The sequence below is a fragment of the Hoplias malabaricus genome, chromosome 18 (assembly GCF_029633855.1).
Source record: "Hoplias malabaricus isolate fHopMal1 chromosome 18, fHopMal1.hap1, whole genome shotgun sequence".
NCBI lineage: Eukaryota > Metazoa > Chordata > Actinopteri > Characiformes > Erythrinidae > Hoplias > Hoplias malabaricus.
In genome coordinates, this window is record NC_089817.1 from 31,199,716 (window position 1) to 31,271,804 (window position 72,089).

At 37.2% G+C, this 72,089-nt stretch overlaps 4 protein-coding genes and 2 pseudogenes across 4 annotated transcripts; all 6 read left to right on the forward strand.

Moving 5' to 3' along the window:
• The first annotated feature begins 7,033 nt into the window (after positions 1–7,033).
• LOC136674438 (trace amine-associated receptor 13c-like) lies at positions 7,034–8,043 on the forward strand (annotated as a pseudogene).
• A 5,946-nt stretch (positions 8,044–13,989) lies between these two features.
• Positions 13,990–15,006, forward strand: LOC136674439 (trace amine-associated receptor 6-like). Its single transcript, XM_066650445.1, has one exon. It carries the CDS (start codon positions 13,990–13,992, stop codon positions 15,004–15,006), a length of 1,017 nt encoding a protein of 338 aa, XP_066506542.1.
• A 2,859-nt stretch (positions 15,007–17,865) lies between these two features.
• LOC136674281 (trace amine-associated receptor 6-like) lies at positions 17,866–18,885 on the forward strand. The gene has a single exon (XM_066650203.1). It carries the CDS (start codon positions 17,866–17,868, stop codon positions 18,883–18,885), a length of 1,020 nt encoding a protein of 339 aa, XP_066506300.1.
• A 1,788-nt stretch (positions 18,886–20,673) lies between these two features.
• On the forward strand, positions 20,674–21,693 carry LOC136674440 (trace amine-associated receptor 13c-like). The gene has a single exon (XM_066650446.1). The coding sequence runs from the start codon at positions 20,674–20,676 to the stop codon at positions 21,691–21,693; it is 1,020 nt and encodes a 339-aa protein (XP_066506543.1).
• A 7,197-nt stretch (positions 21,694–28,890) lies between these two features.
• Positions 28,891–29,902, forward strand: LOC136674287 (trace amine-associated receptor 6-like; annotated as a pseudogene).
• A 3,908-nt stretch (positions 29,903–33,810) lies between these two features.
• LOC136674441 (trace amine-associated receptor 13c-like) lies at positions 33,811–34,830 on the forward strand. Its single transcript, XM_066650447.1, has one exon. The coding sequence runs from the start codon at positions 33,811–33,813 to the stop codon at positions 34,828–34,830; it is 1,020 nt and encodes a 339-aa protein (XP_066506544.1).
• The last annotated feature ends 37,259 nt before the right edge of the window (positions 34,831–72,089 follow it).

Below are 72,089 nucleotides of genomic sequence, written 5' to 3' on the forward strand. Positions count from 1 at the left end.
ATATATATATACATCATAGATTTCCCCTTAAATGTAGTATATGTGTTGTGAGTGAATACATTGTTGAACAATAAAGTTTATTTCCAAATGATATCCTTTCTATCCAAATAACTTGCCTAAGGCTGCATATTAATATAAATATATTCTTATCTGTAAATGGAGACCATTAAAGTGACTGGAACAGTACTATGAAACTTACCCTCTACTCCTCTATATGTATATATACAGTATATGCAAAAGCAAATACAAACACACACACCCACACACACACATTTAACTGAGCCTATCTTGGAGAACTACAGCTAAACATGAGGATATGTCATTGTGTCTGACATGTTACGTTGATATGCAACTGGAGGGCCCATCAATAAATTAATGCATGAATAATTTGATGATTTTATATACACAAACATGTATGTAGCATTCAAAACAGTGGTCACCTAATGCTACAAATATTTTAATTACATATGTATTAAATCTGACCAAATAACCTTTTCAGATCGACTAGGGATTAAACTGACCTGTACTGGCCAAGGTAGCCATTAGAACCAAAGTTAAAGGTACATTGTCCTACATTGACCTTGATATGATTGATTCAAGTTCAAGTTCATTTCAATTGCTTAATTTCTTGGAAAAACAAACCATAAAGAAACATGTACATAAATTAATTCATTCATTGCCTGTGTGTTCTCAGGAACACACACTCAAATTCACTCACACACTAACTCACAACTATGGGCACTTGAGTTGCCAATCAACCTACTGTATACCAAGGTGTTTTTGAACCGTGGGAAGAAACCGGAGCACCTGGATGAAACACATATGACACGAGGAGAAAACACTAAACTCCTCGCTCTCAGTCACCTGGAGCAGGACTTGAACACACAACCTCAGGACCCTGGAGCAATGTGACAGTGACACTATCTGTTGTGCCACCATGCCACACATCAAACATATTTTGTTGTTACATATTACAATTTGAACAATGGTTTACTGACAAAGCCTGTGCTTGAAGCCTATGTTTTATTTTAAAATATAAGGTTTTTATAGGGGAACTCCACTGATTGGTTTAAGGATTATTTTGCTTTTGGACACCCTTCAGATATCTCGGTATCACAAGCACATGCAGCAGGACATCATTCCTTTTAGGTGCTAAAAGTGAAACCTGACCTAAAATACATTAAGGAGTATATCCTATTTTTACATTCTGGCATATGCAACTAATATAGTTATCTGTTAGCCACACTAGAAAACGTATCATTTTCGAATTCAGCATTGGCCTCTTTCCCTCACACCACCAGGCCTCCAGTTTAGGAAGCCTTGGATTAGTGAATAATCAACCTCATGCAAAAGCTTATTTCCTTTATATCTACAAATTGTAGTTGTATATTAAAGAGTGCACTGTGGGTGGGTGCAGGGTTTATAATCTCTGCATTGCTGTATCTGATCCATTTGAACTAGTGTAAAGCATACTAACACACCACTATGGTACCAGCTCTGTGGTGATCCCGTTGTGATATAGACCATTAAATAACAGGATGAATGTTGGCTATCAAAAGTTATATATGACAGCATGATGGCAGTACTGGTTAAAACCACAACACCTCATTGACTTGGGTTTGATCCTTATCTTGGGTCACTGTCTCTGTGGAGTTTGGACTGTTCTTTCTATATCTTTGTGAATTTACCTCCAACAAGCCAAAAATGCATGTTGTTAGGTTAATTGGCTATGCAGAACTTTCTACAGTTGTGTGTGTGTGTGTGTGTTGGGGACTGGGTGAGAGTGAGATGCCATGTGTAACAACCTGCCTACAGTTCCTTGATTGTGTGTTGGCTCTGGTCCATCTGTGACCCTGATCAATGATGGAGCACATACAGAAGAGCAAAGAATTGACTATGGTTTATTCAAATTTACTTACAAACCTGAAGCTTTTGTTTCCAAATCCACCCCATCTAAGAACTAATTTTGTAAAAAAAAATGATTCCAGGGTAAGGTATATGTTTTACAAAGACCAGCTCTAAAGTAATTAAGCCCATTATGTTCATCTGTTAAGCCGACCTTCTTAGATGGCATAAGGTTTACATCAATTGATTTTTAACCACAGACTGAATTCCGCAGCTATAGGCTAGAGTTAGTTTATTTTTAATACATCTACCACCCCATAATGTAATTGCTATTATTGTAACTAAGGAAGTCCTGTGATTTGAGGTGAGTGAATGATGTAATGGGCACACTAGCCACTCATTTTTCAGTGGGAGGATACACACTTAGCTATAAAGTAACTTCTTCCCAGAAAGGTAGATCTCTGAGTTAGGCGCTGCTGAACTTCACAAACTGACATGGATGACAGAGACTATAGGATAAACACCACAGTCCAGTACTGCTTTCCTGACAACAACTCATCTTGCAGAAAGGTTGTCCGAACAGGCCCTGCTTATATATTTCTATTCATTGTTCTCTCATGTGTATCTGTGTGCACTGTGGTTCTGAACCTGCTGGTGATCATCTCCATCTCTCACTTCAAGCAGCTCCATACTCCAACAAACCTGCTCATCCTCTCTCTGGCTGTGGCTGATCTTCTTGTGGGATTGATTATTATGCCTGGAAATATAATGCAACTGATAGATTCCTGTTGGTATCTTGGGAAACTGGCATGCTTCATGTATCCAGTGTTCAGTTCCCTCTCCGTTTTGGCATCTGTCTTTAGCCTGGTTTTAATTGCAGTAGACCGGTATATTGCTGTCTGTGACCCCCTGCTTTATCCCAGCAGGGTTACCGTGTTTAAAATGACCATTTGCATAACTATGGGTTGGTCTGTCTGTCTGTTTTATAGCATAATTTATATTGGAGTTAATGACACCCTCTCTACATATGAGACCTCTGCTAGATGTTATGGAGAGTGTGTTATTATCATACAACATTCAATGGTACTCACTGATGTAGTAGTTACATTTCTAACCCCTTGCTTTGTTATACTAGTTTTATATGGGCTGATTTTCAAGGTGGCAAGAAAGCAAGCCAAGGCAGTTAGAGCTGTGAAGAATGGTGCCTCAAACAAACAAAGAGTTAAAGTCTCCAGTACCTCTCAAACCAAGGCAGCTAAAAAGTTAGGCACTATTATTTTTATTTATCTTGCTTTATGGATTCCATATTATTTAACGTCTCTGTCAGTGGAAAGCATCATTTCCTCTTCAGTGGTGTGGACTGTGTTTGGGTGGCTGACTCTCTGTAATTCTTCTATGAATCCAATAATATATGCTATTTTCTATCAGTGGTTTAGAGTGTCGGTGAAGCATGTTGTGACCTGTAGAATATTTGAATCCTCATCTTCAAGGTATGGTTTGTTTCATGACCATGTTTAAGTGCAGACAAAGCTGATATTAAATATCATTAATGGAAATTACGTAGACACTTACATTTATTTTTCACTAATGGTTTTGATGCAGATATAGTGTCAAGAAACTTGACTGATATATGTTTTTCTTCAGTGTTCAGTTCAAGTAAATATGTTAAAACAATGCTACCATGTCTTATCAGCTGAATTATTTACACAGAATAGACTAAAAGACAGTAATTATGGGTTGGCTCTATAGTTATGTAATAATACATTTGAATTATATTTATTTTCAACAAGGAACATGCACAAATGGCATTCATCTTAGAAGAGAAAATAGACTGCCTCAGTACAAACAGTCAATACATTCTGTCAATGTATTATTGGGGGAGAAAAAAGGATAATTGAACAGTTCTATATTCCCCAGCAATTTGTACTTTCCCACAGTCCTATATTCCTTAAAAAATCCCACCTGCCCTATGAAGCCCTGCACAGGATAGGATTACACACACTACAGTCATTTACACTTCATTTATAAGTTAACAAAATGTCTTAAGGAAACTTTTTAAAACCTATAATTGCAGTATGATTCAAGCAGCTAACACTGTGTTGATGTCTGCATCAAAAACAAAAGTTAGCCAAGATCTTTTGCAAGATAATGCTTCCTATTTGGCTACTAGATGCTGAATTATGTGATCTTCTATGCAGGTGAGGTGTATGGCATTAATACTGGGAATTTGATTATGGTCTAAAATATATTTTATCCTTGCTTTTTAGAGAAATCCATATTGAGCTTTTTAAAAAGACATCAAGGGTCATTAAGGTTTCCATTAAAATATTTCATGGATGGATTTTAAAATATCAACAGAGGAATAAAGGCCCGCAATTTCCCATTGTTTAAATATTTAAAAAAAATGAATAAAGAATATTAAAAATATTTTATTTTTTCCCTATTCATGATTTCACTAAGCTGTCTCTATAATCATGATGTATTATTTATTATGACATAACTGAATAATGTAAGGTAGCTGTTAGCCATTCATTTCACAATGGGAGGGTTCATACACTTGTATAAAGAGACATGTCGAAAGGCAGATCTCTCAGTTCACTAGGAAAACGTTTCACTTTCAGATGGATAATACAATTCATGAAAACACCACAGTTCACTACTGCTTTTCTGACAACAACTCATCTTGCAGAAAGGAGGTCCATATAGGCCCTGCTTATATATTTCTGTTCGTTCTTCTCTCATGTATATCTGTGGGCACTGTGGTTCTGAACCTGCTGGTGATCATCTCCATCTCTCACTTCAAGCAGCTCAATACTCCAACCAACCTGATCCTCCTCTCTCTGGCTGTGGCTGATTTCATAGTGGGATTGATTGTTATGCCTGTGAATATAATGCAACTGATAGACTCCTGTTGGTATCTTGGAAATTTGGTGTGCTCCATGTTTCCAGTTGTCAATTCTCTCTCAATGCTGGCATCTGTCTTTAGTCTGGTTTTAATTGCAGTAGATCGGTATATTGCTGTTTGTGACCCCCTGCTTTATACCAGCAGAGTCACTGTTTCTAAAATGTCTATATGCATAATTGTAGGCTGGTCTTTCTGTTTTTGCTATACTATTATTTTTATCAATGTAAATGACAACCTCCCTCCATATGATACCTCCATTGAATGCCATGGAGAGTGTGTTCTTGTCATAAAACATTCTTTGGTGCTTACTGACCTAGTAGTTTCTTTTCTAACACCTTGCTCTGTTATACTGGTCTTGTATAGCTTGATTTTTAAAGTGGCAAGACATCAATCTAAAGCTATCACAGCTGTAAATAAGGGTGCTTTAAAAACTCATGGAGCCAAAGTTTCAATTGCTTCTCAAACTAAAGCAGCTAAAAAATTGGGTATGGTTATCTTTGTGTATATCGCTTGTTGGATACAATTTTATTTAAGTTCTCTATCAGCCGAAAGCGTCATATCTACATCAATGGTGTGGACTGTGTTTGGGTGGCTAGTTCTCTGTAACTCTTCCATAAATCCAATAATATATGCTATTTTCTATCAGTGGTTTCGAGTGTCAGCAAAGCACATTGTGACATGTAGAACATTTAATTCTTCATCTTCAAGGTTGAATATAGTTCCTGGCCATATTTAGGGTCAATCTGACCAGGATGAGGAAAAAAAAGAAAAAAAAAAAAAGAAAATCGGCTAATGTAATAGTGTCTGGCTGCTCAGTTTGGTTTGTCAGTATACATTGATTTGAATATTATTATTTCCAAATATAATCAGGATTGTATTATATAGAAAACAGGATTATATTCATTTGATAAATATTCCTTAACTCTTAGTCCACTACCTACATTGTTTCCATTTTGTTTCCAAACCAACTATTGTGTACAGAGTAGATGCATAAATGAATGAATGAATGAATAAAATCACAGTCTTTGTTTCTCAGTAAGGCCTAAACTTGAACTGGTCCTCTCTGTCACCTCATCTATTTGCTGTTATGGGAACCCTTAATAATAAAGGTTAACCATCTACCAATGTCCCCGGCTTTACACTTGGATCCAACAGTTGATTTGATAATAAGACTTGGTGTTTGTAAAAGCTTATGTTATTATATAAAGCTTATGTGTGAAATTTGCAAGAAATCTGAAAGACTAAAATGGCTTATTTTTTGTTACTGTTCATTTTAATCAAGCCTCTTAGAATACTCAGAACAACTCAGTGCGGACCAGCTTCACAATTTTTCAAAGCATGCATTCTTTGGACAAGGTAACTTACTACCCTTAAATCAGAGTTTGTAATGTGGCCTAATCCCCAGCCAAATATGCTATGATTCAGACGGGTATATTATGTGTACATGTGAGTCATATATAATGTGTGTTAAATGTGTGATTAAGAAAGTCCAAATAATCAGAAAAATATATTCCACACTAGAATAAACTAGAGCAGTGATTCCAAATCATTTTCTACAGTCCTCCCCTTTTGTATATAAGTATATTTGTTTCATGTCCCACACTCCTCTCTGACACTCAATGCTATCAGTGCAAAGACATGTCCCTTTCATTTGGCATGCTGTACACAGGCCACCTGCAATAATGCCACACTTTGAAAACAATTAACTAGAGGTTGCATTCAAGCCGGATTACATTGTACTCCGTGCATGTGGTGGGAAATGTGGTAGGCAGCTAAATGTTGCTGATTTTGGTAGTTTTTGAGTGTAAACTCAAAAAATAAAAAAATTATAATTTGGAATTTAGTTTAGTCAAAGGAAAACTATAGATTTGGCTTTAAAAGGAAGAATTATAGAACTTTTCATGGGTATATCAAGTGTCAGTCTCTTCTGCTCCTGTAAAAATATCCAATAATTCCATCTGGTCACTTTTTTTATTGCAAAGGCTGTATAAAGGAGGAACCATGAAGTTTGGCCTCATTATGAACAAAGCGTATGATATAATTCATATTTATATTAAAAATGCATACACTGCTTCTGGTTTATGTTGGGCTGTCACTAAGTCGGGACCCACTGTTGAATATGAAATAAGTAATTAATTATAGAATAATAAGCCACTTGTTTGATAGAGGGAGGTGTCATACCCATGTATAAAGGTGCATGTCAAACAGGCAGATCTCTCAGTTCAGTGTTCCTGAACAACACATTTGGATTGTTTCCAACAATTAAATCTGGGTTGATTTCAGATGGATGAAGTAGTTTTTGAAAACATCACTGCCCAGTACTGCTTCCCTGACAATTCATCTTGCAGAAAGAAGGTCCAGACAGGCCCTGCTTATATATTTCTGTTCATTGTTCTCTCATGTGTATCTGTGTGCACTGTGTGTCTGAACCTGCTGGTGATCATCTCCATCTCTCACTTCAAGCAGCTCCACACTCCAACCAACCTGATTATCCTCTCTCTGGCTGTGGCTGATCTTCTTGTGGGACTGATTGTTATGCCTATAAATACAATGCAACTGATAGACTCTTGTTGGTATCTTGGAAAACTGGCATGCTCTATTTTCCCACTAGTCAGTTCTCTGTCATTGTTGGCATCAGCCTGGTTTTAATTGCTGTAGATCGCTACTTTGCTGTCTGTGACCCCCTGATTTATCGTGGCAGAGTCACTGTTTCTAAAACATTTATATGCATTACTGTCAGCTGGTCTTTCTGCTTAATATATGGCATTATTTTAATGTACTTTAATGACCATCTCACTCCAACGCAGATATATGCTACATGTAATGGAGAGTGCATGTTTGCCATGAATCCTTCCTGGCTGTATTTTGACTTTGTGCTTTCATTTCTAATTCCTTGCTTTGTTATAGTGTTCTTGTATAGTTTGATTTTTAAGGTGGCGAGACATCAAGCCAAAGCTGTCAGAGCTGTATGCAGTAGTGTCTCAAACAAACAAGAAGCTAAAGTTTCAGGGACTTCTCAACTCAAAGCAGCCAAAAAATTAAGCTTTGTCATTATTGTGTATCTCACTTGTTGGATACCATTTTATTTAAGTTCTTTTTCAGTGGAACATGTCGCAACTTCATCGATGGTGTGGACTGTGTTTGGCTGGCTGATGTTCTTTAACTCTTCCATGAATCCAATAATATATGCTATTTTCTATCAGTGGTTCAGGGTGTCTGTAAAGCACATTATGACTTGTAGAATATTTGAATCCTCATCTTCCAGGTTTTATTTGTTTACTGACCATGTTTAAGTCCAAACTGACACTGCCTTGGCCAATTCACAAGTCAATCCTCTTGAAAACATTATTATACTGGTACAAACCATGGACCACATTGTGGACCTACATATAAAGAGTAGAACGTCTGGGGAACAGCATAGGGATTTAAAGAAAATTGGGAAGGGAGAATTTGTGGAACATGAGACAGAGAGGCATGTGAATCAGAAGCAGGAACCACTGGGTGCTTTACATTAATTACTCTGTGAATCCCCTTCTTTATTCTATTTTTTATGCCTGGTTCAGAATTTCAGTAAATTATACTGTAACCTGCAGAATATTCGAACCATCATCTTCAAGACTGACCTTGTATGAAGAATATTCTTTATGTATGCTTGTATGTCTGCATTATTTATAGCAGTGATTCCTGTAGAACCTGAACCTGTTCTCTATTTTAGAGTATAATCCAACAACCGTCACACTGAAAAAGGTAGTGAAATATCTATATATACACCATATTTATATTTACTTCTGATAGAAAGATCAAGCTGAAATGTGATTCAATTTTCTGCATTGTCAATTTACTCCAAAAGCAATATTATATTTCCATATGGTCCCAATTAATTTTCATTTAATTGAGTACATTTAAAAATTGTCTAATTTGACATTTTGTCAGCCTTGGCTTAAGCCGAATGCTATAATACTTAATTTCATCTGACTAAATATGTATAAGAAATTAAATTCTTGCAATTATATAAATAAATGCATTTAAATAAACTGGCAAAATTTTACTTATTTGTAGATGTGTGTTTTGTTCATATGAATTTGCTGCATTTGGCTCCTACTGTAAATCATTTTAACAATTATTTTGCCATCATTTTACTGTTTGTGTAATGTCTTAAATAGTTTTATGCATCATTCATGTTTCAAGTGTATTATGAGTCCCAGCCAGTGCTTTTATTTTCCTGTACATGCCCAGTTAGGATTGAGCAATAATGTCACATCCAACATAAATGTTTATTAAAGAGGCCTGCTCCTTAAAATCTAAACCAAATACAAATATGTAAAATAAAGTAAGTCCGTTTCTGTCACTGTGAAGAAATGTTATTTAGAGGTCATGTATGCAATTTTATTGATTAATTTTTGGATTCCATGAAGCAGAAAAGCTGTCTTTATATCCTTATATAAGTTGGGCTTGCAAAATTACAGGAATTTGGACAAGGAATTTACAGAGGACAAGGTAGGGACAAGTTGCTAGTTAAAACCTGTCAACCCACAAAAAGAGCATTTCTTTGTCAATGTCCCGACAATGGGCAGTTAAAGATTGCAGACACTTCTTTCTTGGGGCTAAGGCAATTCTCTGCTCATCTTCACCCCAGACAGTGGACACTCTGGGCATTTCTCTGGGTTGGCTATGAGCCTAGCCTTGTAGATGCAACTCAGTACCATTTCCAGATTCACTATGCATTCCGCCCTCATAACAGACTGGATAATTATGTTGTTCAGGCAGGCAGCAAAGGGTGGTGCAGCTGTAAGAACATGCTGGAAAATGGCTGATGCCCAATGATGCCCTTAAGCTTGTTTGCATATGAGTAGCAGCATAAAGTGCAACTTATGAAAGTCTCGCTGGAAAAATATTTGGGTGATTTCATGGCTCTTGTTATTTGCTCATGGTCTTAAGGCACCTCCAGTGCATGATTTTGAGCCTCACCCCTCTGTACACATGATCACTGACTGTGCACAACACACACACAGTGATGAAACCTTTATGTATCTGTTGATTTTGTGTTATGCCATTTGTAGTGTTGTCATTGAGTATTGACGTATAGATGTACTGCCAATGTGAAAAGTGGCTGTAAAACTCTTTGGTTCTTAGGCAGTCAAATCCACTTTACACTGTCAGAACGTAATGCAGGAACATAATTGTACCTTATTTTAATATGACGTTAGATTTTAAAATTGTGTTGATTTCATACACACCATTTCATCTCCAGGACTTATTAATTTGCATATATCTTACACAGCTCCAGTCCAAAGACACACGTTGGTAGGTGGATTGGCAACTCAAATGTGTCTGTAGGTGTGAGTGAATGTGTGTGTGTCTGTGTTGCCCTGTGAAGGACTGGCGCCCCCTCCAGGGTGTATTCCCGCCTTGCGCCCAATGATTCCAGGTAGGCTCTGGACCCACCACAACCCTGAACTGGATAAGCGGTCACAGATAATGAATGAATGAATGAATATATCTTACACAGTTCTATAATGAAAAAGTGTAAATACTCCCCTCTCCTTCTGGAGAAGAGATTGTAATATACATTTAAGGAATACAACTGAACTTTAAAACCACTGTTAAAACTTTAAAAGGTACATTTACACTGCTGTTATGGGTGGGGAGGGTGGTGGATCCAAGCACAGGGTAGAATATGAGATTTTTAAAATGTTTTAAAATTGTTTTCTCATTTTTTAATTAGTTGATCAGAACCAGTATTTAGAGACTCATGTTGTGCTTATGCAACAGTGGTGAAGTATGTGCCGGATGGGATTTGAACACCTAAAACCTGTACACAGTGGAGAGATTGTGGATAAGGATGGAGAAATCACCTCAAATAAATGTGTAAGAAAAAAGTTGGGAAAAATAACAAATTAAACGCCACTCTTGGTGTGTACCAACAAAAGATTTGTTAGTCAAATGCCCACCTTTACCAGCCACCACTTCTCTGTACAAAGATGGGACAAACAGTGATGGGATTTTATAGTGTGATACACAGCTGTGGCTGTTTGTCACTAATCACAACGAGGAATTCTGTGAATTGGAGTTTTAGGACCCAACTCCACCATGCCATCCTCTGCACAGACCAGTCCTCCTGCTGGCGGCAGGCTGTACAGTACCACCCATCACATTTATGCCTTTAGTGATCAATAATATATACCTACCATACCTTTTTTCTGAGACTATAGGGTTAAAGCCACACATCCTGAAGTAGTCACCATTCTGGCAATGGAGAAAATGTCATTGTCCTGTGTACAAGAATGTGCTCTTAAACAATAATAAATATAAGCTTGCTTTTTAAAAGATCTAGTCAAGAGCTTTTCAGATATATTTCAAGAGTCATTACATTTTCAGTAAAATATTTTCATGAGATAATTTATAAATAATTTACGAAGGATTAGAATACCTAATTTGATTAAAAAAAATATAGAAATTTTTTCATACATTTAAGGATAATCAATGCCCTCAACTTTCTCTGTAAGTCACAGCATAAACATGATAGGAAATAACTGAGTGATGTAAAGACAAAGGAACCAATAATCTGTCTGGGGGAGGACTCACATATGTATAAAGAGACATGCCAAATCGGCAGATATCTCAGTTCAGTATTCCTGAACAACTGTCAGATCAGGTCAATTAGTAAGACTTTTATATTTCAGATGGACAATATAATTTATGAAAATATCACGGTCCAGTACTGCTTCCCTGACTACAACTCATCTTGCAGAAAAGAGGTCCGAACAGGCCCTATTTATATATTTCTGTTCACTGTTCTCTCATGTATATCTGTGTGCACTGTGTGTCTGAACCTGCTGGTGATCATCTCCATCTCTCACTTCAAGCAGCTCCACACTCCAACCAACCTGATCCTCCTCTCTCTGGCTGTGGCTGATCTTCTCGTGGGATTGATCATTATGCCTGGGAATATAATGCAACTGATAGACTCTTGTTGGTATCTTGGGAAAGTGGCATGTTCCATTTTCACACTGTTCACTAATCTCTCATTGATGGCATCTGCTTTTAGCCTGGTTTTAATTTCAGTAGATAGATACATTGCTGTCTGTGATCCCCTGCTTTATTCCAGTAGAGTCACTGTTTGTAAAATGTCTATATGCATCATTGTAGGCTGGTGCTCATGTGTATTTTACACTTTTATCTTAATGTATTTTAATGAATATCTCACTCGAGCACAGATATATGCCACATGCTATGGAGAATGTGTTCTAGTCATGGAACATTCTTTGCTGATTTTTGACTTTGTGGCTTCATTTCTAACCCCTTGTTCCATTATACTTAGCCTGTATGGGTTGATTTTTAAAGTGGCAAGACATCAAGCCAAAGCTCTCAGAGCTGTGTGCAATAGTGTCTCAAACAAACACGAAGCCAAGGTTCCAGGCTCTTCTCAAACCAAAGCAGCCAAGAAGTTGAGTTTTGTCATTTTTGTGTATCTCACTTGTTGGATACCATTATATTTAAGTTCTTTTTCAGTAGAAAGTGTCAAAGATGCATCAATGATGTGGACTGTGTTTGGCTGGCTTATGTTGTTTAACTCTTCCATGAATCCAGTGATATATGCAATTTTCTATCAGTGGTTCAGAGTGTCAGTAAAGCATATTATGACTTGTAGAATATTTGAATCTTCATCTTCAAGGTTTAATTTATTTACTGATCAGATTTAAATGCAGTCTGTCAAAGACTTGGTTTACAAGGCATCCTTCTTGAAACAATGGGTCTTTTTGATACAATGTATGCAACACATTGTAACTTATATAGATCAGCACTTGATCTTATGCTGCACCACAACAATGATTTAGTTTTCCGCTTGCCTTAGAATTACATCCATTCCCAATGTATCCTGTTTGTAACATGACTTATGGGGTATATTTCAAGATTTTGTACTTCACCTCTGGTCTTGAAATAAATTGTTATAATGGAATATCAAATTTTTTTAAATACTTTTATATGACTTACATCAATTTTCATAACATACTTTTTATGAGCTTTTGTATATTCAAGTTATACATGTTCTTTTAGAGCAATTTGTCCAAATTTTACAATGTTATTTATTCTATAAAATGTCTCATTAACCTATTTATAAGGCATTTGTTTTTACATTTAATATGTATTGTTTTTATTTTAAAATAAACTGATCATGCTAAAATTCCATTGTGTTTCACAGATTTCTATGTGTATAAAATATAATATATACAATAATTGATTTAATTTTTCTAATAAAATTAATGTTCATTTTCTGGATAAACAAACCATAAAATTAAACCTGCACATAAGTGAATTTACATTTTATATTTAACACATTTTAATATGTTAAACTCATGCAGACTTGTATAAATACTAATAGTAATATGTTTGAGATATTTTATACTGTTATTTTGACAAAAATATTTTCAGGACTCAAGCCTCTCTTTAATGACTTATAAATGTTGGTGTTTGTACACCAGCTTTTGTTTATATGAACACAGCCTCCACATATTTTGCTCTTATCTGAGCACAGTGTTCAACATGCACACTAGAATGAGTGAGCGGCTAATTCCTTGGCAGCATATTTTGCTTTTTTTGCAATTTGATTAATTATTTTTGCATGCCGATTGGCAGTCTTTACCCCTCAATCTTAAGTGGCCACATGTTGGTGAGGAAGAAGCTTGCTTGTGTGGCTCAGTGCAGCCTAGGTTTTATTCCTGGCTGAGGCCTCTCTTGGTTTAATCACTCTGTGCCTCAACTGCAGATGCCTTCTTTGATGGGATGAGAAAGGCCATCATTTATGCCAAAGGTCATAAATACTCAGGGAGGCCATGAGGACTGGAGGATCCAGGATCTGGAGGAGAGTAAAAAAAATTTTTCTATTTTGTTACAAAATAATGTTTTTAACACAAATTAGATATGACCATTAAACTTTGTATATACAGGTGAGGTATGAATAATATTTCCACACTTGAAATTCCCTGTATACTATGTCAATGTAAACACCCAATAAAACTACAACTGCACTCATATGACCCACATGGTAAAAAAAAAAAAAAAAAAATACATTTAGGTGGAAATCCAATCAGGGAATGTTAAATGTAAGCCAGCCAATCATTAGAGAGTGGGAGGGTCCTTACCATCTATAAAGAGACAAGCCAATATAACAATTTTCCCAACTCAGTATTCCTTACCATCTGGGTAATTTCCAGTGCTCTGATATTTGTCTATTTCAGATGGATGACATAGCTCATACAAATTTCACATTTGAGTATTGCTTTCCTGACAACAACGCTTCTTGCAAAAAGGAGGTCCAGACAGGCCCTGCTTATATATTTCTGTTCATTGTTCTCTCATTTATATCTGTGTGCACTGTGTTTCTGAACCTGCTGGTAATAATCTCCATCTCTCATTACAAGCAGCTCCACACTCCAACCAACCTGATCATCCTCTCTCTGGCTGTGGCTGATTTTCTCGTGGGATTGATTGTTATGCCTGGGAATATAATGCAACTGATGGACTCCTGTTGGTATCTTGGAAATGTGGCATGCTCCATTTTCCCATTGATGACATCTCTCTCAATGTTTGCATCTCTTTATAGTCTGGTTTTAATTGCAGTCGATCGGTACATTGCTGTCTCTGACCCCCTGCTTTATCCCAGTAGAGTCACTGTTTCTAAAATGTCTATATGCATAACTTTAGGTTGGTCTTTCTGCCTAATCTATATTATTATTATAATGCATTTTAGTGACCATCTCATTTCAACACAACTCTATGCCACATGTTATGGAGAGTGCGTTCTTGTTATGAAACATTCATTGCTGATTTTTGACTTCATGGTGTCATTTCTAACCCCTTGCTCTGTAATACTGATTCTGTATGGGTTGATTTTTAAGGTGGCAAAACGTCAAGCCAAAGCTATCAGAAATGTAACCAATGGTGCTTCCCAAAAACAAGCCAACGTTTCAGGTTCTTCTCAAAACAAAGCAGCTAAAAAATTGAGTTTTGTTATTTTTGTGTATCTTAGTTGTTGGATACCGTTTTATTTCAGTTCCATTTCAGTTGAAAATGTAACTACATCATCAATGGTGTGGACTGTGTTTGGCTGGCTAATGTTCTTTAACTCTTCCATGAATCCAATTATATATGCAATTTTCTATCAGTGGTTCAGAGTGTCCGCAAAGCACATTATGACTTGTAGAATATTTGAGACCTCATCTTCCAGATTCAATTTGTTTTCTGACCATGTTTAAATCTAAACTGAAAAAGCCTTGGCCAGTTCACAAGCCAGCCTTCTTGACAAAGTGGGTCCATTTGATAGAACAAATGGACCAGAGCAGTGATGTGGGCCTTGATTTCCTTGTCCCTATTGCTTGTCCCAAGTGCATTGAAATTGTTATTGGTTAATTATATAAATGATTACTACAACATCTGATGATAACCCATATTGATACTTATACGTTGTTATAACTGCATTGGAGGCACTAATTTAATCTGAATACATATTCTCCCTGTTCTAAAATAAACTGACTGTGCTGAAATAACCTCAGGTTTTTTGATTTTCTAAATGCAAACGGACACGTTTGTGAAAAACACAACCATTTATTTAAAAGCACAGCTACTTTTCCACTGCTGAATTTACTGGAAAAACTAAACATTTGTGATCTATAGAGTAATATTGGTAAGTTTCAAATTCTACACTTCATAATATGTGTTAAACTCAGCAGATACTGAAATGTTATATGTATACAACCCTTGAGGTTCACAATATGTACAGTGATAACAATTTTGACAGCTACGTAGTACATTAGTAATCTACAGATTTCTAGGCCCTCAATTTCTATTGGATGGCACATAACCTATTTCAAAATCCATACACCACTTGTTACCAACACCTGGTACCCACTCTTTTGCTCTTACTAAAGCTGAACAATAGAGCAAGTGGCCTATTTATTCCTTGGCAGAATCTATAGAGCTGCCTTTCGGCCATGATTCTCTCTTTAATAGATTGCTATGTGTTACATTTCAGACAATTCACATGCTTACTGCATTATCATTTTGTCAGGAATCACGGGGGTGGACTGACGGAGATGTCCACAGAGGCAGGGGATTGTGCTGCTTGCCGGGCATGTGCGGGAGTTTTTGCGGGTTTAGGGGGACTGATGGGCGCACTCTTGAGGGACTTCTTCAACCATAGTTCCCCCGGAGATGCGCCCCTGTTAGCCTCACCTCCTGTGTTCAGTGGTTTGAGGCTAACAGCCCCTACCCCCCCCCCCCCCCCCAAAAAAAAAAAAAATAATAATAATAATAATTCCCCAAACCTGCGGGTGTAATCCTTGGAAGAAGAATGGGAGAATCTCTCGTTTTGGAGTTCAAAAAATGTCTCAACGTTAATATCATTGGCCCTTTCCTTAATTAAGGTATCTATCAACTCATCGTAACGCCTCTCCTCCAAGGAGAGATTTCATAAACATGATTTGTATAAATTCAGGAGGAGCAGGTCAGGTTAAATATTTAAAATAATTTTTACACTGGAATATAAATCCTTTACAGTTGGGACCTCCTCAAATTCCGCAGGTACTCCCAGATAGGATTGCAAAATGTGTTAGCTGCGTCCTTTAGATGATCGGTCATTCTGTCAGGAATCACGGGGGGCGGACTGACGGAGACGGACACACACACTAAAACACAGTACTTTTATTTAAACAAAAGATATAACAAAGCAAAGACAGGTAACTACGGAAACAACAAGATTTAGAAAATGAAACGAGGCAATCACAGAGACAGACATACCGGACTAAGGAACAAGACACGGAAACACTGGAAGAGAAACAAGACTTGGATTAAAGAAACGCCATGACTTGGTATAGGAAACAAAACGGCATGACTTGGAATGAGAATGAAACAAAACGAATAACCGATACAAGGAAATGACACAAGGGAACTTAAATACATGATACAGATGAGACACACCTGAAACAGATAACGAGGAGTATGCACAAGGAGGCGGAACAAAGGCGGGACAAGGGCGGAGAAATGGACAATAACAGACAGAGCCATGTGCCGTTTTGTTTTTACATATTTTATATGTGTCATCAGGAGTTGGTAGATCAGAGCAATGTGGATCTTAGCCTTAGTCGTTAATGGCCTCACTGACTTTTTTTCCTTATTTATTTAATTATTTATTTATTTTCTATTATTTTCTCTTTGACCCTACAACTTCTGCTTATTTGCTACTAATTATTCATGGATACTGTGATACAGTGGGATCTAAACTGTCCTATTTAATTAAAAAATATACTGGCTGCTTTTCATGTTTATGCCCCTGGCTGTTTAAATAAGTATATTAGGGTATAAAACACATCACACAACTTAACAATCTGTGTGTGGTGTAAAGAACGTGGCCTGTTTATCTATGCGTGTTGCTATTTTGCCTGTCGTTCAGAATCAGGGATTACACAAAGCTACCACTCAGTATGTAGATAGGCCTGCTGATTAAGAAAAGGAGACAAGAATCATATTGATTAGAAACTGAAGACAGGGGCCTGTTGATTAGGATTTGGACAATAATTGTATTGGAGGACCCAGAATATGGGAATAGAATGGCTTTGGCAAAGCATCAGGATTCAGCCGAGATTTGGTGGAGACAGGGTGAGGAATAACACAGCAAGAGGTATGAAAAAAGAGAGAGAATGTTTGTAAAATTATCTTTTAATTTAGTTAATACACACTACAATTCTACAGTGGCTATAAAAATAGCTTTAAGACCCCCAACTAAACAACCTAAGCATGGATTTTGTATTACCAAAATTTCAGTTTGTACATTAGCTTGCATCAGATTTACACATTTACATATTGTATACATAGGATATCATATATACTGTCTGTGTAAGCATGTCACCCTGAATTATTCTCACAAAATTCACCTGATAAGTACTGTGATGCATTTGGAGAACCAATCAAGGAGTGTTACAAGCAAACTAGCCATTCATTGGGCAGTGGGAGTGTACTTACACATTTATAAAACACATGCAAATATAGATCTCTCAGTTAAGTATTCCCGAACAGCACAGCTGAATTACTACAAATGTGCACAGTTGTGTCTATTTCAGATGGATAACAAAGTTTATGAAAACATCACAGTCCAGTACTGCTTTCCTGACAACAACTCATCTTGCAGAAAGGAGGTCCGAACAGGCCCTGCTTATATATTTCTGTTCATTGTTCTCTCATGTATATCTGTGTGCACTGTATTTCTGAACCTGCTCGTGATCATCTCCATCTCTCACTTCAAGCAGCTCCACACTCCAACCAATCTGCTCATCCTCTCTCTGGCTGTGGCTGATCTTATCGTGGGATTGATTGTTATGCCTGTGAATATACTGCAACTGATGGACTCTTGTTGGTATCTGGGAAAAATTATATGCAATATGCTTCCAGTTGTCAATTCTCTCTCAGTGTTGGCATCTGTCTTTAGCCTGGTTTTAATTGCAGTGGATCGGTACATTGCTGTGTGTGACCCTCTGATTTATCCCAGTAAAGTAACTGTGTGCAAAATGTCTATGTGCATAATATTAGGCTGGGCTTTGTGTCTATTCTACCCTATTATTTTTATGTACGTAAATGACCGCCTTCCTCCATATGAGACATCCACCAGTTGCTACGGAGTGTGTGTTATTGTCATAAAACATTCTTTGGTAATTACCGATGTAGTAGTTTCACTTGTAACCCCTTGCTCTGTTATACTGATCTTGTATGGTATGATCTTTAAGGTGGCAAGACATCAAGCCAAAGCCATCAGAGCTATAAGCAATGGAGTCCCAAAGCAACAAGAAACTAAACTTTCAGGCTCTTTTCAAACAAAAGCAGCTAAAAAACTAAGCGTTATCATTTTAGTTTACCTTGCCTGTTGGATACCATATTATTTAAGTTCTCTATCACTTGAAAGCATGACATCTTCCTCGGTGGTGTGGACTTTATTTTGCTGGCTGATGTACACAAACTCTTCTGTGAATCCACTTATTTATGCTATTTTCTATTCATGGTTCAGGGAGTCAGTTAAGTATATTGTAAGCTGTAGAATATTTGAATCCTCATCTTCAAGGATTAATCTGTTTCCAGAACATTTCTAATTTCTGATGACTTTGCAGTTATTGAAAAATTCAGGACTAACCCAGAAAAAAAAAAAAAAACAGAAATCTGGATTGTTATCTGTTAATTATAAAAGGGTATGATGCATATAATGCAATAGAAAATGGAATTGAGTAATGATACCAATGGAGACCAATTTCAGTTTAGTTTATTTCCCAGTCAAAATGACAGAGATAAATGGTCATGTGTCATATTCCCATATGATTTTATCATTTTTTATTTTAGCATTTGCATTTTTTTGTCCATGTAAACATCTATATACTGAAAACCAGCTTGCATTGGACCCTACAGTTACACACACACAAAAAAAAAAAAACATAATATGCACAACATAATAACATATCCTCAGGCTGATCTATATAATCATATTTGTCATTTCTTGCTGGATATTTAATTTATGAGTATAGCAGTTAGGCAAAGTTAAATCTCCACTTGCTTACTTTTGAAATTATAATTTGCAGTTTTCATTTAAGGCTGATGTTATCACTATATGTATACTAACACAACCACTTGATATCTCATGCATTTCTATATTACTGTTACTTATCTTTAATTAATTAAAATCAAACTATGGCAAATTTGCTTGAAGCCTCTATTTCATTTTACATTATGATGTTGGTTAACAGGGATTCTGCTGATTTTTGACAGGGATTCTGAAGCATTTACATCATTCATTCATGGGTGGTGTTCAGGCCTGTACTGTTCATTGTGGAAAATATGATGAGAACTTGAAAACAGGCTATATAGAAGTGCACCAGTCACCAATCATATGGTTATGTTAATGCCCTCTGTGTGAAAGAAGACAAAACAACACAATCCATTATTAGACCGACAGTGGTCACCTTTGCATGGCAATTTCACTTCCAAACTATTCTTTTGTTAATATTCTGGCTTAGATTAGTGATGTGGGGTCTGTGTACTACATTAGAAACAGTCTCAGTTTGGTGTCTTTTGTTGAATATATACTGCTTAAACAAAATAATGCAATGCCATCCTTACTTTCTGAATAGACTGTCCATTTTATTAGCTCTTTTTTGCTCTGTTCAAACAGGTTTGCTATTCTCAGTTTCTAAAAAAAAAATAAAATAATAATAATAATGCTGATTATTACCTGATTATCCTCTAGCTGTCAACTCAAACGCAAAAGATAGTGCAGGCCAAAGTCAACTACAGCATTAAAAACAGGCTACAAGACATGCAGTGTAACCCGTACTTTAGCCAGATTAAAGTCCTTGGTAGCTACTATTAATGGGAGGTTTGTAAGCTTATACAATGAGCATGTGTTGTGAAAAATTTGTAGATAAATAATATTTGCTGACCATTTCTGCCTGTGAAATCACTCACAGGTCTGTGTCTAAGGAATATAACTGTACTTGAATCAGCTTTTCAAAGTGTGTTTCATGGGTCAGTGTCACTTTTATTCCTCTGAAATTGTCCTAAGATTCCATCTGGTCACATATGTATTTCTAAAATGGTGTAAAGGGTCACCAATTTGTTTTGACTTCACAGTAAAGATAAATAATAATAATAATAATAATAATAATAATAATAATAAAACAAACTACACACTGAGCTTTGCTTTGGGCTGCCACGTGTCAGAATGTACTGTTAAATATGAAATTAACGAATAATGTTCAGTACAAAGTACCTAATAATTTCACAGTGGGAGGGATCATACACATACAAGTCAAAAGGCAGATCTTTCAGTTCAGTTTTCCTGAACAGCATATTTGGATCAATAACACCTGGCAGATTAGTGTCTATTCCAAATGGATAACTCTGTTTATGAAAACCTCACAGTTCAGTACTGCTTTCCTGACAACACTGCCTCATGCAGAAAGGAGGTCCGGACAGGCCCTGCTTATATATTTCTGTTCATTGTCCTCTCATGTATATCTGTATGCACTGTGTTTCTGAACCTGCTGGTGATCATCTCCATCTCTTACTTCAAGCAGCTCCACACTCCAACCAACCTGCTCATCCTCTCTCTGGCTGTGGCTGATCTTCTTGTGGGACTGATTGTTATGCCTGGGCATATAATGCAACTGATGGACTCTTGTTGGTATCTTGGAAAATTGGCATGCTTCATTTTCCCACTGGTCACTTCTCTCTCAGTGTTGGCATCTGTCTTCAGCCTGCTTTTTATTGCAGTAGATCGGTACATCGCTGTCTGTGACCCTCTGCTTTATCCCAGGAAAATCACAGTTTGCAAAATTTCTCTATGCATAATACTAGGCTGGTCTACCTGTGTATTTTATAATATTATTTTTTTCTACTTTAATGAACATCTAACTCCAGCACAACTACACATTACATGTTATGGAGAGTGTGTTGTTGTTATAAAACATTCCTGGCTGATTTTCGACTTTCTGCTTTCATTTGTAATCCCATTCTCTGTTATACTGGTGTTGTATGCTTTGATTTTTAATGTGGCGAGACATCAAGCCAAAGCTTTCAGAGCTGTGACCAATGGGGTCTCAAACACAAAGGAATCCAAAGTTTCAGGCTCTTCTGAAACCAAAGCAGCCAAAAAATTAAGCTTTGTCATTTTAGTATACCTCATTTGTTGGGTACCATATTATTTAAGTTGCTTGTCAGTTGAAAATGTCACAACCTCAACAATGGTGTGGATTGTGTTTGGCTGGCTGATGTTCTTTAACTCTTCCATGAATCCAATAATATATGCTATTTTATATCAGTGGTTCAGGGTGTCTGTAAAACACATTATGACTTGTAGAATATTTGAATCCTCATCTTCATGGTTTAGTTTGATCTCTGATCCTGATTAAGTCCAATGTGTCATACCACAGGACAAGTGGATCTCTTTGGTACAACAAAATGACCACAATGCATCTTACATGGATCAGCATTTGACCTGATGCTGCTGTTACTCTATTATATATTAAATATTATCCCTGTGGTTTTGCTTATGCTTTGTTCTAATAACATTCTACAGCTTATTAAACAAGCATATGTTAATTTTATTAAGTTTGATCAAATCTAGAAATATAGTTAAGCTTAGAAAACTATATAATCTTATATATATATATATATATATATATATATATATATATATATATATATATATATTATATATATAAACCTATATTTGTTTTAATTGATTTACATCTATATGTTTAACTACATGCATAGGCATTAACTCTAATAAACAACATTATAAAGGTACATAAAGGTATATAAAGGTCCCTAAAGACACAATTATTGTAAACGTAGCTTCAAAGGTACAGCAGTGGTGTTAAAGTCTGGTTTTGTTCCCTGAATGTACATTACATTCTCTTCTCCGGAAGGAGAGGGGAATGTTGTAAGTTTTAATTATAAAACTGTATAAACTTTAACAACATAATATAAGCCCAGAAGATGGAATGCAGTGTATAAATTTAACACAACTTTAAATCTACAGTTTTTATATAATAATATTATAGTATATTCCCTAAATAAAGTTACTGAATATGTACCCATGAGTGTACCACCCCAGTGACAGTTTTTTTCTGAGTGTATTTAAGTTTGTAGGATGTGTTTCCTGTATGTATCATCCGTTGTGAAAATAAACGGACCCTGCTGAAATTGCAGACTTTTATCTTTTTAATGATTTTTTATAAGTAATAGTATAGATCAGTTTGTCCCTACTTTTTTAATACAGTAATAACTTGAGTTTAATTCATTCTGTGACCGAGCTCGTAAATCAATTTTCTCATAAATCAAATAAAAATTTCCCATTAAAATGAATCAAAATATTAATCCATTCCAGTCCCCCAAAAACCACAACACTTCTTTTTCATTATGTGTTTTTAAATAAGACATTTTTTCATTTTTAAACATCAAATAATGTATAAAAAATAATAATACATAATAAAAGAGAATGTAAAGAAATAAACTGGTTCTGTTAAGTGTATTTACCTTGAAAATCAGATCTCAGCTCATATTTACAGCAAAAAATCGACCAAGCAATGGCTCGTATCTCGAAAAATTGTAAGTCAAGGTTTCACTGTGTATTGTTGCAGATTCAGGGATGGGTACAGAGGCAACCATTCTGTCAGTAAACATCCTTTATTTAATGCCCTTAAAAGTACACATAGAAACAAGAGAACAAGGTAGGATTTGGGCTTGATTTGTAGTGAGATCCAGGACACCAAATGCCAGTAAGATACTCTTCTTCCTGACGATGAGCTCCCAACAAAACACGCCTCACTATAAACCAAGCCCAAAATCATATATAACACATAAAACACACAACCCCAAAATATTCCCTTAAATATCCTCAGAACAGATCCCAAACACATACTGATTTAATTTATTTCCTATCCCTGCAGACTAGAGAGTGGCCGTCTAATGCCATGGCACCGTCTATAATGCTATGGCTCCAATGGAATTATCACACAGCAATGTGATGTATTTGCCTGGTGATATGCAATCTGAACTTTTCCATCTTGTTTAGGTGACCACATGTGGTGAAAAATAGACTTCATAGGGTGGGTCTGCATGTGCAGATCTTAGCCTATGTTTTATTCTGGCCACTCTGACCTCACTTTTAATTTCTTGCCTTATGCATAAGCTGCTGACACGTTCCTTAGTGGAATGGGAAACCCCAATACTTTGGCTAAATGTTCTAAATCCTCAGGGATATTGTAGTTCTCCAAATGTTAGTTTAAGACAGTCCTCATTTTTTTAATAGCACTAGCTGTTATTGTGTCTTATATCATCGCTTTCCAATAACAAACTTGTATCTTAATTTATTTTTGCCTATTTTCAGTTGACTATAATTTGAATACACCAGCTCTCCTTCACATTGTGTAAAAATTTCATGATGAATGAAACTTTAGAAATTCTCCAAAATTACTTTATTTTTCTTTATCTATTTATTTATCTTTCACTTCTTGAAAATTAAGGTTTATTCCTTCTCCTGTAAAGGTATTATTTTGGGAGATACATATTTTTTATTAGACAGCAATGATATGAGGAACTAGCACTTCAAAGAATTAATTAAAGACCTTAAAGCTGTCAACATTATTTAAATTTCATCAGAGGCGATTGCTCTAAAACTGCAAGGGAAGCTCAGCTTCCCCTAAAATGTCAAAAAATAAGTGATCAAATATATACTGTTGTGTGTACATGTCACTGAATAAATATGCACTACAACGTACTCAACTGTTGTTCAGAATCAGCTTCTTATCACTGGTAAAGACGTGGCTTTCCTCTCAATCCTCTCAATGAAAGCCTCACAGTGCTTTAAACAGACGCTGAGCGTCCACAGAGTTCAATAGCGAAGGAGCGAAGTGCAGCAAAACGAGACGAGCCATTGGATAAATGCTGGGCTTTGTCCCGCCCATCGGACACTCAGCGTCTCTGGGGGTCTATGGGGCAGTGGGCTGGCCTCGGCTGCCTCGGACGCTCAGCTTCTGCATGAGGATTGGATGATCTGTCTGAGGCTGAATCCCTTTTTGATTGACAGCAAAAACAGCAAATCAGCAATCCTTTGGTGTAGAGATCTGTGGGAGCGTTACATTTTCATTCTGTTCTGAGTTCAACTTTCTTAAACCTCTTAGCGGAATATTCTTTGTTAAAAACGACTAGCGACAAATCAAGCTTCTATTTCTGGTGGGTTTTTTGTAGCTGCTTGTGTTTGGAGACTGACTTCTATCACTCTTTCTGACTTCTATTACAGTTTCTGTCCAGCGGGTGCCGCTGAGCCCCTTCACCGTCACAAAGCACTCACAGGCGGACACACTTCACATGGGCCAAGGCCGTTTAAGCAGCCTAGCTCTGCTGGCCATTGAGAGGACACTAGTCAAGTCCCTGGAAAAGACGCGTTGTTGGTACGACAGGGTCACAGATCATTTTCTTTAATAGGAACAGAGGGTAGAATCTATGTATAAATAAACCGACACATTTTATGATGTAGGCCGCAAATGAGCTAACCCCTTCTTGAAAGACCAGCATCCGCCACTGGTGAGACATGAGTCTATGGAAATTGCCATTGTAGAAAATGTATCACCATACCATTCCCTCATGAAGTTTGGCTCAAAATGAAGAGACACAAACCATATTTGCTTGCAAAAGTTAAACTTTTGGTGTAGGCTCTTTTATAACTTTTATATTCACCTTCTGATAGAGAAATGCAAAATGGTATGACATGCATTCTGCGATTTTTTAATTCTTATTTGTGTCTGTCCCAAATTATGTCTGTGTCAGGAATTGCGGGACGGACTGACGGAGGCAGACGCACACGCTAAAACACAGTGAACTTTAATTTACAAAAAAGAATAACAAAACAGAGATCTAACAGAGACTTGGACAAAAAAGAGCTAAATGAACTAAACTTTGCTCTAAGACTGCAAGGAAAGCTCAGCTTCCCCTAAAATTTAAAAAAATAAGTGATCAAATATATACTGTTGTGTGTACATGTCATTGAATAAACATGCACTGAAACGCGCTCAAATTTTGTTCAGAATCAGCTTCTTATCACTGGTAAAGACGCGGCTTTCCTCTCAATCATTCCCGCAGCTTCACAGTGCTTTAAACAGTGAGGACGCTGAGCGTCCACAGAGTTAAATAGCGAAGCAGCGAAGTGCAGGGAAACGAGACGAGTCATTGGATAAATGCTGGGCTTTGTCCCGCCCATCGGACGCTCAGCGTCTCTGGGGGTCTATGGGGCAGTGGGTTGGCCTCGGCTGGCCCGGACGCTCAGCTTCTGCATGATGATTGGATGATCTGTCTGAGACTGAATCCCTTTTTGATTGACAGCGAAATGAGCGAATCAGTGATCCTTTGGTGTAAAGATCCATGCGAGCATTACATTTTCAGTCTGTTCTGAGTTGAACCTGAGACTTTCTAAGTCCTCTTAGCGGCATTTTCTTTGTTACAAATGACTAGTGACAAATCGAGCTTCTATTTCTGGTGGGTTTTTTTGTAGCTGCTTGTGTTTGGAGACTGACTTCTATCACTCTTTCTGACTTCGTCACAAAGCACTCACAGGCGGACACACCTCACATGGGCCAAGGCCGTTTAAGCAGCCTAGCTCTGCTGGCCATTGAGAGGACACTATTCAAGTCCCTGGAAAGACGCCTTGTTGGTACGACAGTGTAGTGGAGTACGGATCAAATCAAATGAAGAAATAAGTAATGAAAGATTACGAGGGGGGAACTCTCCATTCTAATATATAATAAATAATAATTTTGTTTGGAACAGAACCCCACATTCCACAGAACTGCGTGTGTGCAAAGACGCTGCCCCCCCCACACACACACACACACACGAACTTACATCAAAGACCTCATCAGGACGCCTGTCCATGACCCCCTCATCTCCGCCTTGAATGAAAGATAACAAGCCAGTTATTATGCTCTTAGGCAGAGGGGAGATCAAACAAAGTGGGGAATAACTGTGGGTGACAATTCGGCTTTATGGCTGTGGCGCCTAAACGGCGAAACGTTATCTCGTGTGGGAATCGGCAGATGGTAACCCTGACTGAACTCGGGTTGACCTCCCGGTAACCATCCGCACAGGACCAACAGCATGGACCAACAGCGACCCCAAGTGGACGTTTGCAAAATCACGTCTCGCTTGAGGTCACATAGGTACATAACGGAACTAATCAAATTCTAATAAATATGTGTATACGATATGTATGAATGTCACTCTTTGTTGTCCTCAGATGAACGTCTACCAACCAATGAAGTGATGTGTATTACTGTTTCAATCATGAAAGAAAGTTTCTGTCTCTAATTAAGAAAACGAATTAATATATTCTAACATAATATTGTAGTGGGGTGTAATCATAAAGTACCCAAGATATATATATATATATATATATATATATATATATATATATATATATATATATATATATATATACGTAGATGTTTGATATTAATAATCCAGGACACATATTATGCTATACCACAAGTATGTATAGGTAATTTTTATGTTAGTCAATTTTGTGTATACGTGTATCTTTTCTCCTCTCTCTCTCTGAAACGTGAAACAAGTCACGTGAGCCTCAGACCCAGGATCCAATCAAAGGAAGGATACCTCCCAGTTGGGCGTGACCACGCCACCTCTGAAAAGAGTGTGCCCGGACCACGCCGCTCTCTTCCTCTCTGCTCAGATCTCTACACTTCCTTTCGTTTTACACGCTAATCTGTTTCTACTCTTCACTTCTTTCTTTTTTGTTTTACTCTTCTCTTTGTCTTACACACTCTCTCTTTCTCTTACGCTCTCTCTCTAATTTTCAACCTCTCCAAGCGAGACATTTTTATCTTCCTTACGCCGACGAAACAAAGACTCTAAAAGGACGTCACTCAGCTTCCCAGGAGACGTCTTGCGCCAGCTAGAGTGTGAAAGAAAATTTACCAGTAACGTCGCGTAACTCCGAATAATCCTTTGTTCTTTTTATTGTGTTTATGTTTTATCGCCCAACCTAAGTTTAATCTCACGATTGATCAAAGCAGGTGAAACTTATTCATGGCCAGAATAAGATATCACCCCTTTAGATTAGTTGATAGCGGATACATTAGCGTTATAAGCCGACTTCTGAGGGCACAGCTCCTGGAGACTCGAGTGATGAGCTAACCACTTTGAGACGCCACCCCACTCAGAGGAAAGACCGGCCAGGCCTGCAGTCCTCCGAGAAGGGGAACCCCCGACTGACGTCACCACGTCTAAGACCAAGAGTGTCTGACTCAACCTGGAAGGAATCCCATTTCCAGCGAGCCTACCTTCAACGACACGGGGAGGACAAGAAGCAAAACCTGGAGCACGGAGGTTAAAACAGCGGGACCCGACGACTCGGTGAAAACGGCAAAAAGAGTAAGCAAGCAAACTTCATTCACTTTCCAGAAGCTGATGCCTAATTAAGTCTCTTGATAAATTTATACATTAATTAAACCTCAGTTAGCAACACATTAGTCCACAAGACCTGCGTTGATGCCGTGAGATTTTGAGATTATGCTATGTTAAGTACATATTCTTTTGTTAATAAGTATTTCCATTATTTGAAATCACAGTGTGTGGAGTCTGTTCATTAAAAGTCTGAAGATCCTGAAGAACTCACGTAGCTAGGCCATTATTCATTCTCAAACTACTTGTTAACGTTTTAATTACTTAAGCCAATTATAAAATTTGAATTATTATCATTAGTCAAATATCAGTAATCATAAGAGTTTGAATAAGGTCAACGCTACAAACAAAATATATAAATATACATAATATATATATTTATATATATCACGGTGTATACACAACATACACTACAACAGGGTCACAGATCATTTTCTTTAAAAGGAACGGAGGGTAGAATTTACGCATAAATAAACCAACACATTTTATGATGTAAGCCGAAATTGAGCTTCCCCTCCTTGAAAGACCAGCATCCGCCACTGATATATATATATATTCATTCATTATCTGTAATCGCTTATCCAATTAAGGGTTGCGGTGGGTTCAGAGCCTACCTGGAATCATTGGGTGCAATGCGGGAATACACCCTGGAGGGGGCTCCAGTCCCTCACAGGACAACACACAGTCACACACTCACTCACACACTCACACCTACGGACACTTTGGATTCGCCAATCCACCTACCAACAAAATTCCAAATTTATAAGATTAAGACAAGATTTAGAAGTTGTGTCTATTGTGACTTTTTTTTAGTTTGTTAATATGTTTGTGTTAAAGTAATTTTATCTTTTTATTAGGAAAAAATGTGAGTTCAACTTATACATTCTCAGCTACTCTCAGGTGTTGCATGTAGTAAGTACTTACATACAATTGCAGATCAAATAATGGGAAGATACAAACAAACTAGCCATTCATTTGACAGTGGGAGGGTTTATCTCTATGAATAAAGAAACCTGTCAAACAGGCAAATCTCTCAGTTCAGTTTCCGTGAACAGCACATGTGGATATTTTGTAACAGACAGATTTTTTTATCTTTTATTACTTTCATTAGGAAAACATTTATATTTCCAATGGATAACACAGATCATGAAAACATCACAGTTCAGTACTGCTTTCCTGACAACAATGCATCATGCAGAAAGGAGGTCCGAACAGGCCCTGCTTATATATTTCTGTTCATTGTTCTCTCGTGTTTGTCTGTGTGCACTGTGTTTCTGAACATGCTGGTGATCATCTCCATCTCTCACTTCAAGCAGCTCCACACTCCAACCAATCTGCTCATTCTCTCTCTGGCTGTTGCTGATCTTCTTGTGGGATTGATTGTTATGCCTGTGAATATACTACAACTGATGGACACTTGTTGGTATCTGGGAAAAATTATATGCAATATGCTTCCAGTTGTCAATTCTCTCTCAGTGTTGGCATCTGTCTTTAGCCTGGTTTTAATTGCAGTGGATCAGTACATTGCTGTCTGTGACCCTCTGATTTATCCCAGTAGAGTAACTGTGTGCAAAATGTCTATGTGCATAATATTAGGCTGGGCTTTGTGTCTATTCTACCCTATTATTTTTATGTACGTAAATGACCGCCTTCCTCCATATGAGACATCCACCAGTTGCTATGGAGTGTGTGTTATTGTCATAAAACATTCTTTGGTAATTACCGATGTAGTAGTTTCACTTGTAACCCCTTGCTCTGTTATACTGATCTTGTATGGTATGATCTTTAAGGTGGCAAGACATCAAGCCAAAGCCATCAGAGCTGTAAGCAATGGAGTCCCAAAGCAACAAGAAACTAAACTCTTCTCAAACAAAAGCAGCTAAAAATCTAAGTGTTATCATTTTAGTTTACCTTGCCTGTTGGATACCATATTATTTAAGTTCTCTATCACTTGAAAGCATGACATCTTCCTCGGTGGTGTGGACTTTATTTTGCTGGCTGATGTACACAAACTCTTCTGTGAATCCACTTATTTATGCTATTTTCTATTCATGGTTCAGGGAGTCAGTTAAGAATATTGTAAGCTGTAGAATATTTGAATCCTCATCTTCAAGGATTAATCTGTTTCCAGAACATTTCTAAGTCCTGATGAAATAGCTGACTTTGAAGTTATTGAACAATTCAGGACAAACCCCCCCCCCCCCCAGAACAGAAATCTGGATTGTTATCTGTAAATTATAAAAGGGTATGATGCATATAATGCAGTGGAAAATGGAATTGAGTAATGAGCGCAATGGAGACCAATTTCAGTTTAGTTTATTTCCCAGTCAAAATGACAGAGATAAATGGTCATGTGTCATATTCCTGTATGATTTTATTATTTTTTATTTTAGCATTTGCATTTTTTTGTCCATGTACATATCTATATATTGAAAACCAACTTGTATTGGACCCTATAGTTACACACAAAAAAAAATCAAAAAAGAAAAAGAAAACAATGTGCACAACATAGTAACATATCCTCAGGCTGATCTATATAATCATGTTCTTTTCTTGCTTGATATGAATTTATGAGTATAGCAGTTAGGAAAATTCATATCTCCACTTGCTTACTTTTGAAATTATAATTTGCAGTTTTCATTTAAGGCTGATGATATCACTATATGTATACTACACAACATAATAGCATATCCTCAGGCTTAGCTAGAGATAATTAATTTTTCATAATCATTATAGTTATGTGTGTCTTTTCTTGGTGAACACCAAGGAATTTGATATTCTTGACAATCTCCACAGCAGAGTTGTCGATGTTCAGCGGTGAGTGCTCACCTCTTGTTTTTCTGAAGTCTACAACCATCTCTTTGGTTTTGTCCACGTTCAGAGACAGGTTGTTGACTTCACACCAGTCAGTTAGCCGCTGCACCTCCTCTCTGTATGCTGACTCATCATTCTTACTGATGAGACCCACCACAGTCATGTCATCAGCGAACTTGATGATATGATTTGAGCCGTGCATCGCTGCACAGTCATGGGTCAGCAGTGTGAACAGCAGTGGACTGAGCACGCAGCCCTGGGGGGCTCCAGTGTTCAGTGTGATGGTGCTGGAGGTGTTCCTACCAATCTGGACTGACTGAGGTCTCCCAGTCAAGAAGTCTAGGATCCAGTTGCAGAGAGAAGTGTTAAGGCCCAGTATATTCAGCTTCCCGATCAGGTGCTGAGGAATGATGGTGTTGAATGCTGAGCTGAAGTCTATGGACAGCATTCGGATGTATGTGTCCTTCTTATCCAGGTGGGCGAGTGTCAGGTGGAGCGTGGTGGATATGGCATCGTCCGTTGAACGGTTAGGACGATACGCAAACTGTAGAGGGTCCAGTGTGGGGGGAAGTAGGGTTTTGATGTGCTTCATGACAAGCCTCTCGAAGCACTTTGTGATGACAGGTGTGAGTGCAATGGGACGATAGTCATTGAGGCAGGACACAGAATAATTCTTAGGCACATGGATGATGGTGGTGTTCTTGAAGCATGTTGGAACACCAGCACTGCTCAGAGAGATGTTGAAGATACCAGTGAAGACATCAGCAAGCTGGTCTGCACATTCTCTGAGCACTCTGCCAGGAATGTTGTCTGGTCCAGCAGCTTTCTGCGTGTCAACTCTGCATAGAGTTTTCCTCACTTCGGTTGCAGTAAAAGACAGCACCTGGTCGCTGGGAGAAGGGGTGGACTTTCTCACCGTTACGTTGTTCTGTGCCTCAAACCGTGCGTAGAAATGGTTCAGCACGTCTGGTAGTGAAGCATCTCTGTCACAAGCAGGTGGTGTAGTCTACTACCTGGTGATGCTCTGGATGCCCTGCCACATGCGCCGAGTGTCTCTACTGCTCTGGAAGTGGCTGTGGATGATCTGGCCGTGTGCACGCATTGCCTCTCTGATAGCTCGGGAGAGTTTGGCCCTCGTTGTTCTCAGGGCCGCCTTATCGCCTGATTTGAAAGCCACATCTCTAGCCTTCAGTAGCGCACGCACCTCTGCATTCATCCACGGCTTCTGGTTGGAGCGGATGGTGATGGTCTTGGAGATGGTCACATCATCGATGCACTTCTCTATGTAGCTGCTCACTGATGATGCATACTCCTCCAGATTGATTGTGTTGTTGTAAGTTGCAGCCTCTCTGAACATGTCCCAGTCAGTGCACTCGAAACAGTCCTGAAGAGTAGAGATTGCTTCTGATGGCCAGATTTTCACCTCTTTCAGAACAGGTTTCGATCTCCTGATGATGGGTCTGTATGCAGGAATTAGCATAACAGACATGTGATCTGAGTATCCGAGGTGGGGACGGGGCTCTGCCCAGTACGCGTCTAGAACGTTTGTGTAAACAAGATCCAGCGTGTTCGCTCCTCTCCTAGCAAAGTTCACATACTGGTGGAATTTAGGGAACACTTTCTTAAAATTTGCATGATTAAAATCTCCAGCAACAATAAACAGTCAATCCGGGTGTGTGTTTTGGAAATCGCTTATGGCTTTGTATAATTCCCACAGTGCTTGATTTGTGTTGGCATCGGGAGGAATATAGATTGCGATTATGTAAGCAACGATGAATTCTCACGGTAAATAAAAAGGTCTACATCTCACAGCCACGAACTCCACTAACGTTGAACAATAAGCAGAGACCAGCACAGAGTTCTTACACCATTCAGTGTTGATATAGACACACAAACCACCGCCGCGAGTCTTACCGCATAGCGCTGGGTCTCTGTCGGCTCGAAATGCAGCTAGCCCATCTAGCTGAATGGCGGCGTCGGGAATAGTGTTGCTGAGCCATGTCTCCGTAAAAACAAAAACACAGCAGTCTCTGTATTCTCACCGTGAAGTTCGCTGAAGTTTGATATAGTCCAGTTTATTTTCCAGCGAGCAGACATTGGAGAGAAAGAGAGAAGGAATAGCCTGCCGGCTCGGGTTAGCTCTTAGCCTAGCATGGATCCCCCCTCGCTTGCCGCGCTTCTGCCTCCTCTCACACCGCTTGCGTCGTCTCCTTCCCCGGCCACCGGCATCAGGAAACATCGAGGCTTCAGGGCCTGGCCTCCGTAGCAAGCGGAGGTTCCGCAGCGTCTCCTGGAGGTCATCGCTGATACTGTATATTACCTGTTTGCAATATTGAAGCAGTGTCAGTTTACTACATTAGAAACAGCCTCAGTTCAGTGTCTTTTGTTGAATATATACTGTTTAACCAAAATAATGCAATGCCATCCTTATTTTCTGAATAGACTATCCATTTTATTAGCTCTTTTGTGCTCTGTTCAAACAGGTTTGTTATTCTCAGTTTCTACACAGACACACACAAACAATAATTTTGAGATTATTGCCTGATTATCCTCTAGCTGTCAACTCAAACTGTAACAGATTGCGCAGGCCAAAGTCAACTAGCAAAGACTCAGCCTGACTGGAAACCAGCATTAAAAATAGACTACCAGATCAAAGTCTGGTAGTCTCCATTAACTACTATTAATGGGAGGTTTGTATCTAAGATTATACACTGAGCATATGGTGTGAAAAACTTGTAGATGAATAATATTTGCTGACCATTTCTACCTGTGAAATCACTCACAGGTCTGTGTCTAAGGAATATAACTGTGCTTGAATCACTCGTGAGCTTTTCAAGGTGTGTTTCATGGGTCAGTGTCACTTTTGTTCCTCTGAAAATGTCCTAAGATTCCTTCTGGTCACATCTGTATTTCTAATATGGTGTAAGCTTAATAGAAGCATCAATACATTTTGAATTCACAGTGAACAAAAACATTATAATTAAAAATAAAAACAAACAAACAAACCAACAAAAAAAACTGTGCACTGAGCTTTGTGTTGGGCTGCCACGTGTCAGAATGTACTGTTAAATATGAAATTAATGAATAATGTGCAGGACAAAGTACCTAATACTTTCACAGTGGGAGGGATCATACACATACATAAAAAGACAAGTCAAAAGGAAGATCTTTCAGTTCAGTTTTCCTGAACAGCATATTTGGATCAATAACACCTGGCAGATTAATGTCTATTCCAAATGGATAACTCTGTTTATGAAAACCTCACAGTTCAGTACTGCTTTCCTGACAACAATGCATCTTGCAGAAAGGAGGTCCGGACAGGCCCTGTTTATATATTTCTGTTCATTGTCCTCTCATGTATATCTGTGTGCACTGTGATTCTGAACCTGCTGGTGATCATCTCCATCTCTCACTTCAAGCAGCTCCACACTCCAACTAACCTGCTCATCCTCTCTCTGGCTGTGGCTGATCTTCTTGTGGGACTGATTATTATGCCTGGTAATATAATGCAACTGATGGACTCTTGTTGGTATCTTGGAAAATTGGCATGCTTCATTTTCCCACTGGTCACTTCTCTCTCAGTGTTGGCATCTGTCTTCAGCCTGCTTTTTATTGCAGTAGATCGGTACATCGCTGTCTGTGACCCTCTGCTTTATCCCAGGAAAATCACAGTTTGCAAAATTTCTCTATGCATAATACTAGGCTGGTCTACCTGTGTATTTTATAATATTATTTTTTTCTACTTTAATGAACATCTAACTCCAGCACAACTACACATTACATGTTATGGAGAGTGTGTTGTTGTTATAAAACATTCCTGGCTGATTTTCGACTTTCTGCTTTCATTTGTAATCCCATTCTCTGTTATACTGGTGTTGTATGCTTTGATTTTTAATGTGGCGAGACATCAAGCCAAAGCTTTCAGAGCTGTGACCAATGGGGTCTCAAACACAAAGGAATCCAAAGTTTCAGGCTCTTCTGAAACCAAAGCAGCCAAAAAATTAAGCTTTGTCATTTTAGTATACCTCATTTGTTGGGTACCATATTATTTAAGCTCATTGTCAGTTGAAAATGTCACAACCTCAACAATGGTGTGGATTGTGTTTGGCTGGCTGATGTTCTTTAACTCTTCCATGAATCCAATAATATATGCTATTTTATATCAGTGGTTCAGGGTGTCTGTAAAACACATTATGACTTGTAGAATATTTGAATCCTCGTCTTCATGGTTTAATTTGATCTCTGATCCTGTTTAAGTCCAATGTGTCATACCACATGACAAGTGGATCTCTTTGGTACAACAAAATGACCACAATGCATCTTACATGGATCAGCATTTGACCTGATGATGCTGTTACTCTATTATATCTTAAATATTATCCCTGTGGTTTTGCTTATGCTTTGTTCTAATAACATACCACAGCTTATTAAACAAGCATATGTTAATTTTATTAAGTTTGATCAAATCTAGAAATATAGTTAAGCTTAGAAAAATATATAATCTTATTTATATATATATATATATAAACCTATATTTGTTTTAATTGATTTACGTCTTTATGTTTAACTACATGCATAGGCATTAACTCTAATAAACACCATTATAAAGGTACATAAAGGTATATAAAGGTCCCTAAAGTCACAAATATTGTAAATATAGCTTCAAAGGTACAGCAGTGGTGTTAAAGTCCAGTTTTGTTCCCTAAATGTACATTACATTACAATGCACTTCTCTGGAAGGAGAGGGCAAAATTGTAAGTTTTAATTATATAACTGTATAAACTTTAACACCATAATATAAGCCCAGAAGATGGAATGCAGTGTATAAATTTAACACAACTTTAAATCTACAATTTTTATTTAATAATATTATAGTATATTCCCTAAATAAAGTTACTGAATATGTACCCATGAGTGTACCACCACAGTGACAGTTTTTTCTGAGTGTATTTAAGTTTGTAGGATGTGTTTCCTGTATGTATCATCCGTTGTGAAAATAAACGGACCCTGCTGAAATTGCAGACTTTTATCTTTTTAATGATTTTTTATAAATCATAATAGTATATATTATTTTGTCCCCACTTTTTCAATACGCTAATATCTTGAGTTTAATTCATTTTGTGCCTGAGCTCGTAAATCATTTTTCTCATAAATCAAATAAAATCTCCCCATTAAAATGAATTGAAAGGTTATTAATCTGTTCCAGCCCCCCAAAAACCACAACACTTCTTTGTTTGTTATGTGTTTTTAAATAAGAACATTTTCATTTATAAACAACAAATAATGTATAAAAAATAATAACGCATAATAAAAGAGAATGTAAAGAAATAATCTGTTTCTGTTAAGTGTATTTACTTTGAAAATTAGATCTCAGCTCATATTTACAGCAAAAAATTGATCCTAAACGCCTACTCATTTAATTTATTTCCTATTCCTGCAGACTAGAGAGTAGCCGTCTAATGCCATGGCACCATCTGTAATGATATGTATTTTGCTATGGCTCCAATGCAATTATCACACAGCAATGTAATGTATTTGCCTGGTGATATGCAATCTGAACTTTTCCATCTTGTTTAGGTGACCACATGTTGGTGAAAAATAGACTTCATAGGGTGGGTCTGCATGTGCAGATCTTAGTCTATGTTTTATTCTGGCCACTCTGACCTCACTTTTAATTTCTTGCCTTATGCCTAAGCTGCTGACACTTTTCTTAGTGGAATGGGAAACCCCAATACTTTGGCTAAATGCCCTAAATCCTAAGGGATATTGTAGCTCTCCCAAGATTTGAGACAGTGCTCTTTTTTTTTTTAATAGCACTAGCTGTCTTTGTGTCTCATATCATCGCTTTCCAATTAAAAACGTGTATCTTATTTTTTGCCTATTTTCAGTTGACTATAATTTGAATACACCAGCTCTCCTTCACATTGTGTGAAAAATTTCATGATGAATTAAACTTTAGAAATGCTCCAAAATTACTTGGAATAAAAATATTTTAACTATCACTTCTTGAAAATTAAGAATGTTTATTCCATTCCATCCATTCATCCATTATCTGTACCGCTTATCCAATTTAGGGTCGCGGGGGGTCCAGAGCCTACCTGGAATCATTGGGCGCAAGGCGGGAATACACCCTGGAGGGGACGCCAGTCCTTCACAGGGCAACACAGACACACACACATTCACTCACACACTCATACCTACGGACACTTTCGAGTCGCCAATCCACCTGCAACGTGTGTTTTTGGACTGTGGGAGGAAACCGGAGCACCCGGAGGAAACCCACGCTGACACGGGGAGAACACACCAACTCCTCACAGACAGTCACCCGGAGGAAACTCACGCAGACACAGGGAGAACACACCACACTCCTCACAGACAGTCACCCGGAGGAAACCCACGCAGACACAGGGAGAACACACCACACTCCTCACAGACAGTCACCCGGAGGAAACCCACGCGCACACAGGGAGAACACACCACACTCCTCACAGACAGAGTTTTCATGCGAGAACATAAATGGTTCCTGTCAAAAGTCATAATATCTGCACCGGTGTACCTGTGTGTGTGTGTGTGTGTGTGTGCGTGATTAGGGTGAAATATGTCTCACAGTTGCAAACAAAGAAATACTCTGACATTTCTGACACCCTTTTACCTCCAGTTTTTACCTCCAGGGGCCGTTCCTTTCCTGGTTCAGAGAGACAAAAGATGCACTCGAGTTTCGTTCCCGGTCCTAACCCTTCAACTGAGCCTATGCAGTGTGATGTTTTGAGACTGTCTCAAGAGGAACGTCAACGACGTCTGCACAATGGATTGTGTTTATATTGCGGAAGTTCTGACCACTTCAGATGGGATTGTTTAAAACGTCCATGGAGTAAACATACACCTCATCAAGGGATGGCTTCACACATCAATACGGTGAGTGTACCCACAACGAGAGTAATTTCAAGATCTTTTTTAATACCAGTCACTGTGTACTGCCAAGGAAGCTCTCTTGTTGTTCCAGCCCTGATTGACTCCGGAGCCGAAGGAAACTTCCTTCATCAGTCCATCGTCACCAAGTTAAACATCCAGACGGAACCTTTGTGCAGACGAGTCCTGGTCCGTGCCCTAGACGGCCTTCCAATTGGAGGAGATCCCATCTCTCAAGAGACTATTCCAGTTCGGCTTCAAACCAGTTGTTTACATCATGAGTGGATCTCTTTTCTGGTGCTCCCTAAATCAGACTTTCAAATTATTTTAGGATTACCCTGGTTAGAGACTCACAACCCAGTTATTTCATGGAATTCGCGCGAAATCAGGTCCTGGTCCACTTATTGTCAATCCAATTGTTTAGCCCTAGATCAACTTTCTGTCCACTCTACATCTGTGGAAAGTCCTAATTTACCTGTACATGTACAAGTGTTTAGTAAGGTCAAAGCCACGAAATTACCTCCACATAGAACTTATGACTGTGCCATTGAACTTATAGAGGGAGCTTCTTTGCCCAAATCGCGTATCTACCCACTTAATTTAGAGGAAGAGTGAGTTATGGAAGAATATGTTAAAGAAGCTTTAGATCAAGGGTTTATTCGCCCATCTAAGTCTCCGGTAGCTTCTGGATTATTTTTTGTGAAGAAAAAGGATGGTGGGTTGAGACCCTGTATAGACTACCATGCTCTTAATGACATTACAAAAAAATACGCATACCCGCTACCACTTATCCCTGTGGCATTAGAGCAACTAAGAGGTGCTACCATTTTTTCAAAATTAGATCTTCGTAGTGCCTATAATCTTATCCGCATCAAGGAGGGGGATGAATGGAAGACGGCATTTAGCACTACTAAGGGACACTATGAGTACCTGGTGATGAGTTATGGGCTAGCAAATGCCCCGTCTGTTTTCCAGTCCTTTATGAATGACATATTCCGAGATATGTTAGGGCAGTTTGTGATTGCTTATATTGATGATATTTTGATTTATTCCCCTGATTTGAACACACACATAACACATGTCAATAAGGTACTTCAGCGTCTCAGGGAGAACAATCTCTATGTCAAGGGAGAGAAGTGTGCATTTCACCAACAGACGGTTTCATTTCTAGGGTATGTCATAAGTGTGTCTGGTATAATCATGGACGATCATAAAGTTGAAGCTGTTGTTAACTGGCCAGTCCCGAACAATATTAAGGAACTTCAACATTTTTTAAGTTTTTATCAATTTTTATAGAAGGTTCATTAGGAACTTCAGTTCCATTGCGGCACCTCTTACAGCCTTACTTAAAGGAAATTCTCTTACAGCCTTACTTAAAGGAAAATTTATATTGGTCCCCTCAAGCACAACTGGCTTTTGAGCGTCTTAAAAGAGCCTTTTCTACTGCCCCCATTCTCAAACATCCGGATCCTGAGTATCCCTTTGTGGTCGAGGTGGACACTTCTGAAATGGGGGTAGGAGCTATCTTATCTCAGCGAAAAGGGGATTCCTCAAAGTTATACCCAATCGCGTTCTATTCTCATAAACTATCTCCCGCGGAGCGTAACTATGTTATTGGGGATAGAGATTAGCCCTAGAAGAATGGAGACATTGGTTGGAGGGTTCTTTACACCCCTTTCTGGTGATAACTGATCATAAAAATTTGGAATATCTTCGGACTGCGAAGCGAATGAATTCTCGTCAGGCCAGGTGATCATTGTTTTTTTCCCGCTTTCATTTTTCCATCACTTTCCTTCCAGGCAGTAAAAATTTTAAGGCTGACGCTCTGTCCCGCTTATATCAGGGAGACCTTAAGGAGAGGGGGGACAGTGACTTCATCTTACCGTCATCTGTCTCAGTGTCAGTCATTAGATGGGAAATCGATGAACAAATCGAAAATGAAAACAAATCTAAAGAGGTGCCTAGGGAATGTCCAGAAGGTAAAATGTATGTACAGGTAAGTACTGACATACAATTGGAGATCAAATAATGGGAGGTTACAAACAAACTAGCCATTCATTTGAGAGTGGGAGGATTTATCTCTATGCATAAAGAAACTTCCCAGACAGGCAAATCTCTCAGTTCAGTTTTCGTGAACAGCACATGCGGATATTTTGTAATAGACAGATCTTTGTCTTGATCACTTTCATTAGGAAAACTTTTATACTTACGATAGACAACACAGATAATGAAAACATCACAGTTGAGTACTGCTTTCCTGACAATAACGCATCTTGCAGAAAGGATGTCCGAACAGGCCCTGCTTATATATTTCTGTTCATTGTTCTCTCATGTATATCTGTGTGCACTGTGTTTCTGAACCTGCTGGTCATCATCTCCATCTCTCACTTCAAGCAGCTCCATACTCCAACCAACCTGATCATCCTCTCTCTGGCTGTGGCTGATCTTCTTGTAGGATTGATTGTCATGCCTGGGAATATAATGCAACTGATAGATTCGTGTTGGTATCTGGGGAAAGTGGGATGTTTAATTTTCCCACTGGCTGGTTATCTCCCAGTGCTGGTATCTGTCTTTAGTCTGGTTTTAATTGCAATAGATCGGTACATTGCTGTATGTGACCCCCTTCTTTATAGAGTCACTGTTTCTAAAATCTCTATATGTATAATCCTAGGCTGGTCTTTTTGTCTAGTTTATAATATTACAATCCTGTATATTAATGATCATATCCCTCCATACGAGAGCTCTACCAGTTGTTATGGAGAGTGTGTTCTTGTCATCAAACGTTCCTTGGTGCTTACTGACCTATTCGTTTCTCTTCTAACCCCTTGCTCTATTATACTGGTCTTGTATGGTTTGATTTTTAAGGTGGCGAGACATCAAGCCAAAGCTGTCAGAACTGTGAAGAACAAAGTTTCAAACAAACACAGAGCCGAAGTTTCAGACTCACGCCAGACTAAAGCAGCTAAAAAATTAAGCACAATCATTTTTATATACCTTGCTTTATGGATTCCATATTATTTAAGTTCTCTGTCCGTGGAAAGCATGACATCTTCATCAATGGAGTGGACTGTGTTTGGGTGGCTGATACTCTGTAACTCTTCCTTAAATCCAATAATATATGCTATTTTCTATCAGTGGTTCAGAGTGTCAGCAACAATTTTAAGATCAAACTTACAAAGCTGAGAATAATATCACACATGATCCTAAACATTGGTCTAATTCACTACAATAGGCTAATGAGATGATTATAATATGGTGGCCAGTGTATGACCAGAGTTGGCTATAATAAAGACACTGTGGGGAAGAAAAAAAAAAAAGAACAAACTAGGAAAATTAAACAGGAAGTAGAGCTACACTATAAAGTAAACCAGAGCATGAACATGCCTAGTAACACTAGAAATGAACAACCACCAATACCACAAATGTAGAAATGCACATAGGCAAGCATATGAAACCTAAACATCAGATATACTGTAGGAACAGGAACAGATAAAACAAAGGATAATACAGCAAAGAGGGAGCATACAGTGAAGGTAAGAGAAGCCAGTTATGACCAATAATTTGTTTGATATACAGTTATCTATTGTGTCCATTTCAAGGAACATAGTTCATACATCTGTCATTCACTGAATAATATTTACCAGAGTAAAATTTTGTCATTTTGAGGGGTTTTTTTTCTATTTTTTACTGTTTTCATGTAGGCTTCAAAGCATTACTGATATATCATAACTTTATATATTGTAACTTGTTGGATATTTGTATCATCATCTAGATTTGTAGTCAGAAAACTAACAAAATGAATACTGTACAACACAGCACTTTAGACAGGAACTGATTAAATTTTATTAATTCAGTGTCATGTCCTTTTGGTCTTTTGTGAGTGAATTTGAGTTTAGTAAAAATGACTAGATCACATTTTTTTGCAGTGACCCCTGGTCCTGAAAACCTGAACCTCACAATATCACATAATCTTGTGTTTCACATTTTGAAATAGTGTGTGTATATATATATATATATATATATATATATATATATATTATATATATATATATATATAACCCTCACTTATTCACTTATAATAATTAAGTGAATTGCTAATTTATTTCTGAAAATTGCAATTTGAGATGTGTATTGCATAAAATAGTGTAATAAACGTACAGCCGGTTTTCACTCATACCTTTTGAGCAGGCTGTCACCACAGTGACAAAATGACTGTAATTATGACTCAAAAACAACTACTGAGTAAACAATCCTATATTGATAGTTTAACCTATACAATAAAATGATTAATGCTATTGTATAAAAATCAAGTTCATAAACCTGAGGTAATTAAAACATATTTTTAGAGTCTTGTGTACAATATTTTGCAAATTTAACAAATTTCCCCTCCCTCCCTTTACTAAAAACAGGATTAGAATATTTGAGGTTGGGACAAACATAAGAAAAACATTCAATATTTGTCTACTTTTTAAAATGAGAAGTTAACAGTTTGCTTCATAAATATGAACATATATTTGAATATAAGTTGAAACAGCTTATGTGGCTAAGATAATACTGATAATTTAGGTACATACACATGTAGCACTATGTTGTATATTTGTAGTTGCATAAAAAATATATAGTTTTAGTCTTTTATAGTGTCATATTGCTGACTACTATTTATATGAAGGACACAGGGATGGTTTATAGTAAGGACACAGAGCAGTTCCATATCCTCTTGGCTAAGGCATCCTTAGACCTAATTTACTGAGGTACGTGTCCAAATAAATTGTTGCTGTGCCCCACTAAAATCACAGTGCTTAAAAAATGTTTATCTTGGATTGCTGAGCAGAACTAAAGAACACATTCATGCTAATGCAATTAGTAAGTTAAATTGTTGCACAAAATAGTGGACATCCATAAACATGTCAAAGAAAGGCAGTCACATAACAGACAAGGTAACTATAGATCATAGCGATGTGTTTTGTTTATAGCATATTATATCTGTAAAACCTACTGAAATTACATATTAATGTAAAAAAAAAGTGGTCTGATATTCCTTGCCCTCAGAAAATAATGGTATGAGCCTGTAGCACTACATATCATAATTTCTCATGGTCATTTTAAAGGCTTAATCATTCAGTTCAAATAGTTCAGTGTCACTGTAGAAGGTCACCTATGCCTACAGCTTCAGCTCAGCACTTGGCTGTCATTGTAAGTCAGGACGTACTGTTGAATATTAATTAAGTGAATGATGTACTGTAAGTACAAACAAACCTTTTATTTGAAAGTGGGAGGATTCATAGCCACGTATACGGACATGTGTCAGACAGACCCATCTCTCTGTTCAGTATTCCAGAACAGCAGAGTTGTATTTATTCCAAAACTATTCCTTGGGTCTATTTCAGATGGATAATGAAAATGTCACAGTTGAGTACTGCCTTCCTGACAACAACTCATCTTGCAGAAAGGAGGTCCGAACAGGCCCTGCTTATATATTTCTGTTCATTGTTCTCTCATGTATATCTGTGTGCACTGTGTTTCTGAACCTGCTGGTGATCATCTCCATCTCTCACTTCAAGCAGCTCCATACTCCAACCAACCTGCTCATTCTCTCTCTGGCTGTGGCTGATCTTCTCGTGGTGTTGATTGTTATGCCTGTGAACATAATGCAACTGATAGATTCGTGTTGGTATCTTGGGAAGGTGGCATGTTTAATTTTCCCACTGGCTGGTTATCTCCCAGTGCTGGTATCTGTCTTTAGTCTGGTTTTAATTGCAATAGATCGGTACATTGCTGTGTGTGAACCCCTTCTTTATTCCAGTAGAGTCACTGTTTCTAAAATCTCTATATGTATAATCCTAGGCTGGTCTTTTTGTCTAGTTTATAATATTACAATCCTGTATATTAATGATCTTATCCCTCCATACGAGAGCTCTACTAGTTGTTATGGGGAGTGTGTTCTTGTCATCAAACATTCCTTGGTGCTTGCTGACCTTTTCATTTTTCTTCTAACCCCTTGCTCTATTATACTGGTCTTGTATGGTTTGATTTTTAAGGTGGCGAGACATCAAGCGAAAGCTGTCAGAACTGTGAAGAACAAAGTTTCAAACAAACAAAGAGCCGAAGTTTCAGACTCACGCCAGACTAAAGCAGCTAAAAAATTAAGCACAGTCATTTTTATATACCTTGCTTTATGGATTCCATATTATTTAAGTTCTCTGTCCATGGAAAGCATGACATCTTCATCAATGGTGTGGACTGTGTTTGGGTGGCTGATACTCTGTAACTCTTCCTTAAATCCAATAATATATGCTATTGTCTATCAGTGGTTCAGAGTGTCAGCAAGGCATGTTGTGACCTGTAGGGTATTTCAATCTTCATCTTCAAGGTTTAATTTGTTTCCTGAACATTTTTAAGATCAAATTTACAAAGCTGAATAATGTCACACATGATCTTAAACAATGGTCTAATTCACTACAATAGGCTAATGAGATGATTATAATATGGTGGCCAGTGTATGACCAGAGTTGGCTATAATAAAGACACTGTGAAAATTAAATAAATAAATAAAGAACAAGAACAAACTAGGAACATGAAACAGGAAGTAGAGCTACACTATAAGTTAACCAGAGCATGAACATGCCTAGTAACACTAGAACTGAACAACCACCAATACCACAAATGTAGAAATGCACATAGGCAAGCATATGAAACCTAAACATCAGATAGACTGAAGGAACAGGAAAAAATAAAACAAAGGATAATACAGCAGAGGGGGAGCATACAGTGAAGGGAAGAGAAGCCAGTTATGACCAATAATTTGTTTGATATCCAGTTATCTATTGTGTCCATTTCAAGGAATATAGTTCTTATATCTCTCATTCACTGAGTAATATTAATCAGAGTAAAATTGTGTCATTTGGAAGGTCGATTTTTTCTATTTTTTACTGTTTTCATGCAGGCTTCAGAGCATTACTGATATAATATAACTTTATATATTGTAACTTGTTGGATATTTGTATCATCATTTAGATTTCTAGTCGGAAAACTAACAAAATCAGACGTGTCAAGTAATTAAAGTACAAATACTTCGTTACCTTACTTAAGTAGAAATTTTGGTTAACTATAATTTACTGGAGTAATTATTTTTCAGCCGACTTTTTACTTCTACTCCTTACATTTTCATGCACTTATCTGTTCTTTCTACTCCTTACATTTTGAAAGTAGCCTCATTACTCATATTTAAAAAAAAAAAAAAGTGAATTTGATTGTGGTTGCATGAGAAATATAAACATATACCATTCTGACACCCTATTGGTTTGTAAGTGATCCATCGCACCTGCACAAGTCACGTCACACTCCAGCAAGGACATAGCAGACGTATGTAGCCTAGTATGGAGATGTCAGTGGCAGAGACTCAAGAGAACTCGAGCGAAATGGTCCAACTAAACACCAGCGAGGAGGTTGGTAGCCAGGAAGACCAGCCAACCCTTGTACATCCCTGGCCGTACCTGGAAGAAATTTTTCGAAATGATTGGATGCAAAACAAACTTCTTTCGAATGCGTTGCAAGCTCTGCACACACAAATACCACGAGCTAATGGCTTTCAAAAACTCCCCGTCTAATTTGAAAAAGCATATTGAGGTAAGCTGAAAGTTTCTTATTATCACTCGATTATTGACAAAATATTGTAGTAGCCTAGTGACATACTAATGGTAAATTTGCAAAGTTTGCTATGGCGAGGTACATGGTTTGCTTGCAGGCAGTAGGCTATGATTGAACGTTGCAAGTTCGTTTGGTGGGCTCTGTGTGAGATTTGAAATTCAACTTTAGTCAAATGTTATCTAAGCTTATATCATTGCTATATGAAATATTTGTAAGTTAATTGTGCAAAGCTATAGTCTACAGTTGGTTGATAAACATGTACTAAGGATAAGCATGATCCTGCCCAACTACCAACTATCACCCAAATGCAGTTTAAAATGAATTCAAGTCTCATCAAAAATGCTACTTTTCAGCCATGCCAGCAGCTGCTTGTTTATGGAAGCAAATCTGTCTCATCAGATTTTGAAATATTACCACCTTTGAATTTGTAGCACTGAATTATGTTGCTTTTGAATTTATGTCTTCAGATTTCCACCTCTGAATATTTTGCTTTGCAATTATGCATCTGAATATAATTGCTCTTGAATTGAACTCGTGAATTTTCAAGAACACAATAACAATAACACTGTTATTATTCAAGATTAATAAATTCAGATAAAAAAATTCAAACAATATATTTTGTAGTTGCTCAAATTCTATAGACCAAATTCAGATGCCAAAATACGAGTTAAAAAATTCAGAGTACACATCCGGGGTACAAAGGAAAAGCAATCGATTCTGTCTCCAATCGAACCAACATCCAACCATGTAAGATGCATAATTGTTAAGCAAAATATTCAGAGGTGGAAATCTGAAGACTTAAATTCAAAAGCAACAAAATTCAGATGCATAATTTCAGTGCAACAAAATTCAAAGGTGGTAATATTTCAAAATCTGATGAGACAGATTTTTTTTTTTGAAAAGAAAACTGAAAGCTGCCCTTAGTGAAATTCAGTTCCTAGCAACAACAACAGACTGCTGGATGTCACACTGTCGCAGTTTCATTGGTGGCACTGCACACTGGTTTAACCCCCAGACTATGCAGAGATCCTGTGCTGCACTGGCATGCAAGCAACTTAAAGGGTCACATACCTTTTCTGCCCTGGCTGGTGCCCTAAATGATATTCACACAGAATTCAATATCAGAGAGAAGATTGTTCGCACTACAACTGACAATGGATCAAACTTCCTAAAAGCCTTCAGAGTTTATGGGCAGACTGATGAGAACAGCAATCCTGAACCTGTAGGATAGGGTTATGGAGAAGAGGATGATGGTGTCCAAAATGATGATTATGATGAACGAGAGGAAAGCGTTGAGGGTGTTGAATTTGTTCATGCCGGAGCCCTGTTGGATGAAGATGACTACTTGGAATACCAGCTACCCAAGCACCATCGCTGCACCTGCCACCTCCTCAATTTAGTATCTACAGCTGATGCTTCAAAAGCAGAGGTCAACCCATTGTACAAGCGCATGTCAAGGTCCACATTTGCCAAATGCTCTACCCTGTGGAACAAAAGTTCAAGATCAACCACCGCATCTGAAGTAATCGAAGACCACTGCAAACTCCAACTTGTAAGGCTGTAGTGGAGTATGGATCAAATCAGATGAAGAAATGAAAGATTCTGAGTGGGGAACTCTCCACTCTAATAAGGATTGTGTTTGGAACAGAACCCCACATTCCACAGGATTGTGTGTGTGCGCACAGACTCCGTTCCCCCCCCACACACACACCCACTTAAGGCCTGCATCAAAGGACGCCTGGCTACGGCCCCCAGATAACAAACCCAGTTTATGATGCTCTTAGGCAAAGAAAAGATCAAACAAAGTGGTGAAAACCGGAATTAAAAGGACTCTTTATGGCTGTGGCGCCTAAATGGCGAAACATTATCTCTTGTGGAAATCAACATATGGCAACACTGACTGAACTCGGTTTGAACTCCTGTTAACCCATCCGCACAGGACGAACAGCATGGACCAACAGCGACACCAAGCGGACGTTTGCGAAATCGTGTTTCGCCCTACTGACTCCTAAATGCATACCGAGCGCAACGAGTGTATATGAACATGTTTCATGCAAATCTGTATTGATGTCAACCCCTTTTATTGTCCTCAGATGAACGTCTACCAACCAATGAAGTGATGTGTATTACTGTTTCAATCATGAAAGAAAGTTTCTGTCTCTGATTAAGAAAACAAATTAGTATCTTCTAGCATAATATTGTAGTGGGATGTAATCATAAAATACCCAAGATATATATACGTAGATGTTTGATATTAATAATCCAGGACACTCATTGTGCTATGTCACAAATATGTATAAGTAATTTTGTGTATACATGAATCTTTCCCCTCTCTCTCTCTCTCTCTCTCTCTCTCTCTCTCTCTCTCTCTCTCTCTCTGAAACGTGAAACAAGTCACGTGAGCCTCAGACCCAGGATCCAATCAAAGGAAGAACACCTCCCAATTGGGCGTGACCGCGCCACCTTTGAAAAGAGAGTGCCGACTCATTTTCGAGCTCTCTCTTGACTTCCGCTCTCTCTGACTTCCGATCTCTTAGACTTCCGACCTTGCTCTCTTAAGCTTCCGCCTTACTCTCTCTAGCTTCTAACTGCTCTTACGCTCTCAACTCTCTCTTCGGCCATTTTCCTCACGTTGTGCAACCTTTCCAAGCACGACGCTCTTCTCTTCCTTACGCCGACGAAACAAAGACTCTAAAGGACCTCACTCAGCTCCAGGGGACACCTTGCGCCAGCTAGCAGTGTGAAAAGAAAACTACAAGTAACGTCGAGTAACTCTAAATAATCCTTTGTTCTTTTTATTGTGCTTATGTTTGATCGCCCAATCTAAGTTTAATCTCACGACTTATCAAAGCAGGTGAAACTTATTCATGGCCAGAATAAGATATCACCCCTAAGATTAGTTGATAGCGGATACATTAGCGTTATAAGCCGACTTCTGAGGGCATCGCTTCTTGAAACTCGAGTAACGGACGGAACAACTCTGAGATGCCCCCCTCATTCAGGGGAAAGACCAGCCAGGTCTGCAGTCCTCCGTGAAGGGAAACTCCTGACTGACGTCACCCCGTCTAAGGCCAAGAGTGTCTGACTCAACCTGGAAGGAATCCCCTTTCCAGCGAGCCTACCTTCAATGACGCGGGGAGGACAAGAAGCAAAAACCCGGAGCACGGAGATTGAAACCGCGGGACCCGACGGCTCGGTGAAAACGGCAAAAGAGTAAGCAAGCAAAACTTCACTCACTTTTCAGAAGCTGATGCCTAATTAAGTCTCTTGATAAATTTATACATTAATTAAAACCTCAATTAGTAACACATTAGTCACAAGTCACATCGCCTAGCTTATCTTTAAATTCGAATCGGCTTCACCTGCGTTGATGCCGTGAGGTTTTGAGATTATGCTATGTTAAGTAAATATTCTCTTTCTTTTAATAAATATTTCCATTATTTGAAATCACAGTGTGTGGAGTCTGTTCATTAAAAGTCTGAAGATCCTGAAGAACTCACATAGCTTGGCCATTATTCATTCTCTAACTACTTGTTAATGTTTTAATTATTTAAGTCAATCATAAAATTTTAATTATTATCATTAGTCAATTAGTCATTATCATAAGAGTTTGAATAAGGTCAAACGCTACAAACACAATATATAAGTATATATAATATATATATTTATATATATCACGGTGTATACACAACATACACTACAAGGCCTGTAGCTACAAGTTCTCAAATAGTGAGAATAACGAGAGAACAAGGAGAAGGGGCCCTTGCAGCTCTCTGCAGTGAACTAGAACACCTAAGTAAATGTTTGTTTTTCTGCCTTTCAGTTAATGAAGTGTTTAACAATAGATTAAGTCAGTTTTATACTTTGAATGCTGTTTCACACGTTATGCCAATATGCAGTCCCTATATTTACTATGGATGTGATTTGTAGCAACACAACAGCAAGTCTCAGATGACAATATTTTTCCTTTTTGATTATCTGTTCCTCCAGTTGAAGGTGCTACATCAAGTAGGCTAAATGTACCATGTTGTGTTTTTCTTTTCTTCATGGTGCAGGCTTACTCCAGTGGAAATTGCATTTCTTGCAGAATATGTAAAGATAATGAGCCCAGTTGCAAAGGCACTTAATGTTCTTCAGGGAGAAATCAGTGTGCAGATGGAATGGTTGGTCCCCACCGTAACTCTACTAAGGACTAAGCTCCAGCAACTTCACGTCACCTCCAAGTTCTGTGAGCCTTTGATTGCTGCCCTTTTTTCAGGCCTTGGAAAATGCTTCGGAGAGATGCTTGCAGATCCAGAGCTAATAGCCGCAGCCATTCTAGTTCCCAAATTTAAGACCTGCTGGACAAGTGACAAAAATATCCTCAAACTTGGTAAGTTCTCAAAGTTCTCACTTCTCAACTTACCCTTAATACGTGTAATTTCTATGGAAATTAAATGAGTTTGAAATGACATTTAATGACACACACAATTATAATACTGTAATATAATCTAAATTATTTTGATTTCTTTTTTTTTTTTTCTACAGGCCTTGACTATATCAGGAGCCACTTGGACAGTCAGGCAGAGAATCACATCAGTGAGGATTCCCAATCATCTGAGGAAGAGGACTTCTTTTCCTCTTTGAAGAAGACTGGCCTTCTAGAAACGACCCAGCAGTTGGATGCGTACCTGGGGTGGCCAGGAGACACAGTAGAGGTACTGAAGTCCTTCCCAGCTGTGTGCCAGCTATCACTTAAGCTTAATACAGCACTCCCTGCCTCAGCAGCCTGTGAAAGACTGTTTGGTGTTGCAGGGCTGATCTTCAGTCCAAGAAGAGCATGCACTGGCTCAAAGAACTTTGAGAACCAGCTGCTTTTGCGGCTGAACAAAGTCTATTGGTAACTCTTTGTTGCATGTTCTGGGCATGACTGATGTAGAAAGTGTTTGTTACATCTACTTAAATTTCACATTGTTGCCATTAGCTATAGAGTTGAGCATAGTACATACCAGGACGGTATCAATCAGGAAGGTTTGAGTTAATTTCTTTTTTTTTTTTTGATTAATCACTTGGAATGTCTGCTGTATATAGACAACCATACAAGGATAATTGTTACTAAGCCTGCCCTGGGTACACCAAATTTTGTGTCCAGTTTTGTTATCTTACATTCATTGCCCTCACACATTGCCTGCAGCTAAGCTTGGATGTACATTTACATTCCAATAAAGGTTATTGATAACATGCCTCTGAAGTTTGACTTTTTGCACCATTACAATCCTTATAGGCAACTACTTATCATATTTTCCGCTCCATGAAATGCATGTTAATGTTCAGTAGTACGCATTTATGGTCCTTTAAAAGATTTGATATTACTAAAATGCATTAATTTTCAATGGGCATATATGAAGCTGGAACAGGTAGCCTAGTGCATCCAAATTTTTTTCAACATTAACATTTTAATATAACATTTATAGTCATTATGGCTTTTAGAAAAATCATTTTTGGGGAGGTGGGATAGAGCACTTTATGCCCCTGTGGCACGGCCTAAGCTTTTGGCATTTGTTTTCCTTACATTACTTTTACTTTTATATTTTAAGTAGTTTTGAAACCAGTACTTTTACACTTTTACTTGAGTAAAAAGCTTAAGTTGAACCCTAGTATCAACACTTCTATCTGAGTAATGAATGTGAAGACTTTTGACACCTTTGAACAAAATGAATACTGTACAACACAGCATTTTAGAAAGGAACGGATTAAAATGTTATTAATTCAGTGGAATGGTCAATTAATGTGCCTTTTGGTCTTATGTGAGTGAATTTGAGTTTAGTAAAAATGACCCAATCCCAATTTTTGTTTGCAGTGATCCCTGGTTCTGAAAACCTGAACCTCACAGTATCATATAATCTAGTGTTTCACATCTTGAAATAGTCAATTATCATAAGTCAAATAGTCAAATATAATAATTATAATAAGGTATTATCATACCTTTTGAGCAGGCTGTCAACACAGTGACAAAATGACTGTAATTATGACTCCAAAATATAGTAAACAACTACTGAGTAAACAATGCTATATTCATAGTTTAATCTATAAAATAAAATGATTAATGCTATTGTATAAAAATCAAAAATACCTGAGGTAATTAACACATATTTTTAGAGTCTTGTGTACAATATTTTGCAAATTTAACAAAATTTCCCCTCCCTCCCTTTACTAAAAAGCAGGTTTCCTACCTTACTTCAAACTTTACATAATGCAGTTTCTGCAGTGCTGAGTCTGGGGTATCAATGACAGAGGCCCTGTTGTCCCTATTACAAGACAGTCCAGAATCACAGTAACAAAGGTGATAATAATAATAGAAAATATTTGTTCAGAGTTATCATCCCAGACAGGGAGCATATATCGGATTGTGGCATAAAAAGGCTGGCACACCACTGACTGTAGACCACTCAGATTACTGTCCTGTACAGGATATAACTCATTTATAATGTCCACAAATTTTACATTCACAGAGACTTTTATTCTGGAAAACAAACTAATACAAATATTACCAACAACTATGAGAGATATAATAATGAGTATAAGCCTGATATCAAATTATTATGATAAAAATGTTGACACTGTGCTGGATTAAAATTATTTACTAATCTTATTTATAAACAATAACAAAATAACCTAATGAAGGAAAAATATGTAAATTGGACTGTGAATGGAAAAGTGCTAAAATGTGGCATTTTGTCTAAAATTCTGTTCAATCACCAGCGGTTCCCCCAGAAAATGCGGGCCATCTCTTTGCTATCAGGGTAGTGTAAACAAGTAATAAAGCAATAAAAACTCAAAAATTAGCATTAAACATATGGGTAGATGTGTTTACAAGATTAGAAATATATAAGTTATTTAAATACAGACAAAAAAAATTGCCATTACCACTATCTGTGAACCAATTATTAGCAAACCAATTAGCAGTGTGAAAACAAAGGCTCAGATTTATGTAAATAGATAAGATTCAGAAGTAGAAAAAAGTGAACAACGCTAGTTAACAGTTAGTCTTCGCTGTCAGTCAGTGGAGAGGAGAGGAGACATCAGGAGCATGTAGCGGGCTCTATAAGAGATGTTCATGTTTCTGGTTTTATGCTGAGAAAGATTGTTAGGTCTGAATAATGGCAATGGAATTCTAGATGAGAACAATTTAATAGGGATATAATTATCAAATATTTGACTAATAAATAGCTATTTAGCCTGGACATAAAGCAGTGACTGTGTTTGATTGTTAAACACAAACTAGTGCAAAATGCATAAATGTAATACATATTTATTTAAAATATGTTCATTGTCTTCAGGTTTGCCCTGGGATGCCACTGTAAGTCAGGATACATTGTTGAATATGAAATAAGTGAATGATGGAAGGATAAAATAGCCATTCATTTAAAGGTGGGAGGGTTCATAGCCACCTATAAAGAGAATCTTTGAGAGAATCTAAATCTCTCAAGTTCAGTATTCCAGAACAGCAGGGTTTGATAATTTCCAACGAGTAAACCATTGTGTACTTTTGATGGATGATACAATTTATGAAAACATTTCAGTTCACTACTGCTTTCCTGACAACAACGCATCTTGCAGAAAGGAGGTCCAGACAGGCCCTGCTTATATATTTCTGTTCATTGTTCTTTCATGTATATCTGTGTGCACTGTGTTTCTGAACCTGCTGGTGATCATCTCCATCTCTCACTTCAAGCAGCTCCACACTCCAACCAACCTGATCATCCTCTCTCTGGCTGTGGCTGATCTTCTCGTGGGATTGATTGTTATGCCTGGAAATATAATGCAACTGATAGACTCTTGTTGGTATCTTGGGAAATTGGCATGTTTACTTTTCCCACAGGTCGGATATCTCTTAATGTTGGCATCTGTCTTTAGTCTGGTTTTAATTGCAGTAGATCGGTACATTGCTGTGTGTGACCCCCTACTTTATCCCAGCAGAGTCACTATTTATAAAATGTCTATATGCATTACTCTTGTATGGTCTTTCTGTCTACTGTATAATTTCTTTTTAATGTATGTTAATTATTACCTCCCTCCATTCGAGAGCTCCACTACTTGTAATGGAGAGTGTGTTCTTGTCATAAAACAATCCTTGGTGCTTACTGACCTCGTAGTTTCCTTTCTAACCCCTTGTTCTCTGATAATGGTCTTGTATGGTTTGATTTTTAAAGTGGCATTTCGTCAAGCTAAAGCTGTCAGAACTGTGAAGAACAGTGCCTCAAACAAACAAGGGGCCAAAGTTTCAGGTTCTTCTCAAACTAAAGCAGCCAAAAAATTGAGTTTGGTCATTTTTGTCTACCTTGGATGTTGGATACCATATTATTTAAGCTCTCTGTCAGTGGAAAGCATGACATCTTCATCAATTGTGTGGACTGTGTTTGGGTGGCTGATACTCTGTAACTCTTCTTTGAATCCAATAATATATGCTATTTTCTATCAGTGGTTTAGAGTGTCAGCAAAGCACGTTGTGACATGTAGGATATTAAAATCCTCATCTTCGAGGTTTAATTTGTTTCCTGGATCCTGAGGATTTTTATGACCAAACTGACAAAGCTGTGAAAAAAATGTTAAGTTTAAAGTATATTTTTGTTGGTAATTCATGATCTTGGACAATGGTCAAATATACTAGTGTGTTAATAAGGGGATATTTGTGTAATGACAAGAAACATGCTTCATATCTAGTCTATTGTATTAGAAAAATTAGCACTGTAACAAGAAATAGTACCGCAACCATGTTTTCCATCACACATCATTTAAGCCCTGTATAAAGGCTTGAGAAAATTGTAATATCAGTTTTGCAATATTGTCAGTGTGCAGTTTGGTAGGTGAACATTTTCAAAACATTTTCATAATCTCTACATTCTCTAATAACATATCACCCTAACAATTCTCACCTGCCACATAACAACCTGAACACAAAAGACATTACACACACCCCCTACTATTCATCCAGAAATCAGTTGAAAACTTCATTAAGATACTCCAGTAAAACTCAAAACCAAAAATAGTTAATGTTTCCTATATAATTAATACTACCACAAACACAAACATGTGATGGCTATGGCCATAGGGCTTGATATTTGCTAATTATCTAAGGATATACACTATTCTACAAATGTTTTAGGAACCAGTGATTGAGATATAAAAAGCTATTTATCTGACCAGTAAGTGTTTATTTACTAAAAAATAAACAAACAAACAAGCAAACAACGACCAACATAAGAATAAAACCAAAAAATATTATTCAAGCGAGTGTGATATTCTGTGTGTGAATGCATTAGTTTAACTTTTTCCAAATCTCTCCTCATGGCAGTCTGTATTATTTGAGGTTATCATCCAATAACTACTTTTACTGGTTAATAAATAATGACTTCCTTTAATGTGTACTGTCGATTTAACAAATTCATGCAGTCAAGAATCTGAACAAAATATTGTTCTTCAAACTCACTCACACCTACTACTTTATAGAAAAAAAAGACATCTGCACAGTACTGTATATATATATACTTTGCTCTTAAAGGAACTTGTCTTTAGATTATTAAGATTTATGAGCCATTAAAGCTTCTGGGATTCTAAATTTGTGTTTTCTTTCTTATTAAGCCCAAGCCTTGGTCAGAGCCTCCCACTTAGGAAATCTGGCACTCATTCTTAGCCTCACACTGAGGAAGTCTTGAGCTCATTCTGAGTCAAATGACGAGTAAAACACGTTTTGAGCCTCACGCTGAGTAAACCCGGTGATCATTGCTATTCCCCCTGCATGTGGTGTTATGTCGTGTATCTATAAACAGGCTGGTAACTTGATTAAAGGAATAGAACTCTCATTAACCCTGAACTGAGAAATTGTGAAGTTCCAAACACAATTCAAAGTATTCATTCATTCATTATCTATAACCGCTTATCCAATTTAGGGTCTTACACAGAATCACTGGGCACAAGGCAGGAACACACCATGAAGGGGGCACCAGTCCTTCACAGGGTGACACACACTCATATATTTACTCACCCACTTGCACCTATGGACACATATTTAGTCACCAACCCACCTACTAACGTGTGGACCGTGGGAGGAAACTGGAGCACCTGCGGAAACCCGTGCAGACACAGGGAGAACACACCACACTCCTCACAGACTGTCACCTGGAGCAGGACTTGAACATATAACCTCTAGGTCCCTGGATCTGTGTGAATGCGACACTACTTGCTGAACAACCGTGCCACACCATTTCAAAGTAAAACAGCTAAAAATAGCCTGCTGCCTCACAGCTAGGTGCTTACCCATGATAACTTAAACAAAACTTTGTTCACCAGTGTTTGTCAGCCTTGTACATTCAAAAGTATATTGAGAGTGCACACAGACTGTTCTGAGAGAAGTCTGGTGAGAGCATTTATTTTTTTTTTTGCAATATTTGCCTTTTTCTGATCATATTTCTGCTTTGAGTTGTGTATATAGATTTAGCAAAACATTTCGCATTACATGTGTATTGCAAACAAACATGCATAAATACATATAGATAGATCACATTATTTTTACTGGGACTTAAAAATTTCTATTAAAATATTTCATTTGCACTGGGCTATCACTGTGGTTCAGAATGTATAGGTGAGTGTGAGATAAGTAAATGATGTAAGCTAAAAATTAGCCATTCATTTGTCAGTGGGAGGTTCTGTACACAAGTATAAATACAGATGCCAAAAGACAGACCTCTCAATGCAGTATTCCGGTATTCTAGTTAAATAATTTCTAACAGGGCTATTTTTGTGTATTTCAGATGGATAACAAAGTTTATACAAATATTTCAGCTGAGTACTGCTTTCCTGACAACAACTCATCTTGCAGAAAGGAGGTCCGAACAGGCCCTGCTTATATATTTCTGTTCATTGTTCTCTCATGTATATCTGTGTGCACTGTGTTTCTGAACCTGCTGGTGATCATCTCCATCTCTCACTTCAAGCAGCTCCACACTCCAACCAACCTGCTCATCCTCTCTCTGGCTGTGGCTGATCTTCTCGTGGGATTGATTGTTATGCCTGGGAACATAATGCAATTGATGGACACCTGTTGGTATTTCGGAAAAACAGAATGCTCAATTTTCCAATTGGTCACTTCCATCACATTATTGGTGTCTGTGGTTAGCCTGGTTTTAATTGCAATAGATCGGTACATTGCTGTGTGTGACCCCTTGCTTTATCCCAGCAGAGTCACTGTTTGTAGAATGTCTATAATTGTAGTTCTAGGCTGGTCTTTCTGTCTACTGTATAATCTATTTTTAATATCTGTTAATGACTACTTCCCTCCATATGAGACACCCACTAGCTGCTACGGTGAGTGTGTGCTTGTCATAAAATATTACCTGGGGCTTATTGACCTTGTAGTTGCGTTTGTGTCCCCATGCTCTGTGATACTGATCTTGTATAGTTTAATTTTTAAGGTGGCAGTACGTCAAGCTAAAGCTGTCAAAGCTGTGAGGGACAGAGCCTCAAAAAATCAAGGGGCAAAAGTTTCAAGTTCTTCTGAAACAAAAGCAGCTAAAAAACTGAGTTTAGTCATATTTGTTTACCTCAGTAGTTGGATACCATTTTATTTGTGTTCTGTGTCAGTTGAAAACATGACATCTGCATCAGTTTTGTGGTCTGTATTTGCGTGGCTGACACTCTGTAACTCTTCCATGAATCCAATAATATATGCTATCTTCTATCAGTGGTTCAGAGTTTCAACAAAGCATGTTATTACATGTAGAATATTTGAATCTTCATCTTCGAGGTTTCATTTGTTTCCTGATCATGTTTAGAGCCATATTCTCAAACATAAGATTAAAATTAATTACTGAAACTATATCACCGCTTAGATTTTTTTTAAATAAGCTGGACTTGTCAATGCAAACCATAGCTGAAAACTTGGAAATAAGGCAGGAGCACACTCCTGTATGTGTTTGGCGCGACACCATGTGCGTTGACCACAGCCTCGGCTCGGAGTTAATTAGTTCGCAAGCTCAGTAGGATCACTAGGAACTTGGCAACATTTACACACATAATATATCTCACAGAGAGAGGAGGCTGGTTGAGTTTTCTTATTTCATGTGAGTGTGTGTATTTACCTAATCTAAAGGGAATTGGTGGCGAGACATTTTGTGGGGTTTTAGTGTGTTTATAAAACTCCGTATAGCAGCACACTACCTCCTTAAATTTCATGTGCTTTAACCTTTTATATTGAATAAATAAGTAATTGTAATTCTAATATATATATATATATATATATATATATATATATATATATATATATATATATATACAGGGGTTAGACAAAGAAACTGAATCACCTGTCATTTTAGTGTGGGAGGTTTCATGGCTAAATTGGACCAGCCTGGTGGCTAATCTTTAATTGCACATTGCACCAGTAAGACCATGTGCATCCAATGGTTCAAACATTGTATCTTGACATGAAAGTGAAGTTGAACATATCCCATGGCCTGCACAGTCACCAGATCTAAATATTATTGAGCCACTTTGGGGTGTTTTGGAGGAGCGCGTCAGGAAATGTTTTTCTCCACCAGCATCACGTAGTGACCTGGACACTATCCTGCAAGAAGAATGGCTTAAAATCCCTCTGACCACTGTGCAGGACTTGTATATGTCATTCCCAAGACGAATTGACGCTGTATTGGCGGCAAAAGGAGGCCCTACACCATACTAAAAAATTATTGTGGTCTAAAACCAGGTGTTTCTGTTTCATTGTCCAACCCCTGTATATATATATATATATATATATATATATATATATATATATATATATATATATAGGTCTTCTTTGGTGGTACATTATCTGATATTTATTGAGGGATCACCTGCCAGGCCAGCCTAGAAGAGAAATTTTGTCATTTTGTCTTACTGACTGATGGACACTTTATGTTGAAATGTGCATGCACGATTAGGAACTGTAGGTTCAGCCATGTTTTCACTGAGAGAACTTTAGTTGGTGATAACACACCATTTGTTGTTAGTTTAGCCATATCTCACATTCTAGATCATGAACTAAAATTGGAACCATTTGGCCTGTTTCAACCAACATAATCTTGTTTGCAAACCAGAAAATAATAATTCCAAGCTGGGACCAAAGAACAGTAGATACTTCCGTTCAAACTAAGGTGGAATAATAGGAATTAAGACTGGAACATACGTATTATATATATTATGAGTGTGTCTTTGTGTCTTTATCTTTGGGGTGGGGAGACATTTTATGTGGTTAGTGTGTTTATAAAACTCCAAATATCTGTGCACAGTCACAATAAATTTCATGTGCTTTACTCTAACCTGTTTCACTGAATTAAAAATGATTGTAATTCTTAAAATGAATAAATTATTTGTAGTATTCTTGGTTGACACTGATATAAAGCACCACAGCTTCTTCAGACCTTAAAGACAAGGGTAGGTATTTTGGACATTTCCTGTTTTTGAAATTCCAGAAACACCTTTGTGGCGATGGCTATATGGCTAAAGTCAGTCCAGCAAAACTAGCTTGCCTAGTTTCTCTTTACTCGTGTTATTTTTAAAACTGTAGAATAAATATAAGAAACAAATTTTCCCAACAACCTTGCATTGGCTTATCTCTGTAATTAGAACCAAAAGGTGAATGTGAAATAAGTAAATGATGTAAGCTAAAAATTAGCCATTCATTTGTCAGTGGGAGGGTTCAAATAGAAGTATAAAGACAGAAAGACAGATGAACAGCAGACCTCTCATTGCAGTATTTTGAATAGTTGGATAGTTTCTAACAGGGCTATTTTCAAATGGATAACAAAGTTTATAAAAATATCTCAGTTGAGTACTGCTTTCCTGACAACAGCTCATCTTGCAGAAAGGAGGTCCGAACAGGCCCTGCTTATATATTTCTGTTCATTGTTCTCTCATGTATATCTGTGTGCACTGTGTTTCTGAACCTGCTGGTGATCATCTCCATCTCTCACTTCAAGCAGCTCCACACTCCAACCAACCTGCTCATCCTCTCTCTGGCTGTGGCTGATCTTCTCGTGGGATTGATTGTTATGCCTGGGAACATAATGCAATTAATGGACACCTGTTGGTATTTTGGAAAAACAGAATGCTCAATTTTCCAATTGGTCAGTTCCATCACATTATTGGTGTCTGTGGTTAGCCTGGTTTTAATTGCAGTAGATCGGTACATTGCTGTGTGTGACCCCTTGCTTTATCACAGCAGAGTCACTGTTTCTAGAATGTCTATAATTGTAGTTCTGGGCTGGTCTTTCTGTCTACTGTATAATATATTTTTAATATCTGTTAATGACTACTTCCCTCCATACGAGACACCCACTAGCTGCTACGGTGAGTGTGTGCTTGTCATAAAATATTACTTGGGGCTTATTGACCTTGTAGTTTCATTTGTGTCCCCATGCTCTGTGATACTGATCTTGTATAGTTTAATTTTTAAGGTGGCAGTACGTCAAGCTAAAGCTGTCAAAGCTGTGAGGGACAGAGCCTCAAAAAATCAAGTGGCAAAAGCTTCAAGCTCTTCTGAAACAAAAGCAGCTAAAAAACTGAGTTTAGTCATATTTGTTTATCTCAGTAGTTGGATACCATTTTATTTGTGTTCTCTGTCAGTTGAAAACATGACATCTGCATCAGTTTTGTGGTCTGTGTTTGGGTGGCTGACACTCTGTAACTCTTCCATGAATCCAATAATATATGCTATCTTCTATCAGTGGTTCCGAGTGTCAGTAAAGCATGTTATTACATGTAGAATATTTGAATCCTCATCTTCAAGATTTCATTTGTTTTCTGGTCATGTATAAAGCCAAAATTCTCAAAGCTGAGGTTACAGTTACAGTACATAACATTATGTCACAGCTTAGTTTTTTTTTCATTTTTTTAATGGATTTGAATGTTGAAACCTTGAATGATTATACCATTGCTGTTTAATGAACTCAATTAGGAATTAAGAATTTCTCATCATTTATTTCTGTTAGCTGATAGCTATGATGTAGGCTTTGTTGATCTGGCTTTTATATATCAGTTCCTTTGTGAATCCACTTCTGTATTCTATTTTTTATACATTTTTCAGAACATCTTCAATGTTGCATTTATATATAGAAAATAAACAAAGCTGAACAGATTTCTGACATTTCCCTCATTCACAGTAATATTGCAATACACAGTGCTGTAGACAAACATTTAATAAAATTCTAATCTTAATTCATTTGATAGAAAATATGAGCTGATATGCCATGCCTTTGTTGACCCTAGCTTTGTTTGATTGGGTTTTGTTTATTGATTATATTACAGTCCTATATTTCTGTGTGTATTATTCTATTTTTTTATTTTTATTTTTAGTATGTTCTGAGTCCTGGTAGGAGATTTTGCCTTCCTTTACCTGACCAGTTAGAAATGCACCAATATAGTACGTATATTAACAAGCACAGCCCATGACATTCTACACAAATAAAAAGTAGTAAATTAAATCTGTTATTTTTACAGATCTGAGCTTTTCCTCGTGAGAACAGACTCTGCTTCACAGCATCCAGCTACTTATCAGATCATTATGATCACAGTGAAAACAGTGTAACATTTCTGGTCAGATTTAATAAGGAAACAGATAGATTTCTGTTTTGTTTATTAATTTATTGATTGAGTGCACATATTTTCTCTATAGTCAGGAATGTTGGCATATAAAGTACATTAATTCATCCATTGTCTGTAAAAGCTTTTACAGTTCAGGGTCACAGTGGGTCGAGAGCCTACCTGGAAATATTAGGCGCAAGGCAGGAACACACCCTGGAGGCGATAGCAGTCCTTCACAGGTTGACAAATATGCTCACATATTTACTCACACCTATGAGTTGCCAATCCATCTACCAACGTGGGTTTTTGGAGCGTGGGATGAAACCGGAGCACCCGGAGGAAACCCACGCAGACAAACTAAGAACACACTAAACTCCTCACAGGGTGTCAAACAGAGTGGGACTTGAATCCACGACCTCTAGGACCCTGGAGCTGTGTGACTGTGACACTACCTGCTGCACTACTGTGCAGCCCACAGAATATACAATTATTGCCTAATTACAGCAGATCTGCTTTAATTTTTCAGTGCTGTCAACTCTTTATGCATAGATTGGAGTTTTTCAAAAGACCCAATAAAACATTAGGATTTTGTCACTGTCCAATTAAAAAACATGAATCTCCATTTTTGTTTACTACATCATTTGAACCCAGCAGCTGTCCCTCACACAGTGTGAAAATTTCATGATGAATGAATCAATCGAAATGATACAAAACATATTTTCAGATACACTTTGAAAATGAAGAAGGTTTTGTCCTGTAAAGTTGTCATTTTTGATACACGTTTTTAATTGGACAGTGATTATTTGTATAAAAAGATCTATAGCTTCATTAATATAAAAATAAAATACATGTTTATTTTTAAGAATGTAGAAGACAAATTAGAAATACATTAGAAATACATTGTATTTTAAGCTTTATTTTTGCACTGGATGGTTGCTGTAAATCAAGGCAACCTTTTTAATATGAAATAAGGGAATGATGTAAACAATACATTAGTAATTCATTTGTCAGTGGGAGGATTCACCAACATGTATAAAGAGACGTGTCATACAGGCAGATCTCTCAGTTCAGTCTTCCTGAACAACTCATGTAAATCACTTCCACATGGTAGATTTTTGTCTATTACAAATGGATAACAGAGTTTATAAAAACATCACAGTCCAGTACTGCTTTCCTCACAGCAATGCATCGTGCAGAAAGCAGGTCCAGACAGGCCCTGCTTTTATATTTTTGTTCATTGTTCTCTCATGTATATCTGTGTGCACTGTGTTTCTGAACCTGCTGGTGATTATCTCCATCTCTCACTTCAAGCAGCTCCACACTCCAACCAACCTGATCATCCTCTCTCTGGCTGTGGCTGATCTTATTGTGGGATTGATTGTTATGCCTGGGAACATAATGCAACTGATAGACTCTTGTTGGTATCTTGGAAGAACAGAATGCTCAATTTTTCAACTTGTCAGTTCTCTCTCAATGTCTGCATCTGTCTTTAGCCTGGTTTTAATTGCAGTAGATCGGTACATTGCTGTCTGTGACCCCCTGCTTTATCCCAGTAGAGTCACTTTTTGCAAAATGTCTATGTGTATAATTATGGGCTGGTCTTTTTGTCTACTGTATAATCTTTTTTTGACCTACATTAATGACCACCTCCCTCCATATGAGACTTCCACTAGCTGCTATGGCGAGTGTGTTCTTGTCATGAAGCATTACCTGGTGCTTATTGATGTAGTAGTTTCTCTTCTAACGCCTTGCTCTGTTATACTAGTCTTGTATGGTTTGATTTTTAAGGTGGCAAGACATCAAGCCAAAGCTGTAATAGCTGTAAAGAACAGTGCTTCAAACAAACAAAGAGCCAAAATTTCAGGCACTTCTCAAACTAAAGCAGCTAAAAAACTGAGTTTGGTCATTTTTGTTTATCTTGGATGTTGGATACCATTTTATTTAAGCTCTTTGTCAGTGGAAAGCATGACATCATCATCAATGGTGTGGGCTGTGTTTGGGTGGCTGATACTCTGTAACTCTTCCTTGAATCCAGTAATTTATGCTATTTTCTATCAGTGGTTCAGAGTTTCAGCAAAGCATGTTGTTATGTGCAGAATATTTGAAACCTCATCTTCAAGATTTAATTTGTTTACTGACCATATTTAAGTCCAGTGAGTCATGCCTTTTTAGTATTGTATTTTATGTCATATTTAAGGCTGATGACATATCTCCAGAATGATGACATTTGCTAGTGTAACTTGGTTGTACAAACGATGTGGCTATTCTTATCTTGAAATACATGCAGTGAATCATGTGCAATCTTTTCAAAACTATTAAGTGAATTGTTCTCTGATGACTGGTAGTGGGCATTTGTAATTTAGCATAAAAGAAATCAATACATGCATGGTAGATTTTGTTTAGGAGATTAAGTAAACAAAGTGGGGCTGTCACCACAATGACACAGTAACAGTGAAGTTTTAATCTGAAAATTAAAATGATTAAACCACGGAGTAGGTCTTGTTCATATTTTAATCTGTATAGTCGATAGAAATTTAATAGTTGATATAAGTTGTTTGTTTTTGAAAAGATTAGTCAAACCAATACAATCTGGAACATTTTCACATATTTGAGGATGTGTGTTTGGTTGTAAGATCTTGTATCATTTGATTCCTCACTGACATGACTAAAATTAGGTTGAGAAGAGGAGATATATACATCTAAGTAAAAAGGTAACAGATTGAATGTGCTGCATAAAACCCTAATTAAAAATAAAAAAGGTCTTTAAATATTTGTATCGACTGGGCTTGGGCTTTATTATTGTTGTTCTCCTGTCTTATTATTTTATGTGTATTTTACATATTTTATGTGAATTCTTTATCTTTATCTGTGTTCTGTTAGGCTGCACCTGACACTCAAAATGTGTCAAACAGGGACATTTTACAAACATGTTTCTTAAAATACTGAAAAAAAAAATAATAATAAAAACACATTAATCATACTACTGCATCAGTTCCATGTTCAATATTCAGTTTTTTGAGAAGTCTTTAATGCTGTTTATTATTTCTATTCAATTTCTTTAAATAATTTATTATTTATTTATTATATTTAAAACCTTTGCACAAATCCCAAAGTATTTTAAAGGATATTAACATTCATAATTGATTTGGGTAATCACAGCAAATTAAGGGACACCACTGAGTATGAAATTAAAAACAAATGTAGTTTTTGTTTGTGTTTTGACTTTAGCTGTAATGTTTAGGTTTATCTGTATTTATGTCCTCTTAGTCATTTCCTAAATGTTTTGTCATTGTAAATAACTGATCATGCCTGAACTATTCTCAGATCACCTACATGGTGTGAGATGACATATTCGTACATATCAAAGTAGGCAATGACATAAACAAAGCATTCATTGGCCAGTGGGAGGGTTAACACATGTATAAATAGACATGGCAAATAGGCACAGCTCTTAGTTCAGTAAACTTAAACAAAGCTGGATCAAGTAAATCTATGTCTAATACAGATGGATGACATAGTTTATGAAAACATCACAGTGCAGTACTGCTTTCCTGAAAACAACGCATCTTGCAGAAAGGAGGTCCGAACAGGCCCTGCTTATATTTTTTTATTCATTGTTCTCTCATGTATATCTGTGTGCACTGTGTTTCTGAACCTGCTGGTGATTATCTCCATCTCTCACTTCAAGCAGCTCCACCTTCCAACCAACCTGATCATCCTCTCTCTGGCTGTGGCTGATCTTATTGTGGGATTGATTGTTATGCCTGGGAGTATAATGCAACTGATAGACTCATGTTGGTATCTTGGAAAATTGGTGTGCATATTTTTCCCACTGATCAGTTCTCTGTCAGTGTTTGCATCTGTGTTAAGCCTGGTTTTAATTGCAGTAGATCGGTACATTGCTGTGTGTGACCCCCTGCTTTATCCCAGTAGAGTCACTGTGTGTAAAATGTCTATATGCATAATCCTAGGCTGGTCTTTCTGTGTGATTTATTGTGTAATATATATGTATTTTAATGACCATCTCATTACAACACAGTTATATTCCACATGCTATGGTGAATGTCTTCAGCTTACGAAATGTTCCTGGCTGATGTTTGACTTTGTGCTTTCATTTCTAATCCCTTTCTTTGTTATACTGATCCTGTACGGGTTGATTTTCAAAGTGGCGAGACGTCAAGCCAAAGCTGTAAGAGCTGTGTGCAATAGTGTCTCAAAAGAACAAGAAGCCAAAGTTCCAGGCTCTTCTGAGACCAAAGCAGCCAAGAAATTGAGCTTGGTTATTTTTGTGTATCTTCTTTGTTGGATACCATTTTATTTAACTTCTTTTTCAGTCAACAATTGCAATACTTCATCGATAACGTGGACTGTCTTTGGTTGGCTGTTATTCTTTAATTCTTCCATTAATCCAATAATATATGCAGTTATCTATCAGTGGTTCAGAGTGTCTTTAAAAATCATTTTGACTTGTGGAATATATGAATCTTCGTCTTCCAGGTTTAATTTGTTTCATGATGGTGTTTAAATCCAGACTGACAAAGACTTAGCAAAATCACAACCCAGCATTCTTCATTATGTTTGTGTTTACAGCATTTATTGCAAATATTGGAATATATTGTGTGTGAATTATATTACGTGTGTTGACTCATATAATAAACCTATTTATAATTTTAATATATGTTTGCAGGAGATGTTAGAAAATATATTTTCATTGATTTGATGATAGAATCATGCAATTTTGTATCGTGACTTTTCTTCCGTCTTGTAATATTCTGTGAGGTTTTTTGGCTTATCTCACATTTACTTGTACATCTCCATGATTTATAGGAGTGATTTCCTTTCCCTGATCCTGAATTGAACAGATTTGGCCAATTTTTTGTTGAGGAAAATGGGCCATGATTACATATCTGAGTGGTATGCGAGCATGTGAACCCTTGGGAAATGTTCCAAATTGTAAATTTTACACTAATGTTTATTAATTCCCCATATTATTGGAAAATTAAATTAGATAAGTAAAATAAATAACTCAGTCACTGTCACAGGATACAGGCCACATTCCATGCTCTCTGCTTCACCAAATATAGCAAGTCACAACATCATTACAGTCACAAACACACAGTGTTTCTATTTAGTTTCAGTAAAAAAAATGAATTTCAATATTGTTTGTGAGTTCATTACAAATATGAATGGACTGACAATATTTTATCTGCAGTCTGATTCTGTAGTATGAGAAAGTATGGCTCTGACTACAACAGCTCTCTCTAGTCAAGGCTGTAGGAGGGCTATGTACAGAGTTGAGTTTCTTAAGAAGCCTCCAGGAATAATTTTACTTGGATTTATCCAAAACATATTAATTAACTTAAAAAAAATAAAAATAAAAGAGGAACCAGACAAGCCTAGTTTTGCCAGACTACCATTAATCTGGCACTTAAAAACAGGAAATGCCCAAAATACATATCCTAGTCATTGGAAGGTCTGTAAAAGCTTTGGTGTTTTGTATCAATGTCTTTGTTTTCATGTTTTTTTTTTATTTTTATTCTGTGCTTGTGTTTAATAAAAATATGGAGGGCAGGAGCAATAAATACAGAAATTAAAAAAGGAGCATGAAGTTTATCTCATAATATATAAACACAGGCATCAATGATTTCATGTTTGTTATATTTAAAAATAAATACTAGATGATACTAATATTATTTTCCCTATATTCTGTGTCATAGAAAATACATCATACACCCTATGTTATTCTCAGATGACCCACATGGTAAATGATGACATACTCCTGAAAATCAAATTTGTGAATCTTTAGTGCAGGGCGACCATTCATTGGTCAGTTGGAGGGTTAACACATGTATAAATAGACATGGCAAATAGGCACAGCTCTTAGTTCAGTAACCTTAAACAAAGCTGGATCAGGTAAATCAATATCTATTACAGATGGATGACATAGTTTATGAAAACATCACAGTACAGTACTGCTTTCCTGAAAACAACGCATCGTGCAGAAAGGAGGTCCGAACAGGCCCTGCTTATATTTTTTTATTCATTGTTCTCTCATGTATATCTGTGTGCACTGTGTTTCTGAACCTGCTGGTGATTATCTCCATCTCTCACTTCAAGCAGCTCCACCTTCCAACCAACCTGATCATCCTCTCTCTGGCTGTGGCTGATCTTATTGTGGGATTGATTGTTATGCCTGGGAGTATAATGCAACTGATAGACTCATGTTGGTATCTTGGAAAATTGGTGTGCATATTTTTCCCACTGATCAGTTCTCTGTCAGTGTTTGCATCTGTGTTAAGCCTGGTTTTAATTGCAGTAGATCGGTACATTGCTGTGTGTGACCCCCTGCTTTATCCCAGTAGAGTCACTGTGTGTAAAATGTCTATATGCATAATCCTAGGCTGGTCTTTCTGTGTGATTTATTGTGTAATATATATGTATTTTAATGACCATCTCATTACAACACAGTTATATTCCACATGCTATGGTGAATGTCTTCAGCTTACGAAATGTTCCTGGCTGATGTTTGACTTTGTGCTTTCATTTCTAATCCCTTTCTTTGTTATACTGATCCTGTACGGGTTGATTTTCAAAGTGGCGAGACGTCAAGCCAAAGCTGTAAGAGCTGTGTGCAATAGTGTCTCAAAAGAACAAGAAGCCAAAGTTCCAGGCTCTTCTGAGACCAAAGCAGCCAAGAAATTGAGCTTGGTTATTTTTGTGTATCTTCTTTGTTGGATACCATTTTATTTAACTTCTTTTTCAGTCAACAATTGCAATACTTCATCGATAACGTGGACTGTCTTTGGTTGGCTGTTATTCTTTAATTCTTCCATTAATCCAATAATATATGCAGTTATCTATCAGTGGTTCAGAGTGTCTTTAAAAATCATTTTGACTTGTGGAATATATGAATCTTCGTCTTCCAGGTTTAATTTGTTTCATGATGGTGTTTAAATCCAGACTGACAAAGACTTAGCAAAATCACAACCCAGCATTCTTCATTATGTTTGTGTTTACAGCATTTATTGCAAATATTGGAATATATTGTGTGTGAATTATATTACGTGTGTTGACTCATATAATAAACCTATTTATAATTTTAATATATGTTTGCAGGAGATGTTAGAAAATATATTTTCATTGATTTGATGATAGAATCATGCAATTTTGTATCGTGACTTTTCTTCCGTCTTGTAATATTCTGTGAGGTTTTTTGGCTTATCTCACATTTACTTGTACATCTCCATGATTTATAGGAGTGATTTCCTTTCCCTGATCCTGAATTGAACAGATTTGGCCAATTTTTTGTTGAGGAAAATGGGCCATGATTACATATCTGAGTGGTATGCGAGCATGTGAACCCTTGGGAAATGTTCCAAATTGTAAATTTTACACTAATGTTTATTAATTCCCCATATTATTGGAAAATTAAATTAGATAAGTAAAATAAATAACTCAGTCACTGTCACAGGATACAGGCCACATTCCATGCTCTCTGCTTCACCAAATATAGCAAGTCACAACATCATTACAGTCACAAACACACAGTGTTTCTATTTAGTTTCAGTAAAAAAAATGAATTTCAATATTGTTTGTGAGTTCATTACAAATATGAATGGACTGACAATATTTTATCTGCAGTCTGATTCTGTAGTATGAGAAAGTATGGCTCTGACTACAACAGCTCTCTCTAGTCAAGGCTGTAGGAGGGCTATGTACAGAGTTGAGTTTCTTAAGAAGCCTCCAGGAATAATTTTACTTGGATTTATCCAAAACATATTAATTAACTTAAAAAAAATAAAAATAAAAGAGGAACCAGACAAGCCTAGTTTTGCCAGACTACCATTAATCTGGCACTTAAAAACAGGAAATGCCCAAAATACATATCCTAGTCATTGGAAGGTCTGTAAAAGCTTTGGTGTTTTGTATCAATGTCTTTGTTTTCATGTTTTTTTTTTATTTTTATTCTGTGCTTGTGTTTAATAAAAATATGGAGGGCAGGAGCAATAAATACAGAAATTAAAAAAGGAGCATGAAGTTTATCTCATAATATATAAACACAGGCATCAATGATTTCATGTTTGTTATATTTAAAAATAAATACTAGATGATACTAATATTATTTTCCCTATATTCTGTGTCATAGAAAATACATCATACACCCTATGTTATTCTCAGATGACCCACATGGTAAATGATGACATACTCCTGAAAATCAAATTTGTGAATCTTTAGTGCAGGGCGACCATTCATTGGTCAGTTGGAGGGTTAACACATGTATAAATAGACATGGCAAATAGGCACAGCTCTTAGTTCAGTAACCTTAAACTGGATCAGGTAAATCTATGTCTGTTACAGACGGATTACATAGTTTATGAAAACATCACAGTGCAGTACTGCTTTCCTTAAAACAACGCATCTTGCAGAAAGGAGGTCCGAACAGGCCCTGCTTATATATTTCTGTTCATAGTTCTCTCATGTATATCTGTGTGCACTGTGTTTCTGAACCTGTTGGTGATCGTCTCCATCTCTCACTTCAAGCAGCTCCACACTCCAACCAACCTGATCATCCTCTCTCTGGCTGTGGCTGATCTTATTGTGGGATTGATTGTTATGCCTGGGAACATAATGCAACTGATAGACTCGTGTTGGTAACTTGGAAAATTGGTGTGCATAGTTTTCCCACTGATCTGTTCTTTGTCAATGTTTGCATGTGTCTTTAGCCTGGTTTTAATTGCAGTAGATCGATACATATCACTGGAAAATTAAATTAGATAAGTAAAATAAATAACTCAGTCATTGTCACAGGATGCAGGCCACATTCCATGCTCTCTGCTTCACCGAATATAGTCTTAACACCATTACAGTCATAAACACACAATGTTTCTATTTTGTTTCAATAAGAAAACAAATGAATTTCAATATTGTTTGTGAGTTCATTACAAATAGGAATGGACTGACAATATTTGATCTGCAGTCTGATTCTGTAATATGAGATAATTATGCTTCTGACTATAACGGCTCCCTTTAGTCAAGGCTGTAGGAGGGCTATGTACAGAGTTAAGTTTAAGAAGCCTCCAGGGATTATTTGTATTTGGATTTATCCTAAACATATTAATAAACTTAAAAAAAATTGCAAAGAGAAACTAGACAAGCCTAGTTTTGCCAGACTACCATTAGTGATATAGCCATTGTCACAGAGGTGTTTCTGGCACTTAAAAACAGGAAATGCCCAAAACACATATCCTACTCATTGGAAGGTCTGTAAAAGCTTTGGTGTTTTGTATCAATATTTTTGATTACATGTTTTTTTTTTTTGTTTTTTTTTTTATTCTGTGCTTGTGTTGTATAGAAAATGTGGACGGCAGGACCAATAAATACAGAAATGAAAAAAGGAGCATGAAGTTTAGCTCATAATATATAAACACAGGCATCGGTTTTCTTGGTTTTTTTATATTTAAAAATTAATACTAGATGACACTAATATTATATTCCCTATATTCTGTGTCATAGAAAATACATCATACACCCTATGTTATTCTCAGATGACCCACGTGGTAAATGATGACATACTCCTGAAAATCAAATCTGTGAATATTTAACGCAGAGCGACCATTCATTGGTCAGTGGGAGGGTTAACACCCTCCCACTGAGGGTAATAAATGTATAAATAGACATGGCAAATAGGCACAGCTCTTAGTTCAGTAACCTTAAACAAAGCTGGATCAAGTAAATCTATGTCTATTACAGATGGATGACATAGTTTATGAAAACATCACAGTGCAGTACTGCTTTCCTGAAAACAACGCATCTTGCAGAAAGGAGGTTCTTACAGGCCCTGCTTATATTTTTTTATTCATTCTTCTCTCATGTGTATCTGTGTGCACTGTGGTTCTGAACCTGCTGGTGATTATCTCCATCTCTCACTTCAAGCAGCTCCACACTCCAACCAACCTGATCATCCTCTCTCTGGCTGTGGCTGATCTTATTGTGGGATTGATTGTTATGCCTGGGAATATAATGCAACTGATAGACTCATGTTGGTATCTTGGGAAATTGGTGTGCATTGTTTTCCCACTGATCAGTTCTCTGTCAGTGTTTGCATCTGTGTTAAGCCTGGTTTTAATTGCAGTAGATCGGTACATTGCTGTGTGTGACCCCCTGGTTTATCCCAGTAGAGTCACTGTGTGTAAAATGTCTATATGCATAATCCTAGGCTGGTCTTTCTGTGTGATTTATTGTGTAATATATATGTACTTTAATGACCATCTCATTACATCACAGTTATATTCCACATGCTATGGTGAATGTCTTCTGCTCATGAAATGTTCCTGGCTGATGTTTGACTTTGTGCTTTCATTTCTAATCCCTTTCTCTGTAATACTGATCCTGTACGGGTTGATCTTCAAAGTGGCGAGACGTCAAGCCAAAGCTGTCAGAGCTGTGTGCAATAGTGTCTCAAAAGAACAAGAAGCCAAAGTTCCAGGCTCTTCTGAGACCAAAGCAGCCAAGAAATTGAGCTTGGTTATTTTTGTGTATCTCCTTTGTTGGATACCATTTTATTTAACGTCCTTTTCAGTCAAAAATTGCAATACTTCATCGATAACTTGGACTGTTTTGGGCTGGCTTTTATTCTTTAATTCTTCCATTAATCCAATAATATATGCAGTTATCTATCAGTGGTTCAGAGTGTCTGTAAAAATCATTGTAACTTGTGGAGTATATGAATCTTCGTCTTCCAGGTTTAATTTGTTTCATGATGGTGTTTAAATTCAGACTGACAAAGACTTAGCAAAATCACATTTATTGCAAATATTGGAATATATTGTGTGTGAATTATATTATGTGTCTTGACTCATATAATAATCCTATTTATAATTTAAATATATGTTTGCAGGAGATGTTAGAAATTATGTTTTCATTGATTCGGTACAATCATGTAAATGTATCATGACTTTTTTCTGTCTTGTAATATTCTGGGATGTTTATTAGCTTATCTCACATTTACTTGTACATCTCCATGATTTATAGGAGTTTATATACAATCATGTAAATATGTATCATGACTTTTTTCCACCTTGTAATATTCTGTGATGTTCATTGGCTTATCTCACATTTACTTGTACATCTCCATGATTTATAGGAGTGATTTCCTTTCCCCTGATCCTGAATTGAACAGATTTGGCCATTTATTTGTTGAGGAAAAATATAAATATATTTATTAACTAAATATATTAATAAACTTTAAAAAAAATGCAAAGAGAAACCAGACAAGCCTAGTTTTGCCAGACTACCATTAATCTGGCACTTAAAAACAGGAAATGCCCAAAATACATATCCTAGTCATTGGAAGGTCTGTAGAAGCTTT

Coding starts and splice junctions, on each gene's coding strand:
- LOC136674439 (XM_066650445.1), top strand. CDS start 13,990: ATGGATGACATAGCTCATACAAATTTCACATTTGAGTATTGCTTTCCT.
- LOC136674281 (XM_066650203.1), top strand. CDS start 17,866: ATGGATAACAAAGTTTATGAAAACATCACAGTCCAGTACTGCTTTCCT.
- LOC136674440 (XM_066650446.1), top strand. CDS start 20,674: ATGGATAACTCTGTTTATGAAAACCTCACAGTTCAGTACTGCTTTCCT.
- LOC136674441 (XM_066650447.1), top strand. CDS start 33,811: ATGGATAACTCTGTTTATGAAAACCTCACAGTTCAGTACTGCTTTCCT.